This window comes from Ambystoma mexicanum, chromosome 5q (assembly GCF_040938575.1).
Source record: "Ambystoma mexicanum isolate Mex_15411 chromosome 5q, UKY_AmexF1_1, whole genome shotgun sequence".
NCBI lineage: Eukaryota > Metazoa > Chordata > Amphibia > Caudata > Ambystomatidae > Ambystoma > Ambystoma mexicanum.
Genome location: NC_090933.1, coordinates 910,278,294 through 910,350,382, shown reverse-complemented (window position 1 = coordinate 910,350,382; position 72,089 = coordinate 910,278,294).

Sequence of the window (72,089 nt, the reverse complement as noted above, 5' to 3'; positions counted from 1 at the left end):
TGATGGTGTGTTTTTGAATGTTCTGGGTGGGTGGGTGTGTGCCTGTGACGAAAATGTAATGTGTTCATGTAAGAGAATGTGTGAGTGAGTGACTGGTGGGTGAATGAGCATACATGTGGTAGTGTGTGTTTGAATGTTCTGGGTGGGGTTTGGTGTGTGCCTGTGTGGCGAATCCAGTGTGAGCAAGTGCGAGAGGAGATGTATGGGTGAGTGACTGCTGGGTGAAAGGTGATGCATATGTGTGTAAGTCCCTGGGAGACTGGGGATCACTGATTGACAAATCCTTTATTGACACTAATAATAAAATAATAATTGGACATTTGTATATGCACGGATGTCAAAGTGAACGCTCTACTCGCTGTGCCACTTGACCGGCTACATGTTTTACTTGTATTTTTGGGCTAAGGCAATTCATGTGTGCCATTCCCTGGCTAGACTGGCATTTTGGTGCAGTCAGTCTAGCCATTGCTTACTGTGGCATGACATTTATTACTCAGCATCTTTAAAAAAGCAAGCATGATAAGTAGTGTTACTTCGCAACAGGAGTATGTACTTACATAGATGTACTGGCATATGTTGGCAGAGCCAGTTTTGTGCCCAGTGCCAGTAATGATACTATAGAAAAACATCTTAAAGCAAACGTAAGGATGGTTTTATGTGGGAATACTAGCATATGTTGGTGGAGCCATTATGGAAATGTATGGGCACAGCCAGCATACACATGTTTTTTATTCTGGCATATATTGCATGGATTGGCATGATAATGCATTGGGAAATGCCCTGTCCACTTTTGGTGACTTGAATCTATTGTACTTTTTTTCATGATTTACCCTACACACTACAAAACTGATTGTTGGCATTTTACCCACATTGTTGGCCTGAACTCTGGAGACCCCCGGCTGGCCCATAGAGACAAGGTTTGCTCCAAAGTACTTTAAGACAAGATAGCTGCACCCTTGAGATGGATGGGGGTCCAGATTTATTACTCCAACACCAATCAATAAGGACAACTCAATGGTTTGGCAAAGGGAGTCCGTTTAATGCAAGTACAAAAAACAGGGAGTCATGGAAATCAGCAGTGATGTGATCGTGCGTCTCGCTTCAACTCCAATGAACTACATAAAAATCATAGCATTTATACTGAAAACTCGTCATAATTGACGTATAACACTCAAAAGTTAATATTCAATTCTATTGTTTAGGAAAAGGTAACTTTAATATAGGTACTATATCTGTATATGGTAACAGAGTGAGGGAATTGGGTAAACACTGTCAGGTAGGCGACTAAGACCTTATTCCAAAGATGACTACTGTAGACGTCACTAAAAGTACAACATCCCATTGGTTCTACTAACTATAGGACCCTAGATTATTTGGTCCATTGCGATTGGGTTTGCACCAACCCCATGCATACATTTCCACTTTGCTTAGCAGCACACAGAATGGTCAGCCAGGTGCAGGGTGCCCCCTAGTTACCTGGCCTTTCTCCAATTAAGGTTATAATCAATCATAGCTTCAGCAACTATGTGTCAATTATTTTACTGTGGTTGGCCTCGAAACTGCATCTTCTGTCTGGGAAACTTCTGATATCTCTTCCTGGGCGGATGCCAGGCGTGGGTGTGAACCCGTGCTTCTCGTCGCTTGGCTGGTCACGTACTTCCCACACTGTGAATTTGTCTAGGTTCTCTCAATTTGTGCATTTGATTCTTATGCAGCCTGCCACCTGCCTACGCCTCCTTATCCTGACCTTTCAGAGACAGGATATTCTGTTCTTAAGTTTCTATTATATGTAGCTACTGTTTGTTCCTTCTATTGGTATGAGTTTGGCTCTCCTGGCACGAGTTGCATCTGCTGAGTTTCTATTCAGCCGTCTCTTCTCGTTTTGCTAGAATATGAATCTCTGCTCATTCGGTCTTTAGTAACCTGTGTTGATTCTGCTTCATTTGCAAAGTGGAATAACACTTATAATACTGTACTTCATTTTGAGGTAGATTATGTATAATGACGCTTGCCGCACTATTCTTCTACTTAGCATTGCAAGCTGCGTTGTTTTCTTAGCTTTCTTGCGGTTCCAAGCATATGTACAGGTGTTAGCTGGTTGGATATCTTCATCCTGTTTACAACTTAAGATTCTTTGTATTTCAACATCGTTCTCCCCTTTTAGGTTCATGATATCCTTATTCATGGCATTTCGTCTCTGAGTGTCATTCTCGGGTTGTCATTTCCTCTACTTGTACGTCAGTCCGGGTCCTCATGACGTCACCATTCGTCTTCCATTAAGACCTTTTTGGTTTCTTCCTGGACTGTACTTAGGCAATCTTCATTTCGACTCATTTGCTGGTAAGGTTTCCTTAATAGATATCTTACTGTCCATGTTTTTCTTGGTATCGATACTTCAATAGGTGTTGCTCTCTTAATAGGCACTGGACAGAGCCTTACTGAGGCTCTCTGCTGATTTATCTGCTCATCATACATCACATATTTTGGTGTGAACGTTCCTGGTACGAAATGGGCGACTGGAGTGCAGGCTTTATTTGGGACCTCCTCTACACTCCCCCCTCTGGGCAATTCGTCAACCACTTTCACCTCGTCTTTGGATTTAACTTACTTGATTCTTTTGTATTTATCTTCACTCCATCACCTGGGTTCATCCCTTCTTCATCTTCGTGGTCTGTACATGATGATTTGAAGAAGTGCCTCTTTGGAGTCCATATTTTTATTACTCCTTTCAGGCTTCCTGCTGTCCTTAAATGTTCATCTTTATTCCATGTCATTCGTTGACATTGTCCATTTGGGCTGCAGTAAACCCATCTTCCCACATAATTTCTGTGCTTTCTGGGATAGAAAAACGTTGTTCTTCCTGGTGCGTAAATACTGCTCTTCACAAAGTCTCTTATTTCTTCATCAGTCAGGTCTTTGGGCTTCCATCTTGGCTTGACATCAATCATGATGATCTTCATCCCTATGGCTTTCTTCGCAGTCTTCTAGCATTGCGAGATTGTTATCTTGATAACACAAAATCCTAGCAATATCATCACTAGCAGGGATCCCAAGAACTTGAATGCGTCTGCCATCCATTGTGGAACCCATGAAAACAGTGATCCAAACCAGCTATCATCATCAACTTCATCAGTTTCATTGATCATCTGGTTCTGCAGGTTTGACAGCATACCTATGGCCTCTGTTAAGGTTCCATTCCCCTCATCGTCAGATGGTGTGAAGGTGCAACATGATTCTCCAATTTTTGCACAAACTCCTCCATCCATGGATGTGATCATGCAAAGGACATATCTGTTTTGAAGAGTCATCAGTCGGATGGCTCTTAACTCTTCCTTAATCACATTGAATCCTTTTATGGTTGTGTTGATGGTCTGCAGTAACTCCCATCTGGTTATCTGCAACCATTTAGTATTTACTCCGACTTGGATTCTTGGCATAAAAATTGTTGTGAACACTGATGAGGTAAGGCTGAATAGCCTGTGCTCATATGGCATCTTCCGATTTAGCAGTGAAATCATTCTCTCTCTTCATCTGAGTTATCAGTTTCACAGATCTCTTCTTCCTCAGGTGAGCATCTGCTTTCGGGAAACTGTCAACATTTAGATCACTTTCCATAATTACTGCAGTTCCATGCACCATTCCTGGAGCGTCAAAAACTCGTCCACAGTTCTTATTTTCTCCCATCTTTCTAGTGCCATTATTCCTGAAGCAGAATTATGTGCTTTCTAGTGGCACTATCTGTAAGGGTCCTCCTCTGTCGTAGACCCATGTCAATAGTTTTGCAAGTTTCGGCCACAATGGCTTGCAGCCATTCTGCACGATGTCAATAGTTTCTTTGAGTCCAGTGATCACCCAAGCTCTGCAAATCCCCACTCCTTTTTCCCACCCAGCTGGTGAAAGCACTGTTCCCCAAATCTGCATTTGGGCTCCATTCTTTCACTTTCGAGCTTCCTCTGGAATTTTTCCTTGGACATTTGGTCTTGGGTTCACTTCCCATCTTATTCGTGCTCCTTTAACTCCAGGCTTCTCGTACCTGATCACATGATTCCTGGTATGAGCGCTGTTTCTTGTCTTAATGTCTTGAACATAATCATCTCAGTCGGGATTAGCTGTTTCAGTTGCCCATATTAATGAGGCCTCACTACCCATGAACTGGCCTCTGGTCTTGCACATTGCTACATGTGACAGACAATTTGCTGTCTGGACATCTATTTCTACAGCTACGAAGATCTTAGATTTCCCCACGCTGTATGCTAGGAGTGCACAAACAACGCATTCCCCTTCTGAATTTCATCTTCCAACTTCTTTCATATGCTGGTACTAAAAGTTGTTTCCCAAATGCGCTGTGCTGTCTAGGTAGTCGTTTAGTTCATTGTCATCTCCATGCATGCTTCTCTTGATTCTTAGTGTTCTCCTGTAGTTTGCTATAACTACATCCCTAAATGCATCTGTATGGCTCTTTCTTGCTGGAGGATCCTCAGGTATCCCGGTCCATGGTGCAGGCTTCCTCATCTGCGCCATTTGAGTGGATAAGAGTCTGGCAGCTCTTTCCCTCTCCTCATACATCCTTTTCTTCGGGCTAGAAATGTTCGTATCCCTTCTGGCATTGGTCTAATATATGGTTGTACTGTGGAACTGGTACTTGTCCCCTGTGTTGGAACATATATGTTTGGCAATACAGTCTCTGCGGTTTTATTCTTCAGTTTCTCTTGTATTTTTCTTGCTTTGGCTATGAACGGCCATAATGAGTCTACTATCAGTTGTGTTCGTGCAGAGAGCTCCTCTGAATTGGCTCTTGATTTCTTAAGGGTTTCTGATATGACTGCTTCTGTTGGCTTTCTTCCTATGTCTCCTTGTTTTTTCACAACATCTGCTGTGGAGTTTCTTATGGTGGGCAGTTTCTTCTTCTCTACTGTTTTGGTTTGTGGTTCTGCAGTCATTGACACTAGGCCTGTTTCACATGCATTAAGTGTTTACATGCGTGTGGTTGTCAGTAACCTTCCTTCATTCATTCTTTTTCGACCCTGTCTCCGGCTTTTCTCTTTGTTTGTTACCACAAGTGTGTGTGTGTCATTATTAATCTCATCCATTTCAAGTTCATTCATTCCTTCGTCAGATCTTCTAGGGACTAGAATGACTATGTAAGGTCTGGGTGCTTTTGAGGGTTTCATGCGTGCATTATTAGGTGGGTGTACTGGAATTGGAACGCTTTGTGCACCAATACAAAATGCAGTTCTGATCGTTAATGACAGTAAAACAATAATTAATATGATGCATAGGTACATTATGCCCATGTAGGTCAGGCAGCAGCATTTTCTTCCAGAGAAGCGGGGGTGCCTCTCTTCTTGTGGGAGGACCAGATTGCTGTTCTGGATCCCCATCTCGATCATTCACCTAATGTCAATGTTTTATTGTATTCTTTTACAAAATATTGTCTTTAGGACTCTGTGGTTTAGGGTCTCAAGTGTTCCACAAGTGTCCCCCCTCTTGCGGGTGGCGGATTGTCTCTTATTTCAGGATACAGTTCTTTTGCTAGACTATGGAAAAAATCAAATTAAATAAAACTTCACTAAGTTCTTTTACTGTGCATGTTCAAAGTAAGTAAGCTCCCAGTCCACTCCTCGGATTTGCTTCAGTCCTGAGAACATATTATATGCTGATCAGTATGTAGAAATAAGGACAAAATAACAACAAATGCAATAAGTGAAGTCCTTTACACTGCTTCTACGATCTGAACCGCAGCGGAAGGCTTTTAGAATCTCCTCAGATAGTTCTGCTGATGGTTAGAGAGTTCTACTTGGAGCACAATTCCATGCAAGAGCATGCCCATCTGTGCCACATTAGCTGGATCTCTGATGAATGTGTGGACGTCAACATCGATTGGTCTCCCCACTAGCTCTGGAAAGTCAGTGACTAGGCAAAAGAGGATGTTGTGGGCCAATCCGCTGTCCTCTGGTGACAGGGACATTCATCCTGTCTTGCTGAGGTTCAGGATTATATGTTCTCTCCTTGATGTAAACAATGTCTGCACTGTCTGGTCATGTGGAGTGCGACTAGGATTATAATTTTATTTAAAAGTTGGCTTGAATGTTCTGTATTTGTTGGGTCTCGAAGAAACGTGAGTGTGTCTGTTGTTCTTCCGACAAGAGATGGACAATCTTCGATTATGCGAAAGAACAATGTGTTGATAAGATCATTTATTTCCATCTGTGTTTGGGACATTTGGTTCTTTCTCACTGTACTCAGGAAGTAAGAGAAATTGTTCGGCAATGACAGTAAGCAGCCTTCTTATTGTCTTTTCGTTTTCAGGATCTTGAAGAAAGTCAGTGACATTGGTGAGCCTCCCTACCAATGATGGGTATGATCTTAGCACTAGATCAAAATAGGTGACCACATCCTTGGCGATGTCGCTACTACGAGACACCATAAGTGATTCCGAATAGGGTGTCAGTGTGGAATGAGTCGGGATACTGTGTTTGCTTCCAATGTAAGTGTCCTCGGTCAAAATTTGGCATATTCTTTTCTCATCAAAGCTTAAGTGTGCCTCAGTCCAAAGTTCAAAGTCAACAGACTGTGTTGTGGTTTATGCGTGTAGTTTTCTTCTTCACCCTGCAACTAGGATGCACAGAGTGTCTGTTTTTATGTCCTTATCCCCTTTTTTGCTGAGAGGAAGTGTCCAATTTAGGCCACAATTTGCAAAAATGTCTTTGTCTTTGTTTGGCTGGTCATGCGCCCTGCTTCCTCGTCATGGATCTCTTCTGCACGTGCTGTGGTACTTCCCCGTCGCTCGTCAATTCCTCTCATTGGGGTGCAGGCAGGGGGCCTTCTCCAATGTAGGGTTTGATATCGCCAAGAAAAATCCAAGCTCTCCTGCCTTGTAGTTTCACTGCGAATGGGGTGCAGTCCTCCACCGTGAAGGGACTGTTAAACCATGGCTCGTCCAACTTTTTCCTTGTATGATTCCAAACAAGGATGGTGTCTCCAGGGAAAACTGATGGTATACAAAGTCCATGAGCTGTGTCTGTAGTAGTATTACCTTCTGTGTTCCGTGCTGCCCTGCACCCCTTTCGTCGTCACTGCAGCTGGTCTGAAATTACAGTAAGACAAGATGTCATGCAGTTCAGATAGTTTTGCATCTCAGACCCTAAAACTTCTCCTGTTGACTGGGCATCACATCTAGCTCTATCTCTGGGTATCAAGGGAGTTCTCATTCTTCTTCCTGTGGCTATCTTGTGCGGGTGGCGTAAGATGATGGTCAGAAACGGGTTGATTCCGAAATGCATGTAGTGCCAAAGGAAGGCAATGCAACCATCCCTCTCTTAGAGTCAGCTTCAACTTGGCTATCCTTTCCTTTAACAAGCCTTTAAGCTTCTCACAGATACCGTTACCTTGCGGATGATACACCAACAAGAACTTGTGCTTTATACCAAGCAGCAAGCTAATCTGTTCAAATGTCTCGTTTACTAAATGAGCTACATTATCTGATCTAATGACTTCACACACCCCCAATCTGGTGAACACCTCTCTCACTAAAAATTTGGTTGCACAGGTAGAGTCTGGGTGTGTACATGTACCTGCCTCAATCCATCTAGAGAATGGACACACCACAATAATTAAGTATCTGTACCCGTTACATACTTTAATCATGTCGACGTAATCGACATGCAAGTGCTGAAAAGGTCCATTTGGCCTTGGGATGACTCCTCTCATTACTTTTAATGTGTGCCCAGCCATGAATTGCTGGCAGATTGTACAGTTCACTATAAAGAATGAAAGATGCACAGCTAAATTCGATATGAACAAGTCTTCAGCGAGCGTTGCTGCTAGATTCTCTTTTGTCATATGTGCTGGATAATGAAACTGCTCCAGCACTATCTTTAATAGGGCTACAGGCATTACTGGTTTACCAGTGCTGTCGTGTCGCCACAAGCTGTGAGATGGGTTTAAAGAACACCCTCAACATCTCCAAATATTCTTTTCTTCCTGTGGTGCCTCCCCTTGGAGTTCCATTAGCTGTGTTTGCCCCAAATGACTGTAACTTTCAGGTGCAGTACGTGTAACCATCATTCGCTCATTGGCATGGATAACTTCCACTTCCATGATTGTTTACTTATGGATGCCATACGCTTGGACTCCGTGTCTGCTGCTTGATTTCCACATGAGATAAAATCTGTCCCCTTCGTGTGGGCAGCACATTTCATGACTGCTATGCCCACTGGGAGCTGTAGTGCCTTGATCAGCCTATCCAATAAGGCTGCGTGCTGCACTGGCGTGCCGTCCGCTCGGAGGTAGCCCCTTCTTTTTCGGTGTGTTAAGCCTGCGTACACTGTTGACATCACATAGGCGGAGTCCCTGTAAACCATTACTTCCTGGTCTGCGTGATTCTCAATGGCGAGTATCAATGCCAATAATTCTGCAGCCTGTGCTGAATAATGAGATGGTATTTGTGCACTAATAAGCACTCAAAATTCTCCATTTGCTGTGTGCTTCTCCACAGCAACGCCAGTATATCTTTGTCCATCACTTTGATCGATTTTCGAAGACCCGTCAATGAAGACGATCTCTCCTCCTGCCCAGGCATTTTCTGTTACCCTAGGGATTTCATCATAGAATTCTTCATACTTTGCACAGTCATGTATTGGTTCTCCTTCAGTGACTGGCTGTGCTATGAACATAGCTGGTTTCACTATCTTGCATCGGACTACCTTAATCAATGGATTTGATATGATCACTTCATAAGTAGAAGCTCTCTGAGATGTCAATGTGCCCTTTGGTTTCTCTAGAATGGCAAATAGTGAGTGCTCGACGTACAACAACATGGAGCATCCCATCACAATGGTTGTAGCCTTATCTATGGCGAACGCTGCGGCAGCTAAACTTTGTTTGCACAGGAAATTACCTCTCATTACTGGGTCCAAATTCCCACTATGGTATGCCAGGGGCTTGTACCCCAATGTGGTTCTCTGTGTGAGCACTGCCGTCATAACACTGCCATTTGTGTGTAAAAACAGGTAAAATTCCTCTGCATAATTAGGGATCCCTAGAACTGGTGCTGTGCAAATGGCTCTTTTTGTCATGGGCGCTACTCCCGAGGGGCCAGGACTGGCCCAGCGCCCTCGGAAGCAGACCCGTCTTCCACTACTCCGGACCCAGCAGACCCCTACAGGGGCCCTTTGGACCGTGTCCTGGCGCCATAGGCGCCGGGCTCATATTGATAAACAGTGTAATAATGCTTGGGTGGACTTACCTGAGGCAGACCATGCTGCATATTTACCCAGAACAATCCAGTCTGGTTGAAGTCCCCAGCCATCAGGGCTGGGAGGAACTATTCCCTCCATTCAGGAACTCTTTTCTTACCTGGGTGGAACCGGTGGAAGAACACACACTGGAAGCACTTCTCTGCTATTTAAACCACGCCCGATGGAAAACACGTGCTTCGCGTTATTCTGCAGCAGCAGCAGGACGCTCACCGAGTCGGCTCCTGCATTCCAGGTCCAGAGTCATCTTCAGCTTCCGCGCAGCAACCTGTGGATGAAGAAAGACACAGAACAATACTTACCAGATCCCGGAATCCAGTCACCGGCAAAACCTGCAAAGAATAAACATAAGGTTAGAAAAGTGCAACTCGCTCGCAGCCGCGCCCCCTACCTGATCCATCCATGATTGCAACGGAGCTAACCGCGGCCTTCTCTTTGGCAGCTTCTCTGCACCTGAAAGGCAAAGGACATAATTAAAAAGGGGTTCTGTTCTGGGGAAGGCAGTCGCATTCATCTTAACTTACCAGTTTTTGCACGCGCAGAAGCGGCCGCATCAACCGCAGCATCCCGGCACCTGAAAACTAGAAAAAGGACATTATTAGAGGTGCCATTAAAAGCGGCCAACGAACATTATACTTACGTGCATCGGCACGTGCAGCGGCAACGGAAAACTACGCCCACAGCATCCCGAGGCCTGAAACAAAGGAAAAGGGACATTATTGAGGTGCCCATCTTTTAAAGCCTAAAGACTACAGTATACTTACAGGCATCCGCTCGTGCAGTAACGGCGGCATCGCTCTTCGGCATCCCAGCACCAGTGCCACAACTAAGGCCGCAAAAGACTTGAGCCTCAACACTGAACTCATCCAGTGACGTAACTGGAATCCACGCACCCCTACACCAGACGCAGGATGGAGAGCTCAGCATTTATACGCCTAAGGTGAGAGCTCGCCGAGACAAGTAGAAAGCTAGGCTGTGGGAGAAACTGGCGATTGGTGGGAGAAGGAATCCCATCAAACGGTGATTAACCCTTTTTCTTCCACCTGCAGAAAACTTACCCTGCAAGTCAGACATTCGATAAGTGGAAGCCCAGTCCTGAGAGTCGTCCGAGCTCTACGCTTCTCAATTGAAGAAACGATAGCAGCCCAGCCGGGATCAGCGCCTCCGTGGGAATCAGGTGAGCGTTACACTTTTGAGTTCAGCAAATCCTTTCTCCATGGTCTCAGACCATTCAGTCTTTTCTTTCATCACTTGGGCCTTCTTTAGGGCCTGAAGTAAAGGCTTAGTGTAAGAGCTATAGTCAAGGACCCATGCCCTAACGTAGTTGCATAGGCCTAGAAAGCTCTGCATCTGTTTTATCGTGTGTGGCTTAGCCGTGTTCAGTATGGCTTCAGCCCTTTCTGGGGTCACTCTCTTTCCTTCATGTGAGATCAGCTGGCCTATGTACAGCGCTTCTTGTTGGCAATATTGTAACTTTTCCTTGTCAACCTTATAACCTTTCTCAGCCAGTATAGTTAATAGCGGAACAGAATCGTACCTGCATTGCTCTTCTGTGGTGCTACAAATTAAGATGTCATCCGCGTATTGCAGGACGACACTTTTTAGTGCAATATTGCTCAAGTCCATCTGCAGGACTGTTAAAAATAGATGGAAACTCACAATACCCCTGGGGTAGTCTTGTGCTTTTCAGACACATCTGTCTGAATGTGAATGATGTCAGATCTTGTGAGTCACTGTGCAACAGGATTGAGAAAAATGCATTTTTCAAGTCAATCACTGTGAAATATTTTGCCTCAGCGGGTATATTACATAGAATTGTAGACAGGTTAGGGACTAGAGGGAACTCGGCCTCAACAATATCATTTATTGGCCTTAGATCTTGAATCAGCCTCCAAGACCCTTATTTTGATTTTTTGATAGGATAAACCGCAGTGTTGCATGACCACTCTGACATCACTAGAATGCCCTGTTCTATCATTGCAGAAATTGTCCAAAAAATCCCCTCATCTGCCTCTCTGGACATGGGATATTGTCGGGATTTTGGTAGAATTGCTCCCGGTTTCAATTTAATCTTCAGTTTTCCAACCCCCTTCAAAAGGCCTACGTAATAGGGTCCTGTAGTCCATACTGAGACAGGCACTTGGGCCATGTCGTCATCAAAATATTCAGGACGGTTTCGTGCCAACATCATTCCTGGGGTACTTCTCTTTGGATCATTTTTACTCAAAAGGTGAGACTCACTTCCACCATTGTCTCTCCCATATTTGCTTGTTCCTCAAATAGATCGTCATCGGTGACGTCAGTCAATCAATATCCTTCTTCAATGGCAATTACTGCGCACGATACTCAGCCCTCGTCGTCATAACCATCAATCAAGGCCATCCTCCCTCGTATTGCTGCTGTGTGTATCATCAAGGGAAATACTTGTCCCTCTTCCTTGTGCATCGGTATTCTTGGCCTGAATAGGAAATCATCAGGAGTTCTCATGATTCTGTCTACAAGGCCTGGCAATCCTGCCATAAGCACACACATGACATATGCAAATATTTCTGGCTGTAATGGTATAGCCCTCATGGCTGTGTGTCCTGCATACGCTTTGATCATTTTGCATACGTTTGAATAGTGCATTCCTGAAGTTCAACATATTATGCCCTCCTCCGTGAACGAGATTGTTATGTTTAACTTTGTCATTAAATCTCGACCCAAAATATTTACTGGGGTCTGACGCGAATATAGTAAAGGCACATTCATTTCACATTCTCCTATGGAGACTGGAAGTGCATTTGTGAAGGGAACCCGACTTGCAGCTCCTGTAAAACTCTGGTTATTTATGGCCTCGCCGGACAAGGAAAACTTGCCTTCACGTATGCACGAGCGTGTTGCACCCGTGTCAACTAGGAAGGAATATTCTTTATCCCCTATAACGACATCAACCCTAGTTCCCTGTGAGGGTCTGGTGTCACTGATAGGATAGAACACATCAGGGTTCCCAGTGAGCTGTCCTAGTCCATATACAAATTTGGCCCACTGTGTGCATATGGATTTCCCCCATTCCCATTGTTACTTCCCATTCCAGGGTTCGTGGTCTGCCCTGTGCTCATTGTCTGCGATAGTTGCAATGGTGCCTGTTGGGATTGTCCTTGTGGAAAATTCCCCATGCTCTGAAGTTGCACGCCTTGTTGTGCTCCTGGTGCTTGGTGTTGCACCGTGTGATTCTGTGTACTACCCTGCTGTAAAACTGCAGGTGGATTCGCCATGCCTGCTCTTGCTCTTCTGCATCATGCCTTGGTTTCTGCATGTGCGAGCTAAGTGCCCTGTCATTCCACACAACCAACATACTGGCGGTGGTCGGATCATTTGCCCGTTTGAAATATCTTGAGTACCATTTTGCATATTTTGAAAACCTCCTGGATTATTTTGAAAACCTCCCTGATTGCTCTGCCATTCTCTTCCCTTAAATCCTCTTCCCCTGGTGTATAACCCTGTATAACCCTGTATTGCCCTGATTATTCTGCTGTGGAGTAGTCACCTGTTGCATGCTTGATTCAGCTGCGCTAGTTATCATGGATCCCTCAAGAGCATATTTTGACAATTTCTTCTGCACCAATTTCGCTTCCACACCCTTACGTGCAGCTTCCTTTTTCCGATTCTTTTCTAGCAGCAATCTGCAATAGTGTTCGATGGTCAGCTGTATTTCAGCCCAAGGCTTGGTCCAGTTCCCACCAATTTCTTGAGCTGTTTCTGCACCGGCTCTGGCAACCCTTGGCACAATATATGGTAGAACATAGGTATAGATTTTGTCCAAGATTTGTGAGTCTCGAGCACCCATGCATCTTTCAAAATTCTATATATATAATTTAACAGATCCTCAGACTCCTTCATTTTTTGTGTCATTATAGCTCCCATGTCGGAAGTATCTGGGTATAGCACTCGTAGCGTTATACATATTGCGGCTCTACAATTGTTAAATGGAGCTCCGTCATGCGAGGTATTAATTGTGGTTACACCAAGGTAGCCTGCTCATGCCCACACATCGTCTGCTCTCTCACCAAGTATGGCGATTAGGAGACCTTTGATATCCCCTATAGCTAACGTGTTCCCTCCTGTCATTTTTTCTAACTCATGTATCCACTTTCTGGCTTGTTTTTCAAATGTTCTCGATCCATGTGTGGCCATGGAATATATTGTGGTCTTACTCCCCCTTTCTCGAGCAATGGAAATTGGGATGTATAGCTCTCTCTCTCTTCCCTCATGGCTCTTCTATCTATGGCAAGGGTAATATTCCCGCATGGTCGCCTGCCTAGTAGGGACCAAAGTCTGTCCACGTAGGATGGTGAAGACAGCCCCCTCTGACCGTGTGATACTTCTCCACGCTGGTCTGTGTGGCTGATTCTGATGCCCTTGGTATAGACTCACTAGTGCTTAACCATCTACCCATGTAACCATCTTATTCCTTTCTCGCTTGGGAGTCATCTTTCGCTCCATTTCCCTTCCTCATTTTTCTTGCGCTCCTCCCTTTCCGAGTCAGACATTGTCTGTCCCCGATTCGTACAACTTCTTGTATCTTCATTGTTACTACTGATTTCTAATCTATCCAGGGATAGTTCCCTATTCCCACTACTTCGGGTGACATCCTCAGTGTCGTAGAGCTGGGTGTTCTCCAGGCGCTCGTCTTCCCCCTCCCCTCGGGTGTTTGTTCCAGCCCCATTTCATCAAATATTTTATCGATCATTTCTCTGATGCTTCTATTGCCAAAGTCATCTTCCATATTTGCCCTAGATGTGCCTGGTACTGAATCATACACAGGAAAAAAATTCTTCTATGTCTTCCCAATCTACTACTAGAGCGTGTTTTCTAACCTCTCTCCCTAGATATTCAAGATTGCGTGCCCTCTATCTCCGCTTACTTTCTATGTCATCATCGAATTCTGTGTGCTTCCTCGCCTCTTCTCTTACTCTTTCTTCTTCCCTTTTCTTTTCATTTCTACTTTCATCTGCTCTTCGAATTTCCTCATCTCTCCGTCTCTTTATTCTTTTCTCTCGTATTCTTTGTTCTTCCTCTGACCTTTGCTGTTCCTGTCTGTCATGATCATTTGCTTCTCTTTGTTTGCAATCGAGCTGTCTTTCTTGCTCTTCACGATATAGCTCTTCTCACCTTTGTCTTTCTTTCTTATTTTTTTGTCTCTCAACTCTTTCTCTTTTCCCTTTCTCTGTACATCCTCTATCCTTTCCTTTTGTTTCGCGTCATCAATGCCTTTGCCATCAAGTTTCAATAAAATGTGTCCTCCCATCCATTCGTTTTTTGCGAATGCTATCTCATCAGTTCTATCTTCGTTTCCCTTCCATCTCTTCCCTTCTCTCTCTCTGTTGAGATATGCGCTTGTATGTGCTTGATCCCTTCTTTCATCATTGCGTCTCCCCTTGTCCCTTGGGACTGTAGAGGTAATATCCTTATCCTTATCTTTCCCTTGATTTTCGTCACTACTTTGCGTAGATGACTCATATGCGGGGTTGCTATACCCCGTGGCTGCTTTAAGTTCTCTCAGCGGGTATAATCCCTCGTCTTTACTTTCTTCACCCTTTGTTTCAGATGGGACGGGTGGCGCGGTAGGCGTCTCACCCCCCTCTGAGCATATATTAAGTATCCAATCTATTGGCGGCGCTTCCTCCTCTTCCTTTCCCTGTTCATACATTTTCCATAGTTCTAAAATAGCTAGGCGTTTGTCTAACTTTTTGCCCGTGTATGTGGCATGCAAATATGTCATAATGTGTTGCAAGATGGCTTTAGATAAGGACCCACCTGTGGCCATGGCATAAACATCTTGTGGGCGGTTCCTTTAACCCACTCTGTACTGTAATTCTTCAGTTTAGGTGTGTGTTTCAGCAACTGTTTGCATAAGTGTGTCAATGAAGTTATGTCCTCCATGCTCAAATCTGTTCCCTTTCCTCTTATATAACACTTGTCAACACTTTCGTATGCCTTAAACAGTTCCAACAATATGAGCGAGCACCAAACACTGCAAGCTCCAATCCCGAATTTTCACAAAATGTATACCTTCTATTTTACTCAAAAAACATCAATTCATATGCGATATTATCCTAGCTATTCAATCGCATAAAATATAAATCAGTTTTCTCCAAGAAAATCTTTCGATGTATGACGTCACAACAAAAAACATGTAAGACAGACGCTTAACAGACTAGACGAACACCAGCTGGTCACAAGTATCTCTGCCTCTAATCATTACCCCTTCATGGAGTCTAAATGTACTCCTTTCACAACATCTTTACCGTCGTGGTATTCTAATCGTTCCCCCTTTAGCTGGGACTCTGGGTACACGTTTCTTATAGCTGCTTGTATTAAAAGCGTAGGAATAAGGCGAATCATCTCACTTCTGGGTGTCCTCCCCGGTAACCTCTCTCTTCTCGTGTGTCCTCCCCGGTAATATTTATTTACGTAATTATTCTCGAGTCATTATCCCCTTATATATATACATTCTTCTCTACTTCTAGCTATATTTTGTTTTCCCACCTCCCTCTTTTACCTTTTCCCTTTACTTGTTCTAATGCACGCACTTTTGCCAAAACATTAAATCTTTTTTACTCACTGTTCTCATATTTCTTCTCTGGACCCTTGGGATCACCGCCTTTGTTACTGCCTTCTTGGGCTTTTCTCCCGCTCAGCTGCCCGTAGGAAGGGAAGGGATAGCATGGGGAACACGGGTCCCTTCAGGCCCTGGTCTGCAGTTTTTCTTACACTACCACCGTCTATGGGGAGGTTCACGGTCTACTCAGCCGAATGGCAAAGCACTCGTGATATTGCCGAAGACCTAGAGTTACTTTATGTCGACGGTCAATGGGTGTCTTATTCTAATCAATAGTCGATAATCGATAAACCATCAGTCTCTGGTACCAAGTGTACTCCGGAGACCCCCGGCCGGGCCATAGAGCCGAGGTTTGCTCCGAAGTACTTTAAGACGAGATAGCTGCAGCCTTGAGATGGATGGGGGTGCAGATTTATTTCTCCAACACCAATCAATAAGGACAACTCAATGGTTTGGCAAAGCGAGTCCATTTAATGACAAGTACAAAAAACGGAGAGTCATGGAAATCAGAAGTGATGCCAACGTCCTTCTCGCTTCAACTCCAATGAACTTCATAGAAATCATAGCATTTTTACATTATACTGAAAACTCGTAATAATTGATGTATAACACTCAAAAGAATATGCAATTCTATTGGTTAGGAAAAGGTAACTTTAATATAGGTACTATATCTGTATATGGTAACGGAGTGAGGGGATTGGGGAAACACTGTCAGGTGGGCTTCTAAGCCCTTCCTTCAAAGATGAGTACTGTAGACGTCACTAAAAGTACAATGTCCCATTGGTTCTACTAACTATAGGACCCTAGATTATTTGGTCCATTGTGATTGGGTTGGCACCAACCCCATGCATACATTTTCTACTTTGCTTAGCAGCATGTTGAATGGTCAGCCAGGTGCAGGGTGCCCCCTAGGTACCCGACCTTTCTCCAATTAAGGTTACAATAAATCATCTCTTCATTAACTATGTGTCAATTATTTTACTGTGGATGGCCTCGAAACTGCATCTTCTGTCTGGGAAAGTTCTGATATCTCTGCCTGGGCGGATGCCAGGCGTAGGTGTGAACCTGTGCTTCTCCGCGCTCGGCTGGTCAAATGCTTCCCACACCGTGAATTTGTCTAGGTTCTCTCAATTTTGCATTTGATTCAGCCGTCTCTTCTCGTTTTGCTAGAATATGAATCTCTGCTCATTCGGCCTTTAGTAACTTGGGTTGATTCTGCTTCATTTGCAAAGTGGAATAACACTTATAATACTGTGCTTCGTTTTGAGGTAGATTATGTATAATGGTGCTTGCCGCACTATTCTTCTACTTAGCATTGCAAGCCACATTGTTTTCTTAGCTTTCTTGCGGTTCCAAGCATATGTACAGGTGTTAGCTGGTTGAATATCTTCATCCTGTTTACAACTTAAGCTTCTTTGTAGTTCAACATCGTTCTCCCCTTTTAGGTTCATGATATCCTTATTCATGGCATTACGTCTCTGAGTGTCATTCTCGGGTTGTCAGTTCTTCTACTTGTACGTCAGTCTGGGTCCTCATGACATCACCGTTCATCTTCCATTAAGACCTTTTTGGTTTCTTCCGGGACTATACTTAGGAAATTTTCATTTCGTCTCATTTGCTGGTAAGGTTTCCTTAATGGATACCTTACTGTCCATGGTTTTCTTGGTATCGGTACTTCAATAGGTGTTGCTCTCTTAATAGGCACTGGGCAGAGACCTACTGCAGCTCTCTGCTGATTTATCTGCTCATCATACGTCACATATATTGGTGTGAACGTTCCTGGTACTTCAAAATGGGCGACTGGAGTGCAGGCTTTATTTGGGACCTCCTCTAGAGGCCTTTTACCCACATTTTCCCAGAAGGTGTGCTTTGTAATGCACCCTTTTAATCCACTATTCAAATCATTTACTCTGGGGAGGGAGAAGAATCCCCCAGCCAACCCCCCAACCCATTTTCGTTCGTTCGGGCACCTTCGCTATGCTCATTCACAATCACATACTTGTGGTAAATATTTACACCCACCATAAAAACAACTCACCAGCCACCAATGGTGGCTGGTATATTTGTGGACCAGGCACCACCCCCTTCTCTCTATGTTACCATAAAGATTTAAGCTTTGATTGAAAAACATATTGACTTCTTTCACTTGCAGTAGTGCATGCCCTTACAGCGGCATAATCATCATGGACATTCCGCACATGTGGTGGTCCAGACCGGCCCAGGGTGTGGCGTGCCCTGTGCTTTGATAAGGAGCTTGGGGGGGGCACAGCATGGCTCGCGGGGGAGCTGCCAAACTTTGTGCTATGCCATTGGGCACCACTGGGTCGGACAAAGGGGTAGTGTGCAGTGCACACCTTGAAGTGTGCTGGTGAGTCCCCTGGTGAGAAGCAACTCGTGGATGTTTTCAATTTTAAATAACTGTGTGGTGCAATGAATTTTTGTGTGCAGCAATAATATTACATTAAATTGTGCTTTTCTTTAAGTCCTCTGGCACTCAGTATTACATTAGATAATAAAAACTATGGGGAGGTATTGGGTATACTGAAAGAAACATTTCCAGGTATTACACTACAGCAAAGATAACATTATCAGGGGCACTCCCTCTGTGCACACAGACTAATCTAATAGGTTTATTTTATCATAGTGGTATCTTAATCATATATACATTTATAACTAGGGAATTTGGTTGATCCTAAATCCTGGTCTAATTTTCAGGCCTTGCTCGTGCAGCATTTTTCTCCTGGGTAAACAACAGTGCACACCTCCACACGTCAGTGATTTTTTGGCTTTTTTCAACACAGCAACGCCACAGATAACACGTACTTTTGTGTCCATTGATCTATAGATGTTTCATATAGCTGTAGCCTGCTTTACAGATTTCGGTTACCCTGTTAGAAATACTGCATTATGTATGTTTTACATATAGGCCCCACAACGAATCTTGAAAATGGCATTTCCCAAATGTGTAATTGTGGACAAATAATGCGTCCCTCTGTGCCTCAGTTATAATATCTGGCTGAAATTAGAGCACCTGGAAACACAGGTTCTAGATGCATCTAAATAATCTGAAGGTCGTTTGCTATCACTTCCTGTGATGTCACGTGGGGGCGGGGTCAAATTACACCTCTTCCTGGGATGTCATATGAGGGTCAAGGGTCGTATGATGTCACTTCTGCTACCCCTGGCATTTTGGTGAAATGACATTCTTATGGCCATGGTTATGTGGAACACACGTCTCACATTATTTGGGAGATTTGTGCGACACAAAGAAGATCTCCTTGCAGAGTTCTTCTGGGACAGGATGGTATTGGAGCAAAGTGCCGCTTTGACATCAGCGATGGTGCATGTTTTCAAGCTGCATGTAATAATTGAATGAACCAACTGAATTACATTTTATGATGGCTGGAATCCAGGAGGGCCACAATTAGATTGTTAGATATGACAAATTAGCTATGTTATGCTTAAATGATTTTATTTTTACTCTTTTTTCTGTTTTTTTCTTTTTCTTTTTAATGTTTTATTTCTAACTTCTTATTTTTTCTGCAAGGCTAATTCTGTTTTCTTTTTAAATATCTAGTGCTGATAGTAGCAAATGTAATGGGAATTAGATTTTAAGTCAAGTCACTGTACTTTTATACCTTTTGTAAAGGCTCAATGTGCAGCCATATACAAATAATTAAAAAAAATTGGTACTCACATCCCATTCTTTCAGGCACTTGTCATTTTCCCCTTGTACTGTGTCTACTGATGCTTGTAATAAGGTGTGTGCCTTGCTACCCACTATTCCCTCATTCAATCCTTCTGCTGTGTATACTTGTCCATACACAAGAATGTGTGGTCTTTCCCAACATCCTGGTTCTCCTCCTATTTCCTTGACCCACCTCTTCGGGCAGGGTAATTCCTTCAGCGTTATTGTTCTTGTCTCTCCTTTCTGTGGGTCAGCAGTTATGTATTGTATAGCCTGGTCTAATTTCCAGTAATTGTTCATCATATCAAGGGTCTTCATATAACTGTATTCATAGGGGAATGTTGCCTTGGACATCCATCTCAATGTTGCTGTTTTCCATTGGAATCGTCCTCGGGTTGTAACCATGGATGGGTACACAAGGCATTGTGCTCTTGCTGCTGGTATTTCAGTTGCTATAAATGTTCTGGAGGCACTCATGGCATAGGGAATTAGTGAGCAGCCATAGCACCTCTCACCAGTGGTTTCTTTACCTACTTTGTTCATGTGCTTGTACCACATGTTGTTAGACACTCGAGCAGTGTCCGTGACATATAGGTCCACCCCTCTCATCTCTGTATCAGCACTGGGCTTAGCCCTCCTTACTGTACTCACAGTGCTCCCCTGTCCACCTAACATGGTTGTCCCACCTGCTGAGGTTGGGTGATGTTAGTAGAGGATACAGTGATAGCACTAAATACAAAGGATGCTCACCAACAAATGAAAGCAACACACCACTTGGAAATAAGAGACAAGACAAGATGAACACTTTTAAAATAAACGTCTCCATTACCTCGGCTGCTTGGATCCTGGTGCAGGTTGAAGATTTCAGTTGCCCGTCTGAAATGTGCAAAAATGAGCATTATAGGATTCGTATTGCAGTAATTCAAGACCCACAGACCATGTAGTCAGCCATACAAAAATGAATAGTTGTTCCCACACAGCTTTAATTCTAGGGTTGCGGAGTACTACAAGGACAGAGGGATTTCCTCCTTCTAGTTGTGGGTAAACTTGGGCCAGATATGCTATGAAGACATGGAAATACACATTAGGGTGACATATCTGAGTTTTGATGGATCTTCTAACAAATTGGACAAATTGGCTTTGGACTGTTTCAGGATGGGGCTCAGTGGGAAGCATGGGGGAAATGCAATAAAAACAGTTGCACGCTCACAATGAATGTGTGCAGAAAGAAAGATAACAGACAGTGTGTCCTTACTCTGTTGCCCATGAGCAAGTAACCTTTGGGTGTCCTCTGCTCGACAGTGCAGAATCAAGATTATTGTTTTGCTCTTCTTGCTGAGAGTCGTTGGCCCTGTTGATGTTTCTGCTAGGAGAGGCCACTGCTTTGTAGGGCTTGATGTCACAGAGGTGATTCCAAGTGGTCGTCCCAACTAATTTGACTGCTCTATCAGTCAAAGGTTCTACTACATGTGGGCCTATAAACTGTGGGGCATCCCACTTGTGGGAAAAGTTTGTCAGGAGAACCCTATTACCTGGATACAAGGGTGGCTGCTTAAGTAAATCCTCCTTGGGGTTGGTGCTGTCATTCTCTTCTCCGGCTTCAGGCCTCTCCTGTTGTCTTTGAAGCTGGCAAGAAATAAAAGAGGCACTAGCAATCAAGGAAGTTGTATACTTGTACATTTCCTGACCCAATACATCAGTCATATTTTCAGCAATCTTTATGTCCCTAGTTGGAGGAGCCAGAGGAAGTCACATGTGCTGTCCTGTCACTATGTGGGGTTAAATGGTGGTGAGACCCAGGCCTTATGTGCAGTGCGAACAAGGCTAGGGGAAGGCAATGTAGCCAGTTTTTATTCAGGGTCTTCCTAATTTTGTCAATAGCCTCTTTGAGCAAGCCGTTGAGGTGCTCACACACTCCATTTGCTTGTGGGTGATAGCCACAGCAGAATTTTTGTTGGATTCCTGGCAAGGTTGTAATATGCTGGAACATCTCATTGGCGAAGTGAGGGCCATTGTCAGACCGCAGGACCTCACATATACCCCATCTTGGGAATATCTCCCGGACCATGAATTCTGCTGCTTTAAGGGCATTAGGATGGGAAATAGGACCAGCCTCAATCCAATTGGAAAATGGACACACAACCACTATCATGTAGCGGTACCCTTGGTAAACTTGGATCATGTTGACATAGTCAACGTCCAGGTGCTGGAATTGACCCACTGGGTGAGGCATAGTCCTCTCACTAACCTTAATGTATGACCTGCAGTATATTGTTTACACACTAGATAATTAGTCATAAATTTGGCCACATGTTCTGCCAAATTAGGACAAAACCATGTTGCTCCAATATGAGCAGTAAGCACCTCCTTCCCTGAATACGGGTTGTATAGTGTAGTTGTGTCACTGCTGTGTACAAAAATGCAAGTGGCATTACCACCTTCCCTGTGTTGTTTTGCTGCTGAAGGACGCTGTCGGGGACACTGTATACTCTCTCCTTAGCCATAGCTCTTTCTCTGCCCTGTGTGCGTCTTCCTGCCGCTCCATGATTTGTGTCACCGTTAATGTGTTGTACACCCTTTTTAGTATCATAGTTCTTGCCTAATTGCGTGCGAGGGACAAAACCTCCATTTCTAAAATGTCCCCAAAATAGGTGGCACATTTTGCTTCCGCGTCTGCTGCTTCATTACCCCTGGAGATTGGATCCTCCCCTTTTGTGTGTCCTTGGTACTTCACTATTGCTATTTGCTCTGCGAGATCTATGACCTCTATCAGTCTGCCCAATAGGTGTGCGTACTGCATCACTGACCAATCAGCATGCCTGAAGCCCCTCCTCATCCAGCATGACAGCCCAGACTGCACTGTGGATGTCACGTAGGCTGAAGCCAAGTAAATCATCAGTTCTTTCTCCCTGCAGCACTCCAATGCCAATATTAAGGTCAATAATTCTGTAGTGTGATGACAGGCATGCGCTCGTCACTACCTCGCTCGTCCTGTCCTCTCTCAGTCTCATGACTGCTGTCCTAGTATGTCTTTCCCCAGTCGTTTGGTCAATTGTTGAAGGCCCATTAATATAGAGCACTTCTCCCCCTCAAGTGTGTCCTCCTGCACCTTGTGAGTGTCACTGAATTCTTCTATGTTTGCTGTGCAGTCATGTGCATAGTCACCCTTCTGTGAAATGTCGGTGAGAAAGGTCACCGGGTTGACAAATCTGCATCTCACTATCTTGAGAGCTTGTAATTGTAATGGGTTATTTATAACGTGCTTAATACCCAGAGGTTTTTAAGCACGGTCCCGGGGATCAAACCTGGGTTGCACTGTGCCATCTTGCTTCCAAGGTGAGCAGATTGCCCCCGAGCTATCCCCCTGAGCTGGGTGAGACAGTAACACTTCATACCCTGAATCTCTCTGTGTTGTCAGTGTGCTCTTCTGTCTTTCCACTATTGCAAAGAGTGCATGCTCCACGTAGAGAGTGGTGCTGCATCCCATTGTAATACTCGATGATTTGCCCACTGTGAATGCAGCTGTAGCCAATGCTTGTTTGCATGGACAGTGTCCGCTCATTACTGGGTCTAATTTCCCACTGTAGTAGCTTGTGCCCCATACTTGTCTTCTGTGTCAGTACTGTGATCATAACCACTCCAACGGAGTGTGAGAATAGGAAGGATTCATTTTGATAATCTAGGATCCCTAACACTGGAGTTGTGCATATTGCTTCCTTCAGCTAATTAAATACTGCAGTCATTTCTGGTGTCCATTGTAATGTTTTCTCCCCTCTTTCTGCTTCCTTCAGTGCACTCACTAAGTGCCTAGTGTAGGTACAGTAATCGAATATCCATGCCCTGCAATAATTACATAGTCCTAAAACTGCTGCATCTCTCTGACTGTTGTGGGTTTTGCTTCACTAAGCTGCAATGGTCTCATAGGTACCTTTTGTCTGCCTCTCTTGAAAGTGGGTATTGTTTAACCCGTGGTAAAATGGCTCCTGGCTTTAGTTTTATCTTCACTGCTCCTATCCCCTTCAGAAGCCCCACAATATAGGGACTTGTGGTCCATAAGATGCTGGGAACCTTTCACAAATCCTCCTCGAGGAAGGTCCGTGGTGCTTTCAGCGCCATCGCCATGGCCATTCTCTGTGGTACCTCTCTGTAATGTATCCTCACCCAATATGTGATGCTCATATAAGGCTCCACATTTTCCCCTGAATCCTTGGAAGTCATGCTATTATTATTTCTGTCCCATACTGAAACAGCTCCTCGTCTACTGGCACCTCTCTCTGTCCCCTTTTTCCACAATAGGCTTGTATGATTTCCCTCACATTTAGCATCCCCCACCCCATGAATCCACCGCCCGGGTGCGGTGGTACGTACTGCATCTGTGGTGTCCCTTGTCCTCTCGTGCTTGTCAATACTGCCCCTTCTATGGCATATTTAGATCGGTTCTTCAGTACTAACTTTGCCTCCTGCTGCTTCCTTTCCTCGTGCTTTTTCCTCTCATTCTCTTGCATTAACCTACAGTAATGTAGTATTGTGAGTTGTATTTCTGACCAAGGCTTTGCTTCCATCCCCACAAACTTCTTTAGTTGCCTTTGCACCTGTTCTGGCAACCTTTGGTATAGCATATGATAGAATAATGCCACTGTTTTGTCCCTCGGTTCTCGTGTTTCAAGGAGCCAAAGCTCTTGAATCATCTGAATGTAGCGTAAGGGGTCATCTCACGCATGCGCCTTTCCCGCACCACCGCCGAACAGCCTCCTCTGTTAGTTATAAGTTCTCAACACCAACTTCGGTAACTCCTTGTGCTCTCCAAGTCCTATGCACAGACCTGATGGGTGACATCCCCACTTCACTAAACAAGGGAGTGCTAGAGATCACTTACAATGCTCACAATGCTAATATCCCATTACGCACATATTTTAACAACCCCAACGTAAACCCACAGTTATCTTCCTGCCTCCTAACATGGGATAAAAATATTTCTTTTGTTCGATCTGTTTGATCTGTACCTACAGCGTGCCTCTGCAAGAGTTAACCAGAAGAACACCTTCCGCAATCTAGGCTAGCTCCCTTTGCTAAGCCTTTACACAGGGATACCATCATCCATGACCCGAGTGAAAACGACCAATTCACAGGCAATCCAATATTCACATACCTTCTGTCATCTGGGCCCTTAAGTCAATAGTCTAGGTTACTCACCAGAACCTTTTACCTCAAGACCAAATGGTCCCTAACCACAGAAATGACATCTACCTCTGCTCCTTTCCCTACTATGCTTCACAATACTCAACACTACTAGACAATACTGAACAATACGTCAAAGGTACTCAACAATACTTGTTACCACCCTGCACCCATCGTTACTTCCCCACTCCCCTTGCTGTGTGGCTGAGTTAATACTTACACTCCGTGATTCAATGACGCTGATCGGCTACCGGCTCCCCCAAAGCTGCCCCACCACCCGTCTGGTTCAACTGGCTCCTGACAACCTTTGCACGGGGGTGCACTTCCCCGTCAGCTCGCTTTCCGCAAGGCACCCACAGCCCTCCAGGCGCTGCTGCAGAAGAGGCGGCTTATGCAAACTGGCATAGTTAACCATACCTCTGAAACCAATTTGTTGGCTATGGGGATTGGGGGTTAATACAAGCATACCGTTTAGCTCCCAAGGCCCAAAAACCCTGCCCCAGTAACAAAAAGAAGACTCAGCCAAGGGCAAGTTAGAACTTTTGTTTATTACACAAACTGACAGGGATCATGCAGGACATTTAAAAATTCCCAGAATCACTGCTCTCAAACCTGTGTCAGGCCATTTGTTGTCCCCTTGTGTCACAACATGGGCCTTTCCCCGAAAAACCTACCAGTCTTTTTGGTTGGGTGATCAGAGTGGTATCCCTTGTGGAACGGGTCTCCCCAGGCCTGGGATTCAGCTCTGTTCTCAGCGCTCTGTGCACCTCTTCAAGGTGATGGGAATAACTATGTGTTTCCAATGTATCTGTTAGCAATACCAATTTTGTCTGTGAGAGTACCCTTAACATTGCAACATTGTTAACAAGTCCATGTTTCACTTCATGTCTGTGTTGCTGAGAACCATTCATCTTCCCACCGTGGGTGAATGGTCATTGTGTAGCTAGGCTGCACCACGTGGTTGAGAACCACAAAATCAAGCTCTTCTGGTCTGCAATTTATGAGGATTTATTCTGTTTTTCTGCAGATGGCCCCATGTCATTTTAGGTTTGCGTTGCTTGTCTCTGACCTTGGCTACGAGCCCTGGCCTGCTGTTCTGTGTAGCCTGGTTCTGCTTTCTCTCGTCCTGAGGCTTGTGGCCTCATGTAATGCTCATTATACTTATTCTATGATTTCTACGTCACTATACCGTGCTAGGGTTAGTTGCCATACGCATCTGCAAGCTTGCTCTGCATCTCTTAGTTGCCTTGTGTTCAGCATTTCTGCACTTAGCTAATGAGACAAAATAATAAAAGCATTTGACAGTATGTAAATGTATCTGTCCTCTACAGAACTATGTGTGCATGTTCTTTGTGTGTTCATGTGTATGTTTGTGTGAATTTGTGCATGGCTGCAAGTGCACTTTGTGACTAATGTTGCTATTTTGTGGTGTCACTAATGACATTAGCACAGTGGTTTCTCTGTATTAGTCTAGGTCATCCATTGACGCAATTGGGTCCATGACTAATATTGAAGCACCGGTATCCATAAAGACGCCTCATTACGAGGTTGGCGGTAGCCTTACCGTTCAAACCGGCAAAGCTACCTCCAAACTCACATCCGGTCCGGCACCTGCGAATGGGCAATTACCGGGCTATTCCGGCCCAGCCAGACCTGGTAATTGCCCTTTCGTGGGTGCCGTGCCCGGTACATATCCATTACCATTTGAGCCCCATAGGGCTCAATGGGAATTGGGACGTCGGATTCACCAGCACCGTATCCGACTTGCTGTGATTGCGGGTGCCTGTCAGACTGCCAGGTCTGACCTGGCGGGCAGTGCGGCACCTGCGAGCACATCTCATAGTATGGCGGTATGGTAGCAACGGTGCCGGTAGCGCTACCGGCACCGTTGTTGCCTTACCACCATACTTATAATGAGGCCCAATGATTGGATACGGTTTGAATGGCTGTCTAAGAAAATATCTTTCTGCATACGTGGATGTCACTGGCCCTCCTTGGGGCTGTCTGAATAGTGAGTGGGTTCATGTGTTTTTGACTCTTCGGGCTGTCATGTTCATGGGGGTGAGGAGGGGCATTCCAGGGACCCTCTCTTCAACATAAATGCCAAATAAATGTTGCTTTCGCTGATCAGAAGGCCAGTACGTCATTTCTTTGACTTATCGGTTAATCATCTGGTGTAAGGCCTTTTGACCACCTTTTGTCGGTGTGTCAAAAAGATCGATTTAGGACCATCTTTAAAGCCTGCTCACCAGCCACGTGAATCTGCGTTCACCGGAACCTGGAAGTTGCCGTTGGAGGTGGGCTTTAACGACGGAAGGTATGTGAGGCCAGAGGAGGTAAGGGGGGGTGTGAAGGAGCAGGTGGTGATTGCACCCGGTGGGCTGAGGAGGGATATCACTGGCACGGTCGGAACAGATGCACGGAAGCCTGGCAGGAAAGTGGTTCACGCGTCCTCTGGGATGTAACCCCCGATGTAGCATGATCACGCTGGGGACGTTGTTGGAGGCATTGATGGATGCAACCAACCCCCCAATGGTGGCACAATCGTGCCCATTGGAGGCCACTCCAGGGCTGCAAAAAGGCTGTATTTTTTGCAAGCAGTCTCCAGAGCTACAGACCCCGAACTAATGATACAGCTAGGCATGAAAGGTCACACGTCAAAGCCTGACCTGGAAGCAATTGCTAACTCTGCCTCCGCTGCTCAGTCAAGTTTCACTCTTCATATAAATATTCATATTCAATGAAGGCTAAATATATTTAACATCACGCCTGACTGATACATCATTGTGATCTCCAGTGAATTATGCGCTGGTGGGCGCTCCCATATTTGGCTCACAAAGTAAGGGTGCACATCTCCCTCACCATTCTAGCTGCCCCTTCTTATGCCCAAATGGCCTAGCCTAGTTGTTGGGCGAAGAATTCTCCAATGTTCAGGCAGGTCATCCTCTTGTGATGAGTGATTGGCAGAGCTTTGTCCTGCTCGAAGAGCTGAGCAAACCTTCTACATTGGTGTGACTTGCCAGGAGAAATGAGATGTGTTGAAGGCCAAGTGGGATTATAGGACAGAGAAGCTTTTTTCTTTCTTTGTTTCTTTGTTTCTTTCTTTCTTTCTTTCTTTCTTTCTTTTGCTTCTATGTTAATGTTAATGTTAAAGGACATTTGTACCGCGCACTATCACCACCGGAGTGGTCCCTTGGCGCTCTGGCGGCTCTGAAAGAGGAGGGGAGGTTGAGTTAGTGGGAGGAAACTGGAAAGTGCAAGAGAGCAGTGATGTGCTGTTGGCGGCCTCAGCCCGGTGGGTCCGTTGGTTGGGCCTGGGGTGTTTGCGGCTGGTAGTCGTCGTGTACTGTTGTGCAAGACTATGTGTGTTTTTGTTTTGTTGTTGCAATGTAGTGAAGTTTGTGCGGTTTGTTGTGCTGTAGGTTTTGGTTGTGTTTGGTTTGGAGTTTGAGAGGTGTATGCAGAAGGGGAAATTGTTAGTAGGGTTGGTTAGTTTGCGTCTCTATCCTGGATTGAAGTGCTTGGCTTGCGCAGTCTCCCCTGTTGTGGCTCTGTCATGATCTGGGTCTGACTGGCATACAGGTTCCTTACTCCTCTAGCCCCGCCTCTAACATGCTCTCTCATAGCTCCCCTTAACCTCCATTCATACTCCTGTGCCCAGTGCACCTGCCAATGACAACCTCTCAGGTAGTGGCGTGATTGCCAATATCTCGATAATTCCACACCAATGTGGTACCTGGCGGTACTTAGATTGAGGGGCGGGCGAAGTGTTGGTGGGATTGTCTGGGTTAGTTGACTCAGTCTCTGTGCGTGCCGCCTGTGTTCCTGTCTATCCGGTGTCACCCGTCCAGCTGCCGTGGGCTTTACTCTCCCGGGTCAAGGATGTCCGTGTCTTTTCGGTTTAGTTATCCTTTTTTCCAGTTTCGGTTTCCAGTTTTAGTCTGTGGTGTTGTAGAGCCAGGTTTTTAGTGATTTCCTGAATTTTAGGTGGTCTTCAGTGTTTCTTATTTCCTTTGGGATGTTGTTCCAGGTATTTGCGGCTAAGTGGTAGAAGGAGGTGCCTCCAAGTTTTTTCTTAAGGTATGGTTTGAGTTCCAGGCGAATTTCGTTGCTCGATCGGAGGGGTCTCATTGGAAAATAGAACTGGGATTATTTCATATATGCTGTTGCAGTCAAGCAAAACAAGGCCATCTAAACAGCAGAACATAGAAGAGAATTTGGTCCGAGGAATCAAGCCAATCACTTTATTTTCAGCTCAGTGAACTATGCACCAGCGCAAAGGTGTCTTCTGTCCGCTTCTGGCTTGAATAGCGGAAATAATGACTCAACCTGTCATCCTGTTTAGGTTGATCAAATGAATGCCAATTACAATGGACTGAAAATAATTGTACAGAAAAAAGTTGCATGGATTTTTGTTTTAAATGCTCCATAAATAACACATGATTATTACCCAAGGCCACAACTGGGTCTCCAACCAACACAGGATCCGTGGGAAACCCCAGATTGCCATATGGATTAAAACTGTTTACAGGGCACGTGTGGGTTTTTGTCCTTCACAAATTCTTGTTTGTTCTCCGCGATGTGATTGCTCACCACTATCAAAACACAACCTTGAGTTGCAACACAAACTGACAGCGCGCACCACGAGAAGATCCTGGAACACCCAAAACGTTCAAATGTGTGCGTGTAAACACGGGCCCCCCAGTGGAAGTAGCAGGGACGGATCTTACTGGGCCGCGTAAACAAAGGCAGGAGGGCCCCCGCGCTCCAGCATCTGGAAGCCCTTGCGCACTCAGTGATGGGCAGGCGAGCTATTGACATTCCATGCTTTTCTTGGCCACTATTTGCTGCTTCTCTGCGCCTTGTTTACTCTTCCTTCTGGGACTTTCAACTTAAAATAAAACACTTAACATTCCCTAGCTCGTGGTACGATTTTAATCTCTGTGGGCTAACCAGATAATGCATACACATGGCAAAATAGGAAGGCGCTTTATTGGACTGCCAGCGGGGGGAACTGCCAAAGCACTATGTTTTAAATAGGCTTTTGTTGAATGTTGAATTATGTGCACATGGGCGACTGCTATTGTTCTCTTGCAGGGATGCATAACTCAGGTTGGGAATGAAGGCCAAGGGAGCTTATTTTGGAACTGTAAACACGCTGAAGAGGCAAACATGCTCTTTCAGGTTAATGATGAAGGCCGGCCTCAGGGTCGGACTGGGGCATACAATTGTCTCGGGCACCCGTGAAAAAGTGGCCCATATTTGCTGACGGCAATTCGCTCCTTTTGTGACAGACTGTTTCAATAACTACTAGCTACTAGTAGTGAAATAACTCATCAAACTGGCCCACATTGACCCAAAAAAGTGGCCACACAAACTTTTTGCGTTTTTGGTTCAGGCATGGCCCTATTGCGGATATGTCAGTCGCAGCCTGGTGACCCAGTCAAAGGATTGCAGGGCCCTACACAAGAGCTAAGGGCCAGATTAGAATATGGGGGAAATTACTTTTTAAAGGGACATCCGCACATTCGGGGCCATTTTAGATGGAGCTGTAAACAGCACGGAGAGGACCGCTTATCCTTGCGTTGGCATGTAAGCAGTCCTCACTGTGCTAATTTGATTGTGAGTGGGTCGACATTTCCCACAAAGACCCTATACCTTCCTGAATTTCTGTGCACAATTTGCACCCAGTCTAAAAACAAAGACAATCATACATGCTGTGTATTGCAGAGTTGCCAACATGACCCGTTTCAATCTGTAGGTACTTATCCGGTCCTGTTTTTTTTGCTTTGCATTCTGGGACTTGTAGTTCTGTATTTCCCAGTCTAAAACACAGACGATAGCTCCCTGAATACAACGGAAACACCAGGACTGGATAGATGCCTACCATCGGAATGGATTATGTTAGCATCTATGGTATTGCAATGTCCTTTATATTAACCTCAGTGGATTCAGTTTTTGCTAAAAAAAATTGAGGATTTCCATGCAGGTATGTGTGTGCCTCTCCACACACATGAACATTCAGTGCAGGTAAATTTGCATGTACATTATCTGCGCGGATCAGTCTTTAAGCACAGCCTCCAGCCCTGCACAGAAAATGCACGAAAAGTGCATGATTTTCAATTTCCTGGCAGCAACATGGACTCTGCCAGTAAATTAGGAAACCCCCACTTGCGCCAAGACCAAAAGGAGCCCCCCTTGTGGCAGCAAGTCAAGCGCAGCGATACCCAGCCGAGATAATTTGCATACCAGGCCCATAACCAACACAGGTGAAAAGAGTTTATGAAATGTAATAAGCGTGATCTAAGCAGATTCATTTAATACAAATACGAAATTGCCCAGGCTGAAAACAAAATCACAATGACCACAAACGGATCTCATAAACCCAAAACCAGCCCTATGATCAACTTAACGATCACATTCGGTATGTGTTCTGCTCAGTTTCAAGCTCACAATGTTATGATGTTCACCAACTAACTGCATCATCATGTCACGTAACCCATGTTACTTCGACCATAGTAGACCCCAGGGTTAATTTGATGTAGCAACAGGAGGGCTATCCCTGGGGTGAAACACTTTTATGGTAAACAAACGCTCCTGGACTCCTTTTAAAGGGCAGGTATACAAAATTGTTATCTCAACTTCCAATATATTCATTAAAGTTTGTTCAGATAAGATTTAATATTCACTCTGTCAAATCTTAAACACCCAAGACAATACAACCCACCCACAAATCCATGTGTACATGTAAAAGTATATTTTAAAAAACATTCTAAAGTGCCATGTGCTGAAAAAAGTGTCAACCCCTCGTTGGAAAATCGATGGAACAAAAGACGTGTTTGGCAGAAGATGTGTAGAAACAGAATTAGTGTTCTGCCTGCTCTGAAGATTCACCAATTATCTTGCCCTGAAGTAATTGAAGTTGTGTTGTGTAAGGCATGGCAAGAGGCACCACTTCCTCAAAGTTTGAAGATCCAAAAAAAATTAACAAAAAAACAAAAAAAAGGGGATCAACACAGGTCCAGAGTTGCTCTTGTACAGGAGGATCCTGCTGAGAAACCAACAGAATGCATGGAAGTAATGACCGTTCGTTTTTTGGAAGAAATGGCAAACACCCCTAATGTTGTTCCGTTGCAGGAGATGTATTGATGATTAATGCAATTCAAGTTTTCAACCGCTTTGACTCAGGTTTGCAATATACAATAGAAGCTCAAAAGTTGTATGGAAAGGATTTCATGCACCTGGTTGGTCCTGCCAAAGGCCGCTGCCATAGATCCTGGGTGCTATTAAGGGCACAACATTGTCATCCTGGGTAACATCAACACCACTATGTGCTACAAGGTAGGTTCAGCATGAGGCCGGATTTACATGGCAAGGAGAGGAACCCCCTCACTGGGTTTCCCCCATCGTTTTGGTCCAGAAGGAAGACAGGGACCATCACATGTGTGTGGATATGAGATGCCTAAATACAAACATTTTAATGGATAACCACACTTTACCTAACAAATATGAACTACTCAACCTAGCTAGGAGGGCAAACACATACAAACCCAAAAGGGAAGGAGAAAGTATTGACAGTACTATAAGGGAATGGCATGGAATTCAAGAAACAGAAATACAAACTGCTCCAAAAGGAGGTAAGCAACTTATGGCATGTTATATCAGCGCATGGTGTCAGACCCAAGGAGAGCCTTTTGAGAGCCATTGATGGTGCACCTGCCCCTAAAGACCAAGAGAAGTTTTTTTTTTTGGTGGTCTCTACAAGTTCTTTTCCAAATTTGTGCCATCCTTTTCTCCTGCCATGAGGCCTCTCACCTCACTCTTACAGAAAGGCGTGGCATTTGAGTAGGGGGAGGTACAAGACCAGGCTGTTGTCACCATCAAAGAACAATTGTATCAGCCCCAGCCCTCTGGTCCTTTGTCACGTAATATCTGCAATTGTAACTGTTGGTGCTAGTGCCAATGGTTAGGAGGTTGTATTAACCCAACTGAACAGATGGGGGTGGACAACATAGTTTACGCGTCAAGCATATTGAGAGCTACAGAACGCAATTAGTTGGTCATCGAGAAGCATAATTATAAACTCTTGATGGGTGTACTAAGCCCATCGCATGAAAAGTTACCTCCAGACTCACAGGCTCATTTCTAGGCCCCAGTAGGACACATTCACAGTGGTGAAGGTCTCAGGAATGGACAGCATGATTGCAGACTGCCTCCTGCGCTGTTCTTAATTGCCAATGGAATTGCTGCAGTTCTTTGAGAAAACAAGTGCACATTTTGACTGAAACAAATGCAGATTTGTAGGTGCTTAACAGTCAACTTTGTGCCTAAACTCTCACATATTTGGGGTGCCAGGTTCAAAACACATGAAGCAAAAAAGACAATAGGCATTCGGCAGCATCGCTGCTCCCTGTCCATGATGCATGCTAATCTGCATACTGTACGGGTGCCGGGAGATTTTTCGGCAACACCTTTGTAATAAACCGAAAACATCTGAGTGCTACGAAAGTGTTGTTGAAACCTGTGAATCAACCACAAATAGGGCAAACGCGCCTATTCCGGACACCCGTCACGTTCTCTGCTGACACCTGTGGACCTCTCATCCGCTGCCCACTTCTTCCTTCAGCCGTCATGTGGATACAATCCTTCTTAGCCAACAGAACCATGAGGGTCTTTTCACGTGTGGCTGCAGCAGACCCCATTCCCATCACTTGCGGTGTCCCACAAGGATCTTGTGTCTCCCCCACCCTATACAATATTTTTACAAAACCTCTCTTTGACAAGCTGGACCATCTGGGTGTCACCTACACCAACTATGCGGATGACACCCAGATTCTCCTCACCATCTCTGGCAACTACAACGTCAATGTCACTAGGGTCAATAACATCTTCTCCATCATTCAGGCATGGATGGCCACACACGGCCTCTGCCTGAATGATGAGAAGACAGAGCTCCTCCTAGTCGGATCACCCAATAACCGACAGAAACTCAGCCCTGACTACACCAACATCATCATCGATGGTAACACCATCCCCATCGTCAAACATGTGAAAACCCTAGGATTCTACCTTGATGCTAACACATGTTTGCTAAACGAGTCAACATGACTGCCTCAACAACCGCGTGCACTGGGAAACTAATTAGAGCCTGCAGACCATTTTTATCCACCAACAGCTGCCTCACACTGGCTAGGGCTCTTATACAATCCAAGCTTGACTATTGCAATAGCTTGTACCTAGGCGCCAACCAAGGTATAATCAATAAACGTCAGGTTCTCCAAAACAACGCACTGCGAGCAGCACTAAACATTCCTAGGAGAGAGCACATCTCCCCCATCAGAATCTCTTGCAAATGGCTCTCCATTCAACAAAAAATGGACTTAAAAATTATTTGCCTCACTTTCAAAGCCCTAAACCACCTAGCCCCCCCATCTCACTAACAAACTCACTTTGAAGCCAAATACTAGAATCCCCAGATCCTCCAACACTCTTTGCCTCATGGTGCCCAGATTCTCCTTCAAAAGAGCCGGCGGCTCAAGCTTCATGGCCCTCGCTCCTCAACTATGGAATACCTTACCATTGAATATCAAATCAACCGATTCCTTTCAACAGTTCAGGAAACTAGTCCTTGGCTGGCTATTGGATAAACCTAATCCCAAGCGGTCTAAGACTCTGAATACTGCATATACTGTACATACCATTCTAATGCTTAATTGTACGCGCTAACTACCTCTGACTGTATATATTGTATATTAACTCTAAAATGTATAACTGCAAATTCTATATATATTGTACACCCGTCACAATCTCTGCTGACACCTGTGGGCCTCTCATCCGCTGGCCACTTCTCCCCTTCAGCCGTCATGTGGATACAATCTTTCTTAGCCAACAGAACCATGAAGGTCTTTTCTCCTGCGGTCTGAAGCAGACCCCATTCCCATCACTTGCGGTGTCCCACAAGGACTTGTGTCCCCCCCACCCTATACAATATTTTTACAAAACCTCTCTTTGACAAGCTGGACCATCTGGGTGTCACCTACACCAACTATGCGGATGACACCCAGATACTCCTCACCATCTCTAGCAACTACAACGTCAACGTCACTAAGGTCAATGAAATCTTCTCTATCATTCAGGCATGGATGGCCACACACGGCCTCTGCCTGAATGATGAGAACACAGAGCTCCTCCTAGTCGGATCACCCAATAACCGACAGAAACTCAGCCCTGACTACACCAACATCATCCTCGATGGTAACACCATCCCCATTGTCAAACATGTGGAAACCCTAGGATTCTACCTTGTTGCTAAACAAGTCAACATGACAGCCTCATCAACCGCCTACACTGGGAAACTAATTAGAGCCTGCAGACCATTTTTGTCCACCAACAGCTGCCTCACACTGGCTAGGGCTCTTATACAATCCAAGCTTGACTATTGCAATAGCTTGTACCTAGGCGCCAACCAAGGTATAATCAATAAACATCAGGTTCTCCAAAACAACGCGCTGCGAGCAGCACTAAACATTCCTTGGAGATAGCATATCTCCCCCATCAGAATCTCTTGCAAATGGCTCTCCATTCAACAAAAAATTGACTTGAAAATTCTTTGCCTCACTTTCAACGCCCTAAACCACCTAGCCCCCTCATCTCACTAACAAACTCACTTTGAAGCCAAATACTAGAATCCCCAGATCCTCCAACACTCTCTGCCTCATGGTGCCCAGATTCTCCTTCAAAAGAGCCGGCGGCTCAAGCTTCATGGTCCTCGCCCCTCAACTATGGAATACCTTACCATTGAATTTCAAATCAACCGATTCCTTTCAACAGTTCAGAAACTAGTCATTGGCTGGCTATTGGATAAAACCAATCCCAAGCAGGTCTAAGACTCTGAATACTGCATATACTGTACATACCATTCTAATGCTTAATTGTACGCGCTAACTAGCTCTGACTGTATATATTGTATATTAACTCTAAAATGTATAACTGCAAATTCTATATATATTGTACACCCGTCACAATCTCTGCTGACACCTGTGGACCTCTCATCCGCTGGCCACTTCTCCCCTTCAGCCGTCATGTGGATACAATCCTTCTTAGCCAACAGAACCATGAAGGTCTTTTCTCCTGCGGTCTGCAGCAGACCCCATTCCCATCACTTGCAGTGTCCCACAAGGATCTTGTGTCTCCCCCACCCTATACAATATTTTTAAAAAACCTCTCTTTGACAAGCTGGACCATCTGGGTGTCACCTACACCATCTATGCGGATGACACCCAGATACTCCTCACCATCTCTGGCAACTACAACATCGACGTCACTAGGGTCAATGAAATCTTCTCCATCATTCAGGCATGGATGGCCACACACGGCCTCTGCCTGAATGATGAGAAGACAGAGCTCCTCCTAGTCAGATCACCCAATAACCGACAGAAACTCAGCCCTGACTACACCAACATTATCATCGATGGTAAAACCATCTCCATCGCCAAACATGTGAAAACCCTAGGATTCTACCTTGATGCTAACACTAACCTTGCTAAACAAGTCAACATGACAGCCTCAACAACCACCTACACTGGGAAACTAATTAGAGCCTGTAGACCATTTTTATCCACCATCAGCTGCCTCACACTGGCTAGGGCTCTTATACAATCCAAGCTTGACTATTGCAATAGCTTGTATCTAGGCGCAAACCAAGGTACAATCAATAAACGTCAGGTTCTCCAAAACAACGCGCTGCGAGCAGCACTAAATATTCCTAGGAGAGAGCACATCTCCCCCATCAGAATCTCTTGAAAATGGCTCTCCATTCAACAAAAAATTGACTTAAAAATTATTTGCCTCACTTTCAAAGCCCTAAACCACCTAGCCCCCCCCCCCCCATCTCACTAACAAACTCACTTTGAAGCCAAATACTAGAATCACCAGATCTTCCAAAACTCTCTGCCGCATGGTGCCCAGATTCTCCTTCAAAAGTGCCAGCGGCTCAAGCTTCATGGTCCTCGCCCCTCAACTATGGAATACCTTACCATTGAATATCAAATCAACCGATTCCTTCCAACAGTTCAGGAAACTAGTCATTGGCTGGCTATTGGATAAAACCAATCCCAAGCAGGTCTAAGACTTTGAATACTGCATATACTGTACATACCATTCTAATGCTTAATTGTACGCGCTAACTACCTCTGACTGTATATATTGTATATTAGCTCTAAAATGTATAACTGCAAATTCTATATATATTGTAGACCCGTCACGTTCTCTGCTGACACCTGCGAACCTCTCATCCATTGGCCACTTCTCCCCTTCAGCCGTCGTGTGGATACAATCCTTCTTAGCCAACAGAAGCATGAGGGTCTTTTCACCTGCGGTCTGCAGCAGACCCCATTCCCATCACTTGCGGTGTCCCACAAGGATCTTGTGTCTCCCCCACCATATACAATATTTTTACAAAACCTCTCTTTGACAAGCTGGACCATCTGGGTGTCACCTACACCAACTACGCGGATGACACCCAGATACTCCTCACCATCTCTGGCAACTACAACGTCGACGTCACTAGGGTCAATGAAATCTTCTCCATCATTCAGGCATGGATGGCCACACACGGCCTCTGCCTGAATGATGAGAAGACAGAGCTCTTCCTAGTCGGATCACCCAATAAACGACAGAAACTCAGCCCTGACTACACCAACATCATCATCGATGGTAACACCATCCCCATCGTCAAACATGTGAAAACCCTAGGATTCTACCTTGTTGCTAAACAAGTCAACATGACAGCCTCAACAACCGCCTACACTGGGAAACTAATTAGAGCCTGCAGACCATTTTTGTCCACCAACAGCTGCCTCACACTGGCTAGGGCTCTTATACAATCCAAGCTTGACTATTGCAATAGCTTGTACCTAGGCGCCAACCAAGGTATAATCAATAAACATCAGGTTCTCCAAAACAACGCGGTGCGAGCAGCACTAAACATTCCTTGGAGAGAGCACATCTCCTCCATCAGAATCTCTTGCAAATGGCTCTCCATTCAACAAAAAATTGACTTGAAAATTCTTTGCCTCACTTTCAAAGCCCTAAACCACCTAGCCCCCCCATCTCACTAACAAACTCACTTTGAAGCCAAATACTAGAATCCCCAGATCCTCCAACACTCTCTGCCTCATGGTGCCCAGATTCTCCTTCAAAAGAGCCGGCGGCTCAAGCTTCATGGTCCTCGCCCCTCAACTATGGAATACCTTACCATTGAATTTCAAATCAACCGATTCCTTTCAACAGTTCAGGAAACTAGTCATTGGCTGGCTATTGGATAAAACCAATCCCAAGCAGGTCTAAGACTCTGAATACTGCATATACTGTACATACCATTCTAATGCTTAATTGTACGCGCTAACTACCTCTGACTGTATATATTGTATATTAACTCTAAAATGTATAACTGCAAATTCTATATATATTGTACACCCGTCACAATCTCTGCTGACACCTGTGGACCTCTCATCCGCTGGCCACTTCTCCCCTTCAGCCGTCATGTGGATACAATCCTTCTTAGCCAACAGAACCATGAAGGTCTTTTCTCCTGCGGTCTGCAGCAGACCCCATTCCCATCACTTGCAGTGTCCCACAAGGATCTTGTGTCTCCCCCACCCTATACAATATTTTTACAAAACCTCTCTTTGACAAGCTGGACCATCTGGGTGTCACCTACACCATCTATGCGGATGACACCCAGATACTCCTCACCATCTCTGGCAACTACAACATCGACGTCACTAGGGTCAATGAAATCTTCTCCATCATTCAGGCATGGATGGCCACACACGGCCTCTGACTGAATGATGAGAAGACAGAGCTCCTCCTAGTCAGATCACCCAATAACCGACAGAAACTCAGCCCTGACTACATCAACATCATCATCGATGGTAAAACCATCCCCATCGCCAAACATGTGAAAACCCTAGGATTCTACCTTGATGCTAACACTAACCTTGCTAAACAAGTCAACATGACAGCCTCAACTACCACCTACACTGGGAAACTAATTAGAGCCTGCAGACCATTTTTATCCACCAATAGCTGCCTCACACTGGCTTGGGCTCTTATACAATCCAAGCTTGACTATTGCAATAGCTTGTACCTAGGGGCCAACCAAGGTATAATCAATAAACGTCAGGTTCTCCAAAACAACGCGCTGCGAGCAGCACTTAACATTCCTAGGAAAGAGCACATCTCCCCCTTCAGAATCTCTTGCAAATGGCTCTCCATTCAACAAAAATTGACTTAAAAATAATTTTCCTCACTTTCAAAGCCCTAAACCACCTAGCCCCCCCTCCTATCTCACTAACAAACTCATTTTGAAGCCAAATACTGGAATCACCAGATCCTCCAAAACTCTCTGCCGCATGCTGCCCAGATTCTCCTTCAAAAGTGCCAGCGGCTCAAGCTTCATGGTCCTCGCCCCTCAACTATGGAATACCTTACCATTGAATATCAAATCAACCGATTCCTTCCAACAGTTCAGGAAACTAGTCATTGGCTGGCTATTGGATAAAACCAATCCCAAGCAGGTCTAAGACTCTGAATACTGCATATACTGTGCATACCATTCTAATGCTTCATTGTACGTGCTAACTACCTCTGACTGTATATATTGTATATTAACTCTAAAATCTATAACTGCAAATTCTATATATATTGTACACCCGTCACGATCTCTGCTGACACCTGTGGACCTCTCATCTGCTGGCCACTTCTCCCCTTCAGCCGTCATGTGGATACAATCCTTCTTAGCCAACAGAACCATGAGGGTCTTTTCTCCTGCGGTCTGCAGCAGACCCCATTCCCATCACATGCGGTGTCCCACAAGGATCTTGTGTCTCCCCCACCCTATACAATATTTTTACAAAACCTCTCTTTGACAATCCGGGTGTCACCTACACCAACTATGCGGATGACACCCAGATACTCCTCACCATCTCTGGCAACTACAATGTCGTCGTCACTAGGGTCAATGAAATCTTCTCCATCATTCAGGCATGGATGGCCACACACGGCCTCTGCCTGAATGATGAGAAGACAGACCTCCTCCTAGTCGGATCACCCAATAACCGACAGAAACTCAGCCCTGACTACACCAACATCATCATCGATGGTAACACCATCCCCATCGTCAAACATGTGAAAACCCTAGGATTCTACCTTGATGCTAACACTAACCTTGCTAAACAAGTCAACATGACAGCCTCAACAACCGCCTACACTGGGAAACTAATTAGAGCCTGCAGACCATTTTTATCCACCAACAGCTGCCTCACACTGGCTAGGGCTCTTATACAATCCAAGCTTGACTATTGCAATAGCTTGTACCTAGGCGCCAACCAAGGTATAATCAATAAACGTCAGGTTCTCCAAAACAACGCGCTACGAGCAGCACTAAACATTCCTAGGAGAGAGCACATCTCCCCCATAAGAATCTCTTGCAAATGGCTCTCCATTCAACAAAAAATTGACTTAAAAATTCTTTGCCTCACTTTCAAAGCCCTAAACCACCTAGCCCCCCCCATCTCACTAACAAACTCACTTTGAAGCCAAATACTAGAATCACCAGATCCTCCAACGCTCTCTGCCTCATGGTGCCCAGATTCTCCTTCAAAAGAGCCAGCGGCTCAAGCTTCATGGTCCTCGCCCTTCAACTATGGAATACCTTACCATTGAATATCAAATCAACCAATTCCTTCGAACAGTTCAGGAAACTAGGCATTGGCTGGTTATTGGATAAAACCAATCCCAAGCAGGTCTAAGACTCTGAATACTGCATATACTGTACATCCCATTCTAATGCTTTTTGTACACACTAACTACCTCTGACTGTATATATTGTATATTAACTCTAAAATGTATAACTGCAAATTCTATATATATTGTATATGTGTAACCTTTCCTTAAGCGCCCATTTACTCCTGGGTCTGGAGCGCTATATAAATAAAATAAACAAACAAACAAAACAAACCTAGGACCCCCTCAGAATAAAGGCGGTACTTGGACATCAAGAACTGGTTTTCTACACTCACTGCGCCTTGCATAGAATCGGTGACTGTTCACATAGCCAACATAAAACAAAGGGTTCTCCCTAATGTGTCGTTCTGACTCCAACCTGTTATATACATTGTTTTGCTCTTCTGTATTGTTGTAAAATGTTTCCATGCCCCGATCAGGAGAATTTGGCATACATTTGCAAAGACAATGATAACAATACATGTTTTGGAGGTTTTTTTCATTTATTTTTAATTTTATTGTGCATTTGGTTAAATAGAAATTATAAACCTTAGGTTTTGGAATGAAGTACAAACAGGGTCGGACTGGGACAAAAAATAGACCCGGTCACCCAAAAAAAAGTGGCCCACCCCTCGCCTCAAAAAGTGGCCCATCCCTTGCCTCACGGCCCTTGACCTCCGATGACATCAATGGAAGTGATGTCATTTGACCCACCCCAAAGTGACAGATGTAATGTAGTGCCCCTTTAAGAGGGGCGTGGTGAGTCCAGAGGAGACACAGATCATCACTGAGTCACAAGTTTAATAAAAGGGTCCACTGCAGGCACATGCTACACTGCAGTAGAGACCCAGTTAGCGGCAACTCCTGGCTCCTGTTGTCTTTGTGCATGCCTGTTGCTGCCGTGTGATCACGGGCCTGTATCCTGCTTGGGCCTGTGTGACCACAGTGCCTGGGTCGTGTGTGCTGGGTGCCCCCAGTGTGTCATAGCCAGCGGATGCCCCTGCTGCCACAGGGTGCCCCCTCCTGTATCTTTTGCTGCGTGGCTGCAGTGTGCTCCGGTACTCCCGGGGCACCATATAACAACATCCTGGGAAGCGATGAAACACAACCTTTCACCCCTTGACAAAACAGGAAGTGGCATCAAATAGCATTGTTCCTAAGTGCACTAAATTACTGGGAATCCAAGCAGACATCCAAGGCCAAATGATAATATTTTATTGTATAGCACTTACGCTTAAGCTCATTTTTATCGGACAAATATTCATACAATATCACCCAACCTGTGTTGGTACTCATTTATCGACCTAAGAAGGATGAAAGGCTTTTTGAAAAAAAAAAAAGTGAAAAACAAAACCTTTTTTTCCCCATTTCTTTTTCTTCCAAACCGGCCCAGGCATGGGCAGAAACCGGCCCCCACTCCCCAGGGACGATTTCGGCCCAGCCACGGGCCGAAAGGCTGAGGGTCCAATCCGACCCTGAGTACAAATTGTTACTTTTGTAGAGAGTTAAGTAAATAAGCAAACTGAATTAGTAAAATAAAGGTGGTTTAATTTGATAGTACATACATAATATGGATGCCTTTGTAACTTAAGCATTTTAATTGCACCTTGGTTGAATTATAACAAGTTTAATATGAGCATGCATTAGGTGTCATGTACACAAATGGTTTCTCTGCAAGAAAGTGAAAACATTTTGCAATGTTTTCACTTTCCCTTTTGTGTTTTAAATAGGATATTACAGCAAAAAATGCTCCTCCCATTGAGGAAGTGTCCTTTTGCAGAAAATCTTACTTGGAAATTGCATTGTTCTTTCCTTGTATGATCCTAAAATTAGATTGTTCAGAATACAGTCAATAGCAGTAGTTATTGACTGCACTCTAAACATTCTGATTGGCTGAGTGGTCAATAATGATCTTCACGGGCTAATTATATTGACCTCTTAGGTATATACTACTTACCTTCAACCTAGATGTAAAAACAATGTGCTTTGACAAGTTGAGCTAGGATATCTAACAGAAGAGCGATCCCTCCCTCATGTGTGCCAACCGAACGTCAGATATTGCATTCCATGCGCCAGCCATATCCTCTTTTCTACTCATGCTCTTCCAGTGGAAACGTCCTGTCCAAAAACATTAAAAAAAAGCCCACAGGGCACTGACCTGACAAAGCATTTTTATAAATTGGCACATCATTAAATAAAGAATAAAATTCTCCTTTGCTTGACTCATAAATGCAACCCAGGACATCATGGCCTTGTTTCCTAATAACCACAGCACATCATACACTCATGTCTGTGGCGTTATGTAATGGGGTTTTTAAATAGCTGTATAGGTCACAAAATGGACACTTTAGAAGGCATATGTGGCCAAGGGATCAAATGTTGGAATGAGTCGCTGAGATCCTGGATTGGACCTGTTTAGGTCTCTCCTTTGAGATGGACTTCAGCTGTGGATGGCTATCCATATGTAGCAGCTACCAATGGGATGAATGATGAATTACTGTTCAACCTTTGCTATAGAAAAGGATGTCTGTTGGGTATCAGGACCTACCTCTCTCTGGGTGATCCCAGTTCAGGCATCCATGCATGTTTAAATAGGGCAGTTTACACAGATCCTTCCTGAATATCAGGATGGAGAGTTGCCTTCTCAGAGGCAGTTCTAGGTCATTCCAGAGTTTGCTCCCATTGGCCCAGAGCATCCACCTTCGGTGCTTCTCACAGCCTATTGTTCTATGTCATATCATCACCGCCTGCATCCGATCTCTGGTTTCTGGGAAAGGGTGGGGTACAGTAGTGTAGCACTTCCTTGTTTTTGTATTTTGAGCCCTTGATTGAGAATGCTTTGTGTATCAGATCTAGTACCTTTGCTGATTGGGCCTCAAAGCCCCCCCACCCCCAGCACACCGCAAGGGTGACAGATGCCACCCACTGAAGCAGCCCCACAGACCATAACTGGATGACATCACTAAAGTAATCATGAAGAGGCGACATGGCTGAACACACACGTAGAGGCACCAGCTAGTTGCAAAGGAATACACCTGAACTGCTCACTGACACCTAAAAGCAACTACCATGAACAGCCATGAAAATAAGATGGAAGCCACTGCTACATTGAAATGAATGAGAGGCATTGGGAATGCTTAAAACACAAGGCAAAGCCTCACAGACTGATTTCCATGAGAAACGCAAAGCAGAGCTGGCAGGGAAGCCGCTGTGCCCTACCGTGCCTAGGACGCTGGCAGAAAGTGTTTGAGTTAGCAGAAGAGATAACAAAGTCTGGGAGTTGAAATTCTTCATAAATGCAAGCAAAGAAAATCAATGTCACTGTTCCCAAACACGTGATCTGAACTTGGGGAACAAGTCCCATTAGAAGTGGTAACATTAGTGGGAAACAGGCGGCACTATCAGGCTATTTTCCACACCCATTATTTTTGCTCACATGCTGGTAAATTTCCCAAATTGAAAAGGGGTCACCCTGGCCTCCTGTGGGTAGCCACAAAAAACATTAGGAGACTAATGGTGGGTCTTGTGTCTCGGTGTACACCCAGACTTTTTCACACAAATAACGACAGGTATGTGCTTCTACTTCTTTATCTTTTTTGAGTTACCCTATTTGTAACTTGAAGCTACTTGCCTACCAACCATTCTATCTTATCCCGTGTGTGGTGTCTGGCCCTAGACAGCGCTGGTGTGCCGCTTATCTAGGGTTAGCGGATAGATAAGAAGAGACTTGCCCTAAATCCTTCAGACAACTGTAGGTGGGTCTTACAACATTGAACCACGGAGTGTGCTCAAGGCCATGCAGGTGAAATGTTTATCTTTATTCTTTTTCCCTGGATTGATCAATTTAAAAGAAAGCTTTTGTAGTTTAGAACCCGTGCTTTGAGATTCCACATGTGAGGCTGTGCAGGGTGGTCATTCCAAAATGTTTTTCTCTTACAAGTGGCACTGTTCCGCTCATTGTACCTCCAGACATAGAGAATAGTCACTTATTTACAGGAGGACTAAAAGGCCTACTGGTTTCAGTGGTTAGCTATTATACCACTATGCCCTCATGCGTAGGTGTGACCATCATGTCCATCCAACTTCATCCTTCCACGTGACTGAAGACCATAAAATCGAGCCCTAGTGTATTTAGAATACTATTTTCTAATAGACCTCTGACGTTTACCTTGTTTTTGTCCATGCCTTCTGAACAGGAGCCCTGTCCTTTCACACAATTTGTAACCAATGTCACCTCACTCCAGCCTGATAATACCTTGGCTTCTTGGCTCATCCTGTCTCGCCTTTCTGAGATTCACTTTGTAATTCACTTGTTTTCTAACTGACACACTGGAAAAGAGGCCTTCCTTCTTCAGTCCAGTTCTGCTATAGTATGTAGGGTAAACATCCATTCTTTACTCACTTTTATATATATTTATATATTGGCGCATTCTGCAATCTATTTACTGCTTAGCTAGCCTCAAGGATACGTCATCTGCTTGCGTTTCTTTGCCTCTGTACACGTGTAAACTGACTTGACATCTTCATCAGTTCTGTAGCATAAGTTTATTAATCTTGATTCCAAGGTGTCACTTATCTTTGATACTTTCTTGATGCCTTGTAGAATATTTGCATTCTCTAGTCTCTGCATCTCGTCCATGTACGTCAGCTCGGCTCTGCATGACGTCACCATTCTTCTTTGCCATTCATTGGTCCTGCTTCTTCTGGGATTTCATTCAAATGGCCATCATACTGTCTTGTATGCAAGTATGGTTTCCTCAATGGGAACATTTCCTCCAGGATTCTCCTCATTATCGGTATTTTCACTGGTACCACACATGTCTCACACTCTGGTTCCCAACATATAGGCATTATGGGCGAAGTGGTTGAGGTGGGTGTACTTATCTCCTTCTCTACACCCCCCCCCTCTGGGCGATACATCGACCACTCTCCCATCATCCTTCACATTTAGACATCCTTGTCTGCAGAAATGCTTCTTTGGGATCCATATCTTTATTACTCCCTTCAGGCATCCAGCTGATTTCACATGCTCATCCTTGTTCCAAGTCATGAGCATGCACTGTCCAATTGAACTGCAATAGATCCGTCTTCCCACATACCTCTTATGGTTCTTTGGATACAGGAACTTCATTCCCTCAGGTGCATGGAAGCTGTCCTTCACAAAGTCTCTGATTTATTCATCTGCCGAGTCTTGGCCTTCCAGCCTGACTCAACATCAATCACGATTTTGATCCCTATGGCTTTCTTCACTGTCTTCATGCATTGTGTGATTATTATCTTGATCACACAAACTCCAAGCAACACCAACACAATCAGGCCTCCAAGGAACTTGAACATGTCTGCCATCCATTGTGGAACCCAAGAAAAGAGTGATCCAAACCAGCTGTCATCAGCAATGTCTTCCACTTCGTCTATCATCTGGACGTGTAGCTGAGTTGGCATCTCTATGGCCTCTGTCAAGGTGCCATTCTCGTCATCATGAGAAGGTATGAACGTGCAACATGATTCTCTGATTTTTGCACAAACACCTTCATCCATAGCTTTTATCATGTCCAGGACATATCTATTCTGGAGAGTCATCAGTCGTATGGCTCTCATCTCTTTTCTGATAGCATTGAATCCCTTTATGGTTGTGTTGATTGTCTGCAGCAATTCCCATCTGGTAATCTGCAGCCATTTACTATTTGCTCCAACCTGCATTCTCGGCATGAAGATCAGCGTAAATGCTGACGAAGTCTGGCTGAAGAGTCTGTGCTCATAAGGGATAGAGTCAAAAGCCTCTATTGATTTGGCAGAGAAATAGTTCTCCCTCTTCATTCGATTAATCAGCTCCACAGATCTCTTCGTCCTCAGGTGAGCATCTGCTTTCGGGAAACTGTCAAGGTTCAAATCACTTTTAGGAATCACCAATGCTGGAACATGAACATTCATTCACCAGTGTGCATATTCCTGCCCATTCTTTGGGTAGATTCATATAAGCTTTAGATCCACATGCCCAATAGTCATCCATGATCACTGCTGTCTCAATGTTCATTCCTGATGCTCGAAAGATACAACCACAGTTTTGATTCTCTCCAACCTTTCTTGTGCTATTGTTTCTGAAGCACAGCTTTGCGCTTTCCAAAGGCACTATCTGCAAGGGTCCTCCTCTGTCTTCGACCAAGTTCAGTAGTTTAGCAAGTTTTGGCCATGATGACTTGCACAGCACTTGTGCATTCCAAATAGTTGATTCTGGACGATCAACTAAGATCCAGGCTCTGCAGATAACCACTCCTTCTTCCCAGCTGTCTGGTGATAACACTGATCCCTAAATCTGCATCTGGCCTCTGTTCTTCCAAATTCAAATTTCCTCTGCAGATTTTCCTGGACTCTCAAGTATTCTGTTTACTTCCCATCTGATTCCAGCTTCTTTTATTACAGGCTGTTCGTATCTCATCACATGATTCTTCGTATGAACCTTTAGCCTTGTCTTTGTATCTTGGACATAATCATCTTCATCTGTACCTGTCCATTCACTTGCCCATTTGAGATATGCATCACTGCCCATGAACTGGCCTTTTGTATGACAGAATGCTGTGTTTGAAACACAGTGTGCTGTCTGGACATCTATGTCAATGGCTATGAAGATCTTAGACTTCCCCATGCTATATGGCAGGAGGGCACACACCAAGCATTCCTCCTTTGAGGTCCTCCTTCCCAGTTTGTTCATATGCTGATACCATATGTTGTTCCCCCAATGTGCAGTGCTATCCAGGTTATTCAGCTCATGATCATCCCCCTACCCTTTCCCTTAGATATTGTTCTTTTCTTGTGAGCCTCTATAATCCTCTATTGAAGTATGTCAGCATAGCTCTTCCTTATTGGACCAATCATAAAAACATTCTCCAGTGGACTGTATGGTTTTACATGTACTACCTGTGTAGGTCTAGGAGAACATTCCAGAAGTTTCATCCTATCAACATAATATTTAGGCATAAACATTTCTCGTATAATCTCCATACGTGATCTCCCTCTAAAAGGTAACCCAGGCTTATCCATCACAGGACCAGGTGCCCTTGTGTGTATCTCTAGAGTAGGAACAATCACATAAGGTCTCAGCTACATAGTAGTTGCCACATCTGTACCTTCCTTCTGTACAGGAAGAGGCACAAGAGTCTTTGCTCCATTCACGTCTATATAGTAAGCAGTGCGTACTGTAAATGAGAGCAGTATTACTATGAACAGGATACAAGTGTAAATTATACACAGATAAGACCATTTGCAGCAATAGCTTATTGCACATCGTGGACGTCTCTCGTGATCTGCCATAATTAAGTCACTATTGATGCTGCTCATTTTACTTTTAAGGAAGAAAAAACAAATCTTCAATCGGGCAACATCATGCACTACCTCTGGAAGCTGCTGAATCGGCTTCACACGTTCCTCGATCAGCTGCAGCTGGCTCATACAATGATGAACAAAAGTTCCCAGTGGAGACCACAAATTGGCCTTTTACCAGACAACATGAAGTTTTCCCCTTCAGCATGAAACCAAGTTCCTCAATCAGTAGACTTTTGGATCTTCTCCCTGTGACTCATTCAGTTCTCACTGTTCTTTCAGAGTACCTGTTCACTTGTATTATGATGTCTCTCAATATTTAATTGAGCGCTGTATTGTTCCTCAGATCTCTCAGGAAGGTTCTGACATCAGTTTGTCTCCCAACAAGATGCAGACATTCCTCAATCAGAAAGCAGAACACCAAACTGACCAGTCTATGCACATTATCCGGTGATAATGGGCTTTTGCGTTTTCCCCACTGAACTCAGGAAGCTGAAGAATATGTTCAATGATAGCTGCAAGCAATTTCCTCATGATTGGACCATTCTTAGGATCTAGCAAGAACAGATGAACTATAGTAGTTCTCCCCACAAACGCAGAGTATGCACGCAAAATGAACAGAAAAACTGCAAGAACGATCCATGAAACATTGTCAATGGGCACCACCATAGGCCCTTCCAAAAAGAAATTCAGTGAGAAAGAAATCGGGGAACTGCACCCTCTTCCGGTCGTCTAAAAGGAACTCCAGATCTGGCATATCTGTGTTTTTCAATCAAGGCTTAAGTATGCCTCAGTCCAATGTCAACATACTCCTGTGGGTCAAGAACAAATAGTTTCCCTTAACTCCTTTTTTAGTGACTGAAAAGAGTATTCCGAAATAAGCCCCAGTCCAATATATTCTTTATCTTTACTCAACAGCTTCTGCGTCCCTGATGCTTTCTTCCGATGGGGGTGGGAGCGAAGGGGGTTCTCCAGCATAGATCTTCACGTCTCTGAGAAATATCCAACTGTGTCTGCCTTGTACCTTGAATGCAGACCGTGTACCATACTCCACTATGAAGGGGCCATTAAAACGAGGCTCGTGCCACCTTCTATCGAAGTTGCGGATTAAAACCGCATCTCCGGGGAAAAGTTCGGGTTGACATAGCTCTTTAACTCCATTTGCTGTAACATCTCCTTCTGTGCTCTGAGTTGCCCCACACCCCTTCTGTTTGAGCTGGTCTGAAATGACAGAGATACCTGAGGTCATGCTTGTAAGATAATCATGTAGCTCCTTTCCTAACAATTCTGCTGTGGTCTGGGCATCAATTCTAGTTCTAGACGGAGGTGTGAGAGGTGTCCTCATCCACCTCCCTGTCACTATCTCGTGGGGCGTAAGATGGTGGTCTGCACCTGGATGATTTCTCAATGCATACAATGCTAGTGATAGACAATGCAACCATCCTTTCTTCAGAGTAAGCTTCAATTTGGCTATCATCTCTTTAAGCAAGCCATTGAGTCTCTCACTGATTCAATTCGCTTGCGGGTGATACACCAATGAAAACTTGTGCTTTATACTAAGCAGCAAGCATATTTGCTCAAAGACTTCATTAACAAAATGAGGGCTATTATCCGATCTCAATACCTCACATAATCCCCATCTAGGAAACACTTCTCATACTAAAAATTTTGCTGCACATGTGGAGTCTGGGTGTGTACACAGTCCAGCTTCAATCCACCTCGGAAAAGGATATATCACTACAATCATATATCTGTACCCATTGCATACTTGCAGCATGTCGACATAGTCGATATACAAGTGCTGAAAGGGACCACTAAGTCTTGGAATAACTTCTCTAATTGTGTGCAACGTGTGCCCAGCAGTAAACTTTTAATATACAATACAATTTACTACTTACAATGCGACATGCTCTGCTATATTTGGAACAAACCAATTCTCTGCTATTTTTGCAGCGAGACTCTCTCTTATAACGTGCGCAGGGTAGTGTAGCTGGTCCAACACCACCCTTAATAAGGCTACAGGCATCACCGGTTTACCAGTGCTGTCTTGTTGCCACAATGCTCCAGAGGGTTTTAAAGAACACCCCCTCCATCTCCACAAGTCTTTCTCGTCTTGAGGTGCTTCCCCTTGGATCTCTGCTAGCTCAGTCCTAGATATGTTATTATAACATTCAGACACACTCATCACCACCACCATATTTTCATTCACATCAGGCGTATCAAATGACATGATAGTTTCTGAACATGCAATTCGCTTGGCTTCCTCATCTGCTTTTTGATTTCCACGTGAGATAAAGTCTGCTCTCTTAGTGTGTGTTGCGCATTTAACTACTGCGATGGCTACTGGGAGTTGTAGTACTTTATTGAGTCTGTCCAATAAGGCTGCGTGTTGCACTGGAATGTCTTCCACGTGGAGGTAAACCCTCCTTTTCCAGCTTGCTAGCCCTGCGTGCACTGTCGATGTCACATAGGCAGAGTCACTGTACATGATTACTTCCTGGTCTGCATGTCTCTCAAGTGCGATAATCAGCGCCATTAATTCTGCAACGTGTGCCGAAAAGATGAGACGGTAGTGGTGCACTTATCAATACTTAAAACTCTACATTGGCCGTGTGCTTCCAACAACGGCCTTTGTCCGCTGTCTTTGTCCGCCATTTTGATCGATTCTAGAAGAACCATGAATAAAGAGAATCTCTCCAGCTGCCAACGCATTTTCTTTCACCCTCAGGAGTTCATCATAGAATTCCTTATATTTTGAGCAATCACGTGCATGATCGTCCTCTGCCAATGGTTCTGCTACAAACATGGCAGGGTTCACTATTCTGCAACTGACTATTTTAATCACTGGATTTGATATGACTACCTCATAGGCAGAAGCCTTTTGAGATGTCAACGTGCCTTTTGGCTTTTCTAAAATAGTAAATAATGCATGCTCAACAAATAACGTCATAGAGCACCCCATCACTATGCTAGCAGCATTCTCAATGTGGAACACGGTGGCAGCTAAAGACTGTTCACAAGGAAAATTACCTCTCATTACTGGGTTTAGGTTCCCACTGTAATATGCAACGGGCTTACACCCCAATGTGGTTCTCTGTGTGAGTACTGCTGTCATAACAGTGCCTCTCATCTGTGAGAACAAAAATTATTCCTCAGCATAATTGGGAATCCCTTGAACTGGGGATGTGCAAATTGTCTTTTTGAACTCGTCAAACCCGTCTTCCGTTTTCCTCAGTCCAAACAATTTTTTCCTGATTTACCTGTGCTTTCTTCAGAGCTTGCAACAAGAGCCTTATGTATGAACTGTAATCAAAGACCCATGTTCTTACATATTTACACAGTCCCAAAAATCTCTCCTGCTTTATCGTGTGTGGCTTTGCTGTTTTCAAAACAGCCTCAGCCCTTTCAGGAGTAACTTTCTTTCCTTCACACAAAATTAACTGGCCTATGTACAGTACTTCCTCTTGACAATACTGTAATTTCTCCTTGTCTACCTTATATCCTTTTTCTGTAAGTATAATCATCAGCTGAACATAATCACATCTGCACTCTTCCTCTTTGGTGCTGCAAACTAAAATGTAATCTATGTATTGCCGTACAACACTTTCTAAGACAATCATTAGCTTGATTGAGTTGCGTCTGCACTCTTCATCTAAGGTGCTACAGACCAATATGTCATCCACATACTGTAACGCAACACTTTCTAAATCAATATTACTTAAGTCCACCTGCAGGTATCTGCATTGGTGACTGCTGTGACTGCCCTTGTGGTGGATTCATAAGTGCCTGTTGTGCTTGGAAGTCTAGCTGCATTGTCAGCGCTCGTGTCTGCTGTACTGTTTGATTCTGAGCAAACCCATCTCCACTCTGCTGCGAATATGCAGGCAGGTTTTTAATCCGCCCTTTTGAGGACAGCCCATTCTGCATAAATCCTTGACTTCTACATGTGCGAGAAAAGTGCCCTGACATACCACATGTCCAGCATACAGGAGGAGGTCTCCTCCTGCACATTTTGACTATCGTTCTATGAGTTCTGAAATCCACTTTGATTGTTCTGGAAGTACCTTACCATTGAATATCAAATCAACCGATTCCTTCCCACAGTTCAGGAAACTAGTCATTGGCTGGCTATTGGATAAAACCAATCCCAAGCAGGTCTAAGACTCTGAATACTGCATATACTGTGCATACCATTCTAATGCTTCATTGTACGCGCTAACTACCTGTGACTGTATATATTGTATATTAACTCTAAAATCTATAACTGCAAATTCTATATATATTGTACACCCGTCACGATCTCTGCTGACACCTGTGGACCTCTCATCTGCTGGCCACTTCTCCCCTTCAGCCGTCATGTGGATACAATCCTTCTTAGCCAACAGAACCATGAGGGTCTTTTCTCCTGCGGTCTGCAGCAGACCCCATTCCCATCACATGCGGTGTCCCACAAGGATCTTGTGTCTCCCCCACCCTATACAATATTTTTACAAAACCTCTCTTTGACAATCCGGGTGTCACCTACACCAACTATGCGGATGACACCCAGATACTCCTCACCATCTCTGGCAACTACAATGTCGACGTCACTAGGGTCAATGAAATCTTCTCCATCATTCAGGCATGGATGGCCACATACGGCCTCTGCCTGAATGATGAGAAGACAGACCTCCTCCTAGTCGGATCACCCAATAACCGACAGAAACTCAGCCCTGACTACACCAACATCATCATTGATGGTAACACCATCCCCATCGTCAAACATGTGAAAACCCTAGGATTCTACCTTGATGCTAACACTAACCTTGCTAAACAAGTCAACATGACAGCCTCAACAACCGCCTACACTGAGAAACTAGTTAGAGCCTGCAGACCATTTTTATCCACCAACAGCTGCCTCACACTGGCTAGGGCTCTTATACAATCCAAGCTTGACTATTGCAATAGCTTGTACCTAGGGGCCAACCAAGGTATAATCAATAAACGTCAGGTTATCCAAAACAACGCGCTGCGAGCAGCACTAAACATTCCTAGGAAAGAGCACATCTCCCCCATCAGAATCTCTTGCAAATGGCTCTCCATTCAACAAAAAATTGACTTAAAAATTCTTTGCCTCACTTTCAAAGCCCTAAACCACCTAGCCCCCCTCCTATCTCACTAACAAACTCATTTTGAAGCCAAATACTAGAATCACCAGATCCTCCGACACTCTCTGCCTCATGGTGCCCAGATTCTCCTTCAAAAGAGCCAGAGGCTCAAGCTTCATGGTCCTCGCCCCTCAACTATGGAATACCTTACCATTGAATATCAAATCAACTGATTCCTTCCAACAGTTCAGGAAACTAGTCATTTGCTGGCTATTGGATAAAACCAATCCCAAGCAGGTCTAAGACTCTGAATACTGCATATGCTGTACATACCATTCTAATGCTTAATTGTACGCACTAACTACCTCTGACTGTATATATTGTATATTAACTCTAAAATGTATAACTGCATTCTCACATTCTCTGCTGACACCTGCGGACCTCTCATCCACTGGCCACTTCTCCCCTTCAGCCGTCATGTGGATACAATCCTTCTTAGCCAACAGAACCATGAGGGTCTTTTCACCTGCGGTCTGCAGCAGACCCCATTCCCATCACTTGCGGTGTCCCACAAGGATCTTGTGTCTCCCCCACTCTATAAAATATTTTTACAAAACCTCTCTTTGACAAGCTGGACCATCTGGGTGTCACCTACACCAACTATGCGGATGACACCCAGATACTCCTCACCATCTCTGGCAACTACAACGTCGACGTCACTAGGGTCAACGAAATCTTCTCCATCTTTCAGGCATGGAGGGCTCCTCCTAGTCGGATCACCCAATAACCGACAGAAACTCAGCCCTGACTACACCAACAACATCCCCATCGTCAAACATGTGAAAACCCTAGGATTCTACCTTGATGCTAACACTAACCTTGCTAAACAAGTCAAAATGAAAGCCTCAACAACCGCCTACACTGGGAAACTAATTAGAGCCTGCAGACCATTTTTATCCACCAACAGCTGCCTCACACTGGCTAGGGCTCTTATACAATCCAAGCTTGACTATTGCAATAGCTTGTACCTAGGCGCCAACCAAGGTATAATCAATAAACGTCAGGTTCTCCAAAACAACGCGCTGCGAGCAGCACTAAACATTCCTAGGAGAGAGCACATCTCCCCCATCAGAATCTCTTGCAAATGGCTCTCCATTCAACAAAAAATTGACTTGAAAATTCTTTGCCTCACTTTCAAAGCCCTAAACCACCTAGCCCCCCCATCTCACTAACAAACTCACTTTGAAGCCAAATACTAGAATCACCAGATCCTCCAACGCTCTCTGCCTCATGGTGCCCAGATTCTCCTTCAAAAGAGCCAGCGGCTCAAGCTTCATGGTCCTCGCCCTTCAACTATGGAATACCTTACCATTGAATATCAAATCAACCAATTCCTTCGAACAGTTCAGGAAACTAGGCATTGGCTGGTTATTGGATAAAACCAATCCCAAGAAGATCTAAGACTCTGAATACTGCATATACTGTACATACCATTCTAATGCTTTTTGTACACACTAACTACCTCTGACTGTATATATTGTATATTAACTCTAAAATGTATAACTGCAAATTCTATATATATTGTATATGTGTAACCTTTCCTTAAGCGCCCGTTTACTCCTGGGTCTGGAGCGCTATATAAATAAAATAAACAAACAAACAAAACAAACCTAGGACCCCCTCAGAATAAAGGCGGTACTTGGACATCAAGAACTGGTTTTCTACACTCACTGCGCCTTGCATAGAATCGGTGACTGTTCACATAGCCAACATAAAACAAAGGGTTCTCCCTAATGTGTCGTTCTGACTCCAACCTGTTATATACATTGTTTTGCTCTTCTGTATTGTTGTAAAATGTTTCCATGCCCCGATCAGGAGAATTTGGCATACATTTGAAAAGACAATGATAACAATACATGTTTTGGAGGTTTTTTTCATTTATTTTTAATTTTATTGTGCATTTGGTTAAATAGAAATTATAAACCTTAGGTTTTGGAATGAAGTACAAACAGGGTCGGACTGGGACAAAAAATAGACCCGGTCACCCAAAAAAAAGTGGCCCACCCCTCGCCTCAAAAAGTGGCCCATCCCTTGCCTCACGGCCCTTGACCTCCGATGACATCAATGGAAGTGATGTCATTTGACCCACCCCAAAGTGACAGATGTAATGTAGTGCCCCTTTAAGAGGGGCGTGGTGAGTCCAGAGGAGACACAGATCATCACTGAGTCACAAGTTTAATAAAAGGGTCCACTGCAGGCACATGTTACACTGCAGTAGAGACCCAGTTAGCGGCAACTCCTGGCTCCTGTTGTCTTTGTGCATGCCTGTTGCTGCCGTGTGATCACGGGCCTGTATCCTGCTTGGGCCTGTGTGACCACAGTGCCTGGGTCGTGTGTGCTGGGTGCCCCCAGTGTGTCATAGCCAGCGGATGCCCCTGCTGCCACAGGGTGCCCCCTCCTGTATCTTTTGCTGCGTGGCTGCAGTGTGCTCCGGTACTCCCGGGGCACCATATAACAACATCCTGGGAAGCGATGAAACACAACCTTTCACCCCTTGACAAAACAGGAAGTGGCATCAAATAGCATTGTTCCTAAGTGCACTAAATTACTGGGAATCCAAGCAGACATCCAAGGCCAAATGATAATATTTTATTGTATAGCACTTACGCTTAAGCTCCTTTTTATAGGACAAATATTCATACAATATCACCCAACCTGTGTTGGTACTCATTTATCGACCTAAGAAGGATGAAAGGCTTTTTGAAAAAAAAAAAAGTGAAAAACAAAACCTTTTTTTCCCCATTTCTTTTTCTTCCAAACCGGCCCAGGCATGGGCAGAAACCGGCCCCCACTCCCCAGGGACGATTTCGGCCCGGCCTCGGGCCGAAAGGCTGAGGGTCCAATCCGACCCTGAGTACAAATTGTTACTTTTGTAGAGAGTTAAGTAAATAAGCAAACTTAATTGGTAAATTAAAGGTGGTTTAATTTGATAGTACATACATAATATGGATGCCTTTGTAAGTTAAGCATTTTAATTGCACCTTGGTTGAATTGTAACAAGTTTAATATGAGCATGCATTAGGTGTCATGTACACAAATGGTTTCTCTGCAAGAAAGTGAAAACATTTTGCAATGTTTTCACTTTCCCTTTTGTGTTTTAAATAGGATATTACAGCAAAAAATGCTCCTCCCATTGAGGAAGTGTCCTTTTGCAGAAAATCTTACTTGGAAATTGCATTGTTCTTTCCTTGTATGATCCTAAAATTAGATTGTTCAGAATACAGTCAATAGCAGTAGTTATTGACTGCACTCTAAACATTCTGATTGGCTGAGTGGTCAATAATGATCTTCACGGGCTAATTATATTGACCTCTTAGGTATATACTACTTACCTTCAACCTAGATGTAAAAACAATGTGCTTTGACAAGTTGAGCTAGGATATCTAACAGAAGAGCGATCCCTCCCTCATGTGTGCCAACCGAACGTCAGATATTGCATTCCATGCGCCAGCCATATCCTCTTTTCTACTCATGCTCTTCCAGTGGAAACGTCCTGTCCAAAAACATTAAAAAAAAGCCCACAGGGCACTGACCTGACAAAGCATTTTTATAAATTGGCACATCATTAAATAAAGAATAAAATTCTCCTTTGCTTGACTCATAAATGCAACCCAGGACATCATGGCCTTGTTTCCTAATAACCACAGCACATCATACACTCATGTCTGTGGCGTTATGTAATGGGGTTTTTAAATAGCTGTATAGGTCACAAAATGGACACTTTAGAAGGCATATGTGGCCAAGGGATCAAATGTTGGAATGAGTCGCTGAGATCCTGGATTGGACCTGTTTAGGTCTCTCCTTTGAGATGGACTTCAGCTGTGGATGGCTATCCATATGTAGCAGCTACCAATGGGATGAATGATGAATTACTCTTCAACCTTTGCTATAGAAAAGGATGTCTGTTGGGTATCAGGACCTACCTCTCTCTGGGTGATCCCAGTTCAGGCATCCATGCATGTTTAAATAGGGCAGTTTACACAGATCCTTCCTAAATATCAGGATGGAGAGTTGCCTTCTCAGAGGCAGTTCTAGGTCATTCCAGAGTTTGCTCCCATTGGCCCAGAGCATCCACCTTCGGTGCTTCTCACAGCCTATTGTTCTATGTCATATCATCACCGCCTGCATCCGATCTCTGGTTTCTGGGAAAGGGTGGGGTACAGTAGTGTAGCACTTCCTTGTTTTTGTATTTTGAGCCCTTGATTGAGAATGCTTTGTGTATCAGATCTAGTACCTTTGCTGTTTGGGCCTCAAAGCCCCCCCACCCCCAGCACACCGCAAGGGTGACAGATGCCACCCACTGAAGCAGCCCCACAGACCATAACTGGATGACATCACTAAAGTAATCATGAAGAGGCGACATGGCTGAACACACACGTAGAGGCACCAGCTAGTTGCAAAGGAATACACCTGAACTGCTCACTGACACCTAAAAGCAACTACCATGAACAGCCATGAAAATAAGATGGAAGCCACTGCTACATTGAAATGAATGAGAGGCATTGGGAATGCTTAAAACACAAGGCAAAGCCTCACAGACTGATTTCCATGAGAAACGCAAAGCAGAGCTGGCAGGGAAGCCGCTGTGCCCTACCGTGCCTAGGACGCTGGCAGAAAGTGTTTGAGTTAGCAGAAGAGATAACAAAGTCTGGGAGTTGAAATTCTTCATAAATGCAAGCAAAGAAAATCAATGTCACTGTTCCCAAACACGTGATCTGAACTTGGGGAACAAGTCCCATTAGAAGTGTTAACATTAGTGGGAAACAGGCGGTACTATCAGGCTATTTTCCACACCCATTATTTTTGCTCACATGCTGGTAAATTTCCCAAATTGAAAAGGGGTCACCCTGGCCTCCTGTGGGTAGCCACAAAAAACATTAGGAGACTAATGGTGGGTCTTGTGTCTTGGTGTACACCCAGACTTTTTCACACAAATAACGACAGGTATGTGCTTCTACTTCTTTATCTTTTTTGAGTTACCCTATTTGTAACTTGAAGCTACTTGCCTACCAACCATTCTATCTTATCCCGTGTGTGGTGTCTGGCCCTAGACAGCGCTGGTGTGGCGCTTATCTAGGGTTAGCGGATAGATAAGAAGAGACTTGCCCTAAATCCTTCAGACAACTGTAGGTGGGTCATACAACATTGAACCACGGAGTGTGCTCAAGGCCATGCAGGTGAAATGTTTATCTTTATTCTTTTTCCCTGGATTGATCAATTTAAAAGAAAGCTTTTGTAGTTTAGAACCCGTCCTTCGAGATTCCACATGTGAGGCTGTGTAGGATGGTCATTCCAAAATGTTTTTCTCTTACAAGTGGCACTGTTCCGCTCATTGTACCTCCAGACATAGAGAATAGTCACTTATTTACAGGAGGACTAAAAGGCCTACTGGTTTCAGTGGTTAGCTATTATACCACTATGCCCTCATGCGTAGGTGTGACCATCATGTCCATCCAACTTCATTCTTCCACGTGACTGAAGACCATAAAATCGAGCCCTAGTGTATTTAGAATAATATTTTCTAATAGACCTCTGACGTTTACCTTGTTTTTGTCCATGCCTTCTAAACAGGAGCCCTGTCCTTTCACACAATTTGTATCCAATGTCACCTCACTCCAGCCTGATAATGCCTTGGCTTCTTGGCTCATCCTGTCTCGCCTTTCTGAGATTCACTTTGTAATTCACTTGTTTTCTAACTGACACACACTGGAAAAGAGGCCTTCCTTCTTCAGTCCAGTTCTGCTATAGTATGTAGTGTAAACATCCATTCTTTACTCACTTCTATATATATTTATATATTGGCGCATTCTGCAATCTATTCACTGCTTAGCTAGCCTCAAGGATACGTCATCTGCTTGCGTTTCTTTGCCTCTGTACACGTGTAAACTGACTTGACATCTTCATCAGTTCTGTAGCATAAGTTTCTTAATCTTTATTCCAAGGTGTCACTTATCTTTGATACTTTCTTGATGCCTTGTAGAATATTTGCATTCTCTAGTCTCTGCATCTCGTCCATGTACGTCAGCTCGGCTCTGCATGACGTCACCATTCTTCTTTGCCATTCATTGGTCCTGCTTCTTCTGGGATTTCATTCAAATGGCCATCATACTGTCTTGTATGCAAGTATGGTTTCCTCAATGGGAACATTTCCTCCAGGATTCTCCTCATTATCGGTATTTTCACTGGTACCACACATGTCTCACACTCTGGTTCCCAACATATAGGCATTATGGGCGAAGTGGTTGAGGTGGGTGTACTTATCTCCTTCTCTACACCCCCCCCCCCTCTGGGCGATACATCGACCACTCTCCCATCATCCTTCACATTTAGACATCCTTGTCTGCAGAAATGCTTCTTTGGGATCCATATCTTTATTACTCCCTTCAGGCATCCAGCTGATTTCACATGCTCATCCTTGTTCCAAGTCATGAGCATGCACTGTCCACTTGAACTGCAATAGATCCGTCTTCCCACATACCTCTTATGGTTCTTTGGATACAGGAACTTCATTCCCTCAGGTGCATGGAAGCTGTCCTTCACAAAGTCTCTGATTTATTCATCTGCCGAGTCTTGGCCTTCCAGCCTGACTCAACATCAATCACGATTTTGATCCCTATGGCTTTCTTCACTGTCTTCATGCATTGTGTGATTATTATCTTGATCACACAAAGTCCAAGCAACACCAACACAATCAGGCCTCCAAGGAACTTGAACATGTCAGCCATCCATTGTGGAACCCAAGAAAAGAGTGATCCAAACCAGCTGTCATCAGCAATGTCTTCCACTTCGTCTATCATCTGGACGTGTAGCTGAGTTAGCATCTCTATGGCCTCTGTAAAGGTGCCATTCTCGTCATCATGAGAAGGTATGAACGTGCAACATGATTCTCTGATTTTTGCACAAACACCTTCATCCATAGCTTTTATCATGTCCAGGACATATCTATTCTGGAGAGTCACCAGTCGTATGGCTCTCATCTCTTTTCTGATAGCATTGAATCCCTTTATGGTTGTGTTGATTGTCTGCAGCAATTCCCATCTGGTAATCTGCAGCCATTTACTATTTGCTCCAACCTGCATTCTCGGCATGAAGATCAGCGTAAATGCTGACGAAGTCTGGCTGAAGAGTCTGTGCTCATAAGGGATAGAGTCAAAAGCCTCTATTGATTTGGCAGAGAAATAGTTCTCCCTCTTCATTCGATTAATCAGCTCCACAGATCTCTTCGTCCTCAGGTGAGCATCTGCTTTCGGGAAACTGTCAAGGTTCAAATCACTTTTAGGAATCACCAATGCTGGAACATGAACATTCATTCACCAGTGTGCATATTCCTGCCCATTCTTTGGGTAGATTCATATAAGCTTTAGATCCACATGCCCAATAGTCATCCGTGATCACTGCTGTCTCAATGTTCATTCCTGATGCTCGAAAGATACAACCACAGTTCTGATTCTCTCCAACCTTTCTTGTGCTATTTTTTCTGAAGCACAGCTTTGCGCTTTCCAAAGGCACTATCTGCAAGGGTCCTCCTCTGTCTTCGGCCAAGTTCAGTAGTTTAGCAAGTTTTGGCCATGATGACTTGCACAGCACTTGTGCATTCCAAATAGTTGATTCTGGACGATCAACTAACATCCAGGCTCTGCAGATAACCACTCCTTCTTCCCAGCTGTCTGGTGATAACACTGATCCCTAAATCTGCATCTGGCCTCTGTTCTTCCAAATTCAAATTTCCTCTGCAGATTTTCCTGGACTCTCAAGTATTCTGTTTACTTCCCATCTGATTCCAGCTTCTTTTATTACAGGCTGTTCGTATCTCATCACATGATTCTTCGTATGAACTTTTAGCCTTGTCTTTGTATCTTGGACATAATCATCTTCATCTGTACCTGTCCATTCACTTGCCCATTTGAGATATGCATCACAGCCCATGAACTGGCCTTTTGTATGACAGAATGCTGTGTTTGAAACACAGTGTGCTGTCTGGACATCTATGTCAATGGCTATGAAGATCTTAGACTTCCCCAAGCTATATGGCAGGAGGGCACACACCAAGCATTCCTCCTTTGAGGTCCTCCTTCCCAGTTTGTTCATATGCTGATACCATATGTCATTCCCCCAATGTGCAGTGCTATCCAGGTTATTCAGCTCATGATCATCCCCCTAGCCTTTCCCTTAGATATTGTTCTTTTCTTGTGAGCCTCTATAATCCTCTATTGAAGTATGTCAGCATAGCTCTTCCTTATTGGACCAATCATAGAAACATTCTCCAGTGGACTGTATGGTTTTACATGTACTACCTGTGTAGGTCTAGGAGAACATTCCAGAAGTTTCATCCTATCAACATAATATTTAGGCATAAACATTTCTCGTATAATCTCCATACGTGATCTCCCTCTAAAAGGTAACCCAGGCTTATCCATCACAGGACCAGGTGCCCTTGTGTGTATCTCTAGAGTAGGAACAATCACATAAGGTCTCGGCTACATAGTAGTTGCTACATCTGTACCTTCCTTCTGTACAGGAAGAGGCACAAGAGTCTTTGCTCCATTCACGTCTATATAGTAAGCAGTGCGTACTGTAAATGAGAGCAGTATTACTATGAACAGGATACAAGTGTAAATTATACACAGATAAGACCATTTGCAGCAATAGCTTATTGCACATCGTGGACGTCTCTCGTGATCTGCCATAATTAAGTCACTATTGATGCTGCTCATGTTACTTTTAAGGAAGAAAAAACAAATATTCAATCGGGCAACATCATGCACTACCTCTGGAAGCTGCTGAATCGGCTTCACACGTTCCTCGATCAGCTGCAGCTGACTCATACAATGATGAACAAAAGTTCCCAGTGGAGACCACAAATTGGCCTTTTACCAGACAACATGAAGTTTTCCCCTTCAGCATGAAACCAAGTTCCTCAATCAGTAGACTTTTGGATCTTCTCCCTGTGTCTCATTCAGTTCTCACTGTTCTTTCAGAGTACCCGTTCACTTGTATTATGATGTCTCTCAATATTTAATTGAGCGCTGTATTGTTCCTCAGATCTCTCAGGAAGTTTCTGACATCAGTTTGTCTCCCAACAAGATGCAGACATTCCTCAATCAGAAAGCAGAACACCAAACTGACCAGTCTATGCACATTATCCGGTGATAATGGGCTTTTGCGTTTTCCCCACTGAACTCAGGAAGCTGAAGAATATGTTCAATGATAGCTGCAAGCAATTTCCTCATGATTGGACCATTCTTAGGATCTAGCAAGAACAGATGAACTATAGTAGTTCTCCCCACAAACGCAGAGTATGCACGCAAAATGAACAGAAAAACTGCAAGAACGATCCATGAAACATTGTCAATGGGCATCACCATAGGCCCTTCCAAAAAGAAATTCAGTGAGAAAGAAATCGGGGAACTGCACCCTCTTCCGGTCGTCTAAAAGGAACTCCAGATCTGGCATATCTGTGTTTTTCAATCAAGGCTTAAGTATGCCTCAGTCCAATGTCAACATACTCCTGTGGGTCAAGAACAAATAGTTTCCCTTAACTCCTTTTTTAGTGACTGAAAAGAGTATTCCGAAATAAGCCCCAGTCCAATATATTCTTTATCTTTACTCAACAGCTTCTGCGTCCTTCTTCCTTGTCATAGACCTGGTCTGCACGTGCTGTGGTTCTTCCCTGATGCTTTCTTCCGATGGGGGTGGGAGTGAAGGGGGTTCTCCAGCATAGATCTTCACGTCTCTGAGAAATATCCAACTGTGTCTGCCTTGTACCTTGAATGCAGACCGTGTACCATACTCCACTATGAAGGGGCCATTAAAACGAGGCTCGTGCCACCTTCTATCGAAGTTGCGGATTAAAACCGCATCTCCGGGGAAAAGTTTGGGTTGACATAGCTCTTTAACTCCATTTGCTGTAACATCTCCTTCTGTGCTCTGAGTTGCCCCACACCCCTTCTGTTTGAGCTGGTCTGAAATGACAGAGATACCTGAGGTCATGCTTGTAAGATAATCATGTAGCTCCTTTCCTAACAATTCTGCTGTGGTCTGGGCATCAATTCTAGTTCTAGACGGAGGTGTGAGAGGTGTCCTCATCCACCTCCCTGTCACTATCTCGTGGGGCGTAAGATGGTGGTCTGCACCTGGATGATTTCTCAATGCATACAATGCTAGTGATAGACAATGCAACCATCCTTTCTTCAGAGTAAGCTTCAATTTGGCTATCATCTCTTTAAGCAAGCCATTGAGTCTCTCACTGATTCAATTCGCTTGCGGGTGATACACCAATGAAAACTTGTGCTTTATACTAAGCAGCAAGCATATTTGCTCAAAGACTTCATTAACAAAATGAGGGCTATTATCCGATCTCAATACCTCACATAATCCCCATCTAGGAAACACTTCTCATACTAAAAATTTTGCTGCACATGTGGAGTCTGGGTGTGTACACAGTCCAGCTTCAATCCACCTCGGAAAAGGATATATCACTACAATCATATATCTGTACCCATTGCATACTTGCAGCATGTCGACATAGTCGATATACAAGTGCTGAAAGGGACCACTAAGTCTTGGAATAACTTCTCTAATTGTGTGCAACGTGTGCCCAGCAGGAAACTTTTAATATACAATACAATTTACTACTTACAATGCGACATGCTCTGCTATATTTGGAACAAACCAATTCTCTGCTATTTTTGCAGCGAGACTCTCTCTTATAACGTGCGCAGGGTAGTGTAGCTGGTCCAACACCACCCTTAATAAGGCTACAGGCATCACCGGTTTACCAGTGCTGTCTTGTTGCCACAATGCTCCAGAGGGTTTTAAAGAACACCCCCTCCATCTCCACAAGTCTTTCTCGTCTTGAGGTGCTTCCCCTTGGATCTCTGCTAGCTCAGTCCTAGATATGTTATTATAACATTCAGACACACTCATCACCACCACCATATTTTCATTCACATCAGGCGTATCAAATGACATGATAGTTTCTGAACATGCAATTCGCTTGGCTTCCTCATCTGCTTTTTGATTTCCACGTGAGATAAAGTCTGCTCTCTTAGTGTGTGCTGCGCATTTAACTACTGCGATGGCTACTGGGAGTTGTAGTACTTTATTGAGTCTGTCCAATAAGGCTGCGTGTTGCACTGGAATGCCGTCCACGTGGAGGTAAACCCTCCTTTTCCAGCTTGCTAGCCCTGCGTGCACTGTCGATGTCACATAGGCAGAGTCACTGTACATGATTACTTCCTGGTCTGCATGTCTCTCAAGTGCGATAATCAGCGCCATTAATTCTGCAACGTGTGCCAAAAAGATGAGACGTAGTGGTGCACTTATCAATACTTAAAACTCTACATTGGCCGTGTGCTTCCAACAACGGCCTTTGTCCGCTGTCTTTGTCCGCCATTTTGATCGATTCTAGAAGAACCATCAATAAAGAGAATCTCTCCAGCTGCCAACGCATTTTCTTTCACCCTCAGGAGTTCATCATAGAACTCCTTATATTTTGAGCAATCACGTGCATGATCGTCCTCTGCCAATGGTTCTGCTACAAACATGGCAGGGTTCACTATTCTGCAACTGACTATTTTAATCACTGGATTTGATATGACTACCTCATAGGCAGAAGCCTTTTGAGATGTCAACGTGCCTTTTGGCTTTTCCAAAATAGTAAATAATGCATGCTCAACAAATAACGTCATAGAGCACCCCATCACTATGCTAGCAGCATTCTCAATGTGGAACACGGTGGCAGCTAAAGACTGTTCACAAGGAAAATTACCTCTCATTACTGGGTTTAGGTTCCCACTGTAATATGCAACGGGCTTACACCCCAATGTGGTTCTCTGTGTGAGTACTGCTGTCATAACAGTGCCTCTCATCTGTGAGAACAAAGATTATTCCTCAGCATAATTGGGAATCCCTTGAACTGGGGATGTGCAATTTGTCTTTTTGAACTCGTCAAACCCGTCTTCCGTTTTCCTCAGTCCAAACAATTTTTTCCTGATTTACCTGTGCTTTCTTCAGAGCTTGCAACAAGAGCCTTATGTATGAACTGTAATCAAAGACCCATGTTCTTACATATTTACACAGTCCCAAAAATCTCTCCTGCTTTATCGTGTGTGGCTTTGCTGTTTTCAAAACAGCCTCAGCCCTTTCAGGAGTAGCTTTCTTTCCTTCACACAAAATTAACTGGCCTGTGTACAGTACTTCCTCTTGACAATACTGTAATTTTTCCTTGTCTACCTTATATCCTTTTTCTGTAAGTATAATCATCAGCTGAACATAATCACATCTGCACTCTTCCTCTTTGGTGCTGCAAACTAAAATGTAATCTATGTATTGCCATACAACACTTTCTAAGACAATCATTAGCTTGATTGAGTTGCGTCTGCACTCTTCATCTAAGGTGCTACAGACCAATATGTCATCCACATACTGTAACACAACACTTTCTAAATCAATATTACTTAAGTCCACCTGCAGGTATCTGCATTGGTGACTGCTGTGACTGCCCTTGTGGCGGATTCATTAGTGCCTGTTGTGCTTGGAAGTCTTGCTGCATTGTCAGCGCTCGTGTCTGCTGTACTGTTTGATTCTGAGCAAACCCATCTCCACTCTGCTGTGAATATGCAGGCAGGTTTTTAATCCGCCCTTTTGAGGACAGCCCATTCTGCATAAATCCTTGACTTCTACATGTGCGAGAAAAGTGCCCTGACATACCACATGTCCAGCATACAGGAGGAGGTCTCCTCCTGCACATTTTGACTATCGTTCTGTGAGTTCTGAAATCCACTTTGATTGTTCTGGAAGTTTCCCTGATTGTTCTGAAAGCCCCTACCTCGAAAGCCTCCCCTTGCCCATGGTGCAAATCCACAATTATTTTGATCAAACTGCCTTGGGTTATTCTCCTGCGGCATGTTTGCTGCTTGCTGTGAACCTGACCCATCTCCACTAGTTAACATCGCCCCTTCAATGGTGTACTTTGACAGTTTCTTCTGCACTAACTTTGCCTCTTTACCTTTCCTAACATTGTCTTGGTTTCGATTCTTCTCTTGCTTGCAACAGCCTGCAATAATGTGCAATGGTATATGATAAAATACAGGCATAGATTCCCCCCAAGATTCCTGTGTCTCCAAAGCAAACTGTTCTTGGAAATTCTGAATGTAAACATGAGAATTCTCCCCTTCCTGCATCTTTTTTGCCATTATAGCTCCCATGTCTGACATGTCCGGATACAGTACTCTAAGCACTTGCCAGACCGCCGCCATACATTTATTAAAGGGTGCTCCATCGTGAGCAGTGTTTATCGTGGTAACACCAGAATACCCTTCTCTTGACCAAACATCATCAGTCCTCTCCCCAAGGATACCAACTAGGAGAACTTTAATGTCCCCTGTAGCTAACGTGTTTCCTCCTGTCATTTTCTGTAACTCATGTATCCATTTCCCAGCGCGGGAAGTTAAACTCAGGAGTTTACACCTTAAATTATCCTTATCCATCTGTGGCCAAGGTATATACTGTGGCCTAGCTCCTCCCTTTTCTAAAAAAGGAAACTGTGAACTCCCAAATGCACATTCGTCACCCATCGTCTATCACCCATCGTCTATCCATAACAGGGACAATGGTTCTGCTCTGCCTTCTACCTGGCAGCAACCTTAACCTGCTCACATACAGTGGCGAGTCCCCCCTCTCACCATGGGGTTGCCCTTTAGGTCGATCTAGCCGCGTCAATTATTCTGGCACCCAAGATTTGAGTTGGTCCAGATGCGTCACCTTCCTCTTCCCCACGGAAGGTTGGTCTATCTTCGTCTGACATATCCTGTCCCCTACTCATCTGACTTCTCTCTTCTTCATCTCTATTCAGAGTCAGTCTATCTAAAGACAGCTCCTTTGGCTTAAAACTACATGAGGCTCCCTCTTTATCATACAGCTGTGTACTCTCGAGTCGATCATTTTTGTCCATCCCTTGCAATACCTTCTTAGTCCTCATATCATGATAGACTTTATCGATAGCATCCCCAATGCTTCTCGAGTCAAACTCATCCTCTAGATTTGCTCTAGACGGACCTGCTATTGGCTCATGTGCTGGGAAGAACTCTTCTATGTCTTCCCATGATACTACCGGATTAGGATCCATTACTTCCTTTTCCATACGATCAATATCGCATGCTCTTTGCCTTCTCTTTCGTTGTAGCTCATCGTCAAATTCTATTCGCTTTCTTGCTTCCTCTATTACCCTTTCTTTTCTCTTCATGTCCCTTCTCTCATATGCCCTTCGTATTTCTTCAGCTCTACGTCTTTGCATTCTCTTATCCATTCAATTCTGTTCCTCTTCCTCCATTCTTTTCTTTTCTATTCTTTCTCGTTCTTGGATTACCCTCTATCTATTATCATACTTTCTCTGCTCCTCTGCTCTTTCTTGCTTTCTCAGTTACTTATCTTGATACAACTGTTCCCGTTGTTATGTATCCTTTCTTTTCGTCCCATCTTCTTTTAATCTTTCCTGTCTTTCTTTATCCTTTTTATCTTGCTCATCTCGATCTTCCCTTTGCCTCACATCCTCGATGCTCTTACCATCAAATTTGAGCAAAATCTGACCGCCCATCCATTGGTTCTGTATAAGCTCTAACTCATCAGTCTTATCGTTTTCTCCTTTCCATCTCTTTATATCCTGTCCTATATCTAATGATGTACTTGGTTGTTCACTTCTCTCTTTATCATGTCTCTCCTTGTCCCTCGGGACCTTAGAGATTACATCTCTCTCAGTATTTATCTCTGGGCCCTCGTCGCTGCTTTGCGCAGGTGACTTATATGCTGGGTTGCTATACCCTGCTGCTGGCTTGAGCTCCGCTAAAGGGTACAACCCATCATATTTTTTACTATCGTCATCTGCTTCAGGCATGGCGGGTAGAGCAGAAGTCCCCCCCCCCCTCTGTGCATACATTAAGTATCCAATCTACAGGAGGCGGCTCTTCTCTCTCCTACTGGTAAATTTTCCAGAGTTCTAAGTTTGCTAATCGTTTTTCTAACTTTTTTCCCATATATGCAGCATGCAAATATGTCGTCATATGCTGCAAAACTGCCTTCGATAGTGATCCCCCTTGTGGCCATGGCATGAACATTTTGTCTGCTGTGCCCTTCACCCACTCTGCACTATACTATCTAAGCTTGGGTGCGTGCTTGGGTAACTGCTTGCAGAGGTGTATAAGTGGAGTAATATCCTCCATTTTGACACGTCACTCTTGACTGTCAATACTCACCTTTACACTTTGCAGATTTTTCAAAAGTCTGTTTCAGAAAAACAAAACAATATGAGCGTGCACCAATCGTCACAGGCTCCAAACCCTCTATATCAGATTTTTTACTTTACTCTATGTCTTCACTAAACACCGCTAGTTTAATTCCAACAAATAAATAATTAATTCTCAAATCACTTGTTTTCTTTTTTGTGTCTGCCAATTCCTCTATTGTTTTTTCACCATATATAGTCACATAAAACGAACAGACACACGGACATACTTGACAGGCCACATACATCTCACAGTCTTTTCTTTAAGACATGTCTTGCCCCTAAAAATACCCCTATATGGGATTTAAGTTGCCCTCTTTAAACTAGTCTTTAACCAAGTTCATAGTCAATGTCACCCATTTTATAGGGCTCTAGGTGCGACTTCTTCTGTTCCGTTCTTTAAAATGCAGGAAACCTGTGCGTATTCTTTATTGTGGCCTCTCCTCACAATACCTCTTAATTGCTTGGCCTCTCCTCAAGTCAATTACTTAATATTCAATATTCATCATTTTTCAAGTTACTGTACCACAGCCTCCCTCCATTACTCGTTTTCCTCTTATCACTGTCTTCATCCACTGCCCATTCACACTTTTGCCACCTCTCTCAGTTTTACTCACCATTCGTGTTTTCAGCTTCTGACTCTCGGATCATATGCCTCCTCAGTAGCTTCTTCAGCCTTCCGTCCGTTCAGATTCCTGTAGACGCCAGGAAGGGGATTCGATGGAAACTGGGGGACCCGTCTCACCCTTGCTTGCAAGTCTAAAGTTTAAAAACTGCTAACGCTATCTACAGGGAGCTTCACATCCTTCCAGCCAAATGGCAAGAGGTTGTGCGATATTTCTGGGACCCCAAAGCCTACTCTCTCGATGGATACCTAACCATCCTCTCAACTACCACGTGAACTGGAGTCTTCCAGCCCTTTAAGATGAGGTAGTAATGCCCTTGAGATGGATGGGGATGCAGAAGACACTCATGCATCAATAATCGAAACGACTCAGGTAGTTGGAAAAAGGATAAGTGTTTTAATATCAATTATCTAAAACAGGGAGTACAAAGGACATCTATGGACGTCTCAGCGTAAGATCTCCCAATGCATCTCCAAAAAAGCATGTTTTTATAGCAAAAAACCATCGTAGGTGACTTCAACCTACGTATTACTAATGTCATCCTACGTGGCAAACTACAAAAACCTAGTGAAGAAAGTGATTGGTTCTTAAAGAACCCCTAAGTATACGATCCATGCTCGTCTACAGGAGTGAAGAATAGTGATAGGCTTCTTAACATGATAGGCTTCTTCAGATGATACACAGCTCATTTTCAGGCTACCCTCGGCCTTCTCTTCCACTTCCCTCATCTCTGACTGTCTTTCTGCTATCCAGGAATGGTGTGCCGCCAGCGACCTCTGCCTTAATGCCAGTAAGACTGAGATTCTACTTATCGGCACACCCACTCCCTCCTTTCCTGCAGCTCTCTGACCGGCCTTCCTTGGCCCTCTTCCTGCTCCTACCTGCACGGCAAAAAACCTCGGGGTCATCTTCGACTCCACAGTCTCCTTCTCTCCTCACATCTCTGACGTCTCTAAGAAGTCACACTACCAGCTACACCTCTTCAGAGGTATCCTTCCTTTTCTCTCCTTCCCCCAGAAGCTCACTGTCTCCAGAGCTCTGGTTCTCTCTAGGCTGGACTACTGTGACAGCCTCTATCTAAATCTTCCTGCCTCTACTCGCCGCCCTTTGCAACTCATCCAGAACAGGACTGTGAGACTTGTCCTTGGCCTCAAGCCCAGGGACCGTATCTCTCCAGGACTGATATCACTACACTGGCTCCCAGTGGCTGCAAGGATTAAGTTCAAAACCCTCTGCATTGTCCACAAGGCCTTCTGGGGCCTTGGGCCAAAATACCTGCAACTCTCTCTTCCTAAATATCTTCCTTCTCGAGCCCTTCGCTCATCCACCTCCAACTACCTCAGGGTCAGCCGCTTCTCCAAGCAACGAGCTGGGGGTAGATCTCTCGCCGCAGCAGGGGCCTCCCTCTGGAACATCCTTCCTGCCTCCCTGAAACTTGAGGAGAACCATCTCTGGTTCCGGAAGCACCTCAAAACCTTCCTCTTTGCCTCTGCTTTCTCTCCCTTTCTCCCCTGCTAAAATCACTGAACCTGCACTGAATCTGCAACTGGGCCACTCACCGATCTCATGTCCTGGCCCAGCCACTCTTCCTTGCACTGCCTACATGCACTACGGGACTGTCTCTGTATCCTACAGCCCCTTCTCCTGGCACTTACCTTTGCACTTGCCACCAGCTGGCCCTATTATTTATCTCGTATTCTATTAACCATGTACCGCACTTTCCTTGCACTTGCCACCAGCTGGCCCTATTATTGATCTTGTATTCTACTAACCATGTACTGCACTTCCCCTCTCCCCTTCCCCTGCACTTTTCCCTGTCCCCCTACCCGTGCACTTGCGCGATCTGAATGACACCTGGCCTAGTAGGATCGTTGTCTCTCTCCCTTTGTTCCCACCCCCCTGCCTCGTCGCGCCTTGAAACACCTGTGTATAGGCGCGTTAGAAATGCCATATCATGTCATATCATAACAACAGGTTGGGCAACTAAGCCCACCCCTTATACATGACGTCCCATTGGCTACACAAACTATAGGACCCTTAATCAAGCGTCCCCATGCCACTGGTTGGCACTCTAACCTCTGTCAGTACTTTTCCACCTACGTTAGCAGCATGCAGACTGAGCTTCCAGGTGCTTCCAGGTGCTGGTGAGCTAGTCTCCAACCATAGATACCCACCAATTAGCATATTCATCTATCATCACCTCTGTAGTCTGCTGTCGATTAGGGCTTTGAAATTGTCCTTGGGAGTGTTCTTAGCTCTGGAGAATTCAGGGGAGTGAAGGCACGCTCTGCCCTCATGCCTAGGTGTGACCATCATGTTCGTCCAACTTCATCCTTCCACGTGACTGAAAACCATAAAATCGAGCCCTGGTGTATTTAAGATACTATTTTCTAATAGACCTCTGACGTCTTCCTTGTTTTTGTAGATGCCTTCTGAACAGGAGCCCTGTTCTTTCACATGATTTGTATCCAATGTCTGCTCACTCCAGCCTGATAAGACCATGGCTTCTTGGCTCATCCAGTCTCGCCTTTCTGAGATTCACATTTTAATTCACTTGTTTTCTAACTGCGACACAATGGAAAAGATGCCTTCCTTCTTTAGCCCAGTTCTGCTATAGTATGTAGTGGAAAAATCCATTATTTACTCACTTCAATATATATGTATATATTGGTGCATGCCGCAATCTATTCACTACTCAGGGATACTACATCAGCTTGCTTTTCTTTACATCTGTAACCTGACTTGACATCTTCATCAGTTCTGTAGCATAAGTTTCTTCATCTTGATCCCAGGATGTCACTTATCTTCGATGCTTTCTTGATACCTTATAGAATATCTGCATTCTCTAGTCTCTGCATCTCTTCCATGTATGTCAGCTCGGCTTTGCATGACATCACCATTCTTTTTTGCCATTCATTGGTCCTGCTTATTTCGGGATTTCAAATGGACATCATACTGTCTCATATGCAAGTATGGTTTCCTCAATGGGAACCTTGCCTGCAGGATTCTCCTCGGTATCGGTATTTTCACTGGTACCGCACGTGTCTCACACTATGGTTCCCAAACTATAGGCAATATGGGCGAAGTGGTTGAGGTGGGGGTACTGAGCTCTTTCTCTACAGACCCACCTAGAGTTGTGTTTTTTATATGACAGAAATCTGATGAAACCGTTCATTGCCTGAAGGATTTAGGGCAAGCCTCTACTT